Genomic DNA, 72089 nt, shown 5'->3' with positions numbered 1-72089 from the left:
GTCATTGGAGGAGAAGGAAGGTGGGCGGGAGAGAAGTTTGAAGGAAGAGGAGAGACTAGAACAGAAAGGGAGAGACAGGAGGGAGAGAGAGGGAGAAGCTGTGGCAGGACAATGGAGGCTGAGGTAAAGATCTCACTCTGTGTATTTACAGGTTGTTATTAATGTTCTCAAGGGATGGATGGTACCGGGCTTTGTATGTTTAAGTGGCCAATTATATCTTACCAATTGGGTCAAAGGTTGTTGTGTTGTGTGTTCTTTTATGTGACGGTTTGAGTGTAGGAAAGTGTGTGGCGGCAAGAGACACTGGGCCGCCAAGGAGTTGGGATGTGTTTCCGCCAAGATATCTAGCAGATACCTTGGGGCACTGCGGTGCTGGACCCAACGAGGTAAAAGACCAACAATCCTTTTTTTTTTTATTTTTTATATTTTTACAACAACAGGAGTCTACATGCTTTTATTTCAACTCGGTGAGCTTAGAACATGTCACTATTAACTGCACATAGCTGGGTCTGCCTGCTCAGACTGTGATGTGGCTGGTTTACGGAGAAACTCTCAAGGATTCTGGCACTTGAGGAGGTGAGTATGGACACCCAGACATCTGTTCAATTTTGGATCGAACTTTATACGTAGGTTTGCCTGGTTACCCCCAAGACAATGGGGATTTTCTTGAAAATGACTGTAGGCTGTGTCGAGTTCACAAAGTTAAGTAGAACAGAAGAGGAGGGAATTTAACTTTAGAATTTCTAAGAAGCCTTGTCCTTGGGGAGTGCCAGGAACTTCTCTGCCACTAAGGGCTTTTTAGTTATGCAATTATAACCTAAGTGCATGCCTGTTTTCTTGAGGAAAATGAGGGCTAACGTGGAATCACGTGGATGCAGATGTCAACAATATGCATCCCATTTTGGAATATAAAAAGACACGTAGTTTAAAGTGCTGTGCTCCTCCGCAGGACTAATTCTCTCTGGGTGTCTTTGCCTGGTTCTTAATTGTGCACTTGAATCTTTCCTCTTGTTGTGTGTCACTGCTGCTGCCCTTTGGAGAACCCTGAAGGGGTGGGTCTGTCCTTGCTTATCTGGCTGCTCAAGGCTGGTTAGAACCAATTTGGACCTGCAGGAAGAAGAAGTACAGGCCTGATCGCTCAGGCAGCTCTACAGGTGCAGACTGTAGAGGCCATTGGATTAGGTTCCTCCTGCCTGGTCTGGCCCTGGCATTTGTTTTATCTGCAACTGAGCGAACCCTGTCTTAGAAAGTACAGGAGATGGGTCATTGTGTTACTGCCTTTTAGAAGCCCTGGAGCAGCCGGGCCCCTACGTAGAGGGAGTAGACTTGACCCCAAGGAAGTAGTCTCTGCTGCCACTTATTCTAGGAAGACCTCCATCCTAGGCTAGAACTAAGAGCTTGGAGGGCATTCCGGTTTCCTAATGTTGCTGTGGTAAAATGCTCTGACCGGAAAGCACTGTCAGGGAGGGAGGGTATATCTCCACTCACATTGGTAGGGGGAAGTGAACACAGGAACTGAAGACAAGAGCCTGGAGGCAGGAGCCACTGCTTGCTGGCTCCCTCCCTGGCTCCTTCCCTCCCTTCTTAGGCAGCTGCTTTCTTATGTTCCAAGGACCACCTGCCCAGGGATGGTGGCCCCCACAGTAGGGCCCCCAACATTAGTTAATAACACAGTTCCCCCATAGGCATGCCTATAATCTGGTCAATCCCTCAATGGGGATTTTCTTGAAAATGACTGTAGGCTGTGTCGAGTTCACAAAGTTAAGTAGGACAGAAGGCCCTAGGTTTTCGAGGTAGAAGCATGGGTACCACTTTGGACTGGAGTACAAGATGAGGAAGATTCTTAAATTCTCTTCTTGTTTAAGGACAAGCTCTGTCCAGGGAGATGCAGTAGAAACCCAGTTTGGGCTCCGAGTCTTCAAGTGTAAGGGTTACTAGAGCTGTACACACACACACACTTTTTTGCTTTCTAGTATCTTTTTGACAACACTGAACTGATAGTTGCAGACCCTTATTAACAATCATAACCCTAAATAAAAAAATACATCGGTCAAACACAAAGCTGGGCATGACAGCTTCAATGGAAGTGTTTGGCTGATATATCTCTGAGGTCTGGGTGCTCACAGGGGTGGGGTGGACAGAAGGCTGCAGAGGACACACATTCTAGCCTGATGACCTGTGTGCTATCTGTGTGCCCAGAGATTTTCTGGCATTGAAAATCTATGATCCTCTTCTAAGATATAGCCCTTCCTTTTAGAAAAATGCATTAGACTAGATAGATCAGTTGTGAGCAAAACAGAGAAAACCTCTATGGCAAGGTAGCCTCCATTCCAAACATTATATACAGATAAGGAGTCAAAGACTTTGGTACATCCAGGGCAAGCACAATAATTGTACACTTTAAGTCCAGCCCAGTCCCTGCATAAATGAACACAGTTCCCCACACTAATGACCTAACACTAGGAAGCACATGTACATTTAAAGCATAATTGTTTGGTTTAAGAGACGAGCTGACAGGGTTGGGGATTTAGAGCGCTTGCAAGGCCCTGGGTTCGGTCCCCAGCTCCAAAAAAAAAAAAAAAAAAAAAAAAAAAAAAAAAAAAAAAAAAAAAAAAAAAAAAAAAGAAAGGAGCTGACAAAGATTGTCCTTCAGGAATGAGCTTGTTAGGAGAGAGGGCCTTGTAACCATGGAGCCTTGGGATGGGAAAGGAATTAGAAAGGAAGGAATATCCTGTCAGAGACAGTATGACAGGGTCCCAAAGGGAGACAGAAGTTTCTCTCCAACCTCCAGAGATGGTTGGTGTGACTATGGTTCAGAAGTAAGAGTGCCTGTCACAAGGCTGCCACCCTAGTTTAGTTTTCTAGGACCCATACCGATGGAAGGAGAAAACCAATTCCTTAAGGTTGACCTCTGACCTCTACACATGCACTGTAGCACATATGTACACACACACACACACACACACACACACACACACACACGTAACAACAATAAAAATAAAACCTGGAGAAGATCTTTGTGGAGAGAGGTAGATGAAAAAGTCAGAAGACAGTACCAGACAGTGTGGTGAGGGCAGGAAGGAAGGAGGGAAGGAGGGAAGGAGGGAAGAAATAAGGGAAGGGAAAAAGGGAAGGGGAAAAAGGAGAAAAAAGAGAGAGAGGGATGTGCTATGATCATATAATGAGTTACTCAATTCTGAGTAACTGTTTTGTACAAAGTGTACCAATTTCAACCTAAAAATGAAACATGTAGAAAGGTAGAGGAGAAAATGACACATTTGCGTGGTGTGGGGCAAATAACAGATCCAGGCCCAGCTATGTCATGGAGATGGGAATTTTCTAGCAGAAGATTAAAAATCACTTTATAAAACTTTATTTTTGGACTGGAAACCAGGAAAGGGAATAAATAACATTTGAAATGTAAATAAAAAATATCCAAAAAAAGGGGGTGGTGGTGGAAGAATGCAATGGGGGAAGTCAGGAAAATGATCTTGAAATCCTTATATTGTATAGGAAGTAGTATATTATTTGAACGTTCATCAATTAAACAAAACACTGTACCTGGCTTTCGTCCTCTCATGGTCAGTGCTACACTGGGACCCTGAAAATAAGAAAGTCCTCACCAGATGCATCCTCTAGAGTCAAGATCCTCCCTGGAGTTACCCATGATAGTTCTGTGAGTTATTCAACAAAGTCATACAATGGCAAGATTCCTCAATAAGGTCAGTGAGTCAGATGACGTTCAGACCAAGGACGCTTTGTTAGAACACCCATTTCAGGACAGTATCATAGAAGGTCATGGTGCTGTGGATTTGTGTTGGCTCCTCACCTGATCGATTGTCAAGTGTCAGGATTTCTCATCTGTCAAAAGTATTAAAGGGTCAGCTGTGAGTCCCATGTTCACTCAAAGAAACAAAGACAAAGCACGCAGATTTTGACCAGTCACCCTGGAAGAGCTCCCGAACATTCCCCAGGTCACAGTCTGGAGGTGGCAGGTGATAGTATGAACACGTACGAACCAGAATAGAACTGATCTGAACAGAAGCTCCCACCGATGTCTACCAGCTGCTGCAGCTGCGATGTATAAATCATACTGTGCTCTCTCCATGCCTCCGAGACCGGGACATGCATGACTGTTGATGTGCATAATGCTGACTCCCCAGGACTTCTCCCTTGGTTAGCAGTCAAGGTTGAGGTGTAGACGTTGTTCACCATGCCTGTATTCACCTGCTCTGTTTTTTTATGTCCTTTTTATCAAAGGAGGCTGAGGATGGAGAGACGGATGACCTTAGCAGTTCTCTACTCTCTTCTGATAGACTTCAGGATGCCTTTTGAAGCTCAAAGGCAGCTGGTGTCTAGCTGAACCCTTGAGTTTGGAACCAGTGACGTCAGCAATACTCCTGGGCGTGGATGTACAAGAATGAACTCTTTCTAATCAGTGGAAGCCTGTGCGATGATCTGATTTGCTGCTGACTCAGACAGATTGGGATTGTTGCAGAGACAGATTTCTTCCCTCCCTGACTGCCCTCTCCTGGTCTGCCTCCTCCTCAGTGCCTCTCTTCCTGCTTGCCGCTTCTCCCCAGCCTTCTCTTCCTGTCTCCTCCTCTCCCCTGTCTACCCTCCCTGCTTTCCTTGTCTACCTCAGCCTCCCATGTAGTTGGGATTATAGACCTATACCATGAAGCCTGACATTCTTGAAATGTTGAAACTTGATAGAATTCAGAACCTTCAGTCTTTGTTTAAAATGGTAGCTGAGTAGAGACTCATGTCTTTAAAAAAGTGGTGTGAGTTGTTTATGTATTCAGGAATGTAATTCTTATCTGCAATCAGCCACCGTGAGCAAGCAAAGTACTTGGTTTTTGCAGTATCTCCAACCAAGGAAACCAGAAGCTTGTTCTTGGGTATATTCATGAGTTCTAACTTGCAAGATTAAGGTCATGTCCACAGAGAGATTATGTAGTGTGTTTTCTACACATCAAATTCAAGAGGGTCATCCAGCTTATGAACTTATATCAAGATGTTACATACAATTGTGGGTCCTAAAGAGGAAGTTTTGCTTGGCGAGAAATAGTTCTAAAATATTACACTCCAAGAATACTACAGACATCAGGATAAGAAAACAAATTCAGGGCCTGGAGAGATAATCCAGTGGTTAAGAGCACTGCCTATATTTCCAGAGGATCCAGGTTCAATTTCCAGCTTCACATGATAGCTCACAGACATCTATAACTCCTGCCCTGGGGATCTAATGCCCTCTATTGGCCTTCATGGGCATTGCACTCATACAATGTACAGACATACAGGCAAATTACCCATATATATAAAATTAAAAGGTTACAAAAGAAAGAGAGAAAGGAGGGAGGAAGGGAAGAAAAGAGGAAGGGCAGAAGAAACTCGAATGATTTGGAAAAATAAACCAGATAAAGTAAGCTAAGAGGAGACTGGGCTAATGTGAGTATAGTCAACCTTCCACATGTGTTCAACCAACCAATGACCAAAAGTTTGGAAAAAAAAATTTTTTTTCTATTTTCTTTTTTTTTTTTTCGGAGCTGGGGACCGAACCCAGGGCCTTGTGCATGCTAGGCAAGCGCTCTACCGCTGAGCTAAATCCCCAACCCCGGAAAAATTCTTTATCTGTGCCATATGTTTGCCTGTGCAGACATTTTGTGCTCTAAATGATACAGTAGGACAGCCGTGTGAGTTACTTTCCTGTTGCTGTGATAGAGCACCACGACCAAAAGCAACTGGTGGGAGAAAGTTTGTTTTAGTCAGGGGTTAAGTCAGAGGGCTGAGAAGTCAGCCATGGAGGGAGGAATAGCAGCGTACCACAGGCAGCAGCAGAGTGTCAAGAGGAGAGATCCTCAGCCCCAAGCATGCGGCCAGCCCCAGTGATGTTCTTCCTCTAAGAAGGCTGTACTTCTCAACCAACCCCAGTCAGTGCCACCCACCAGGAACCAAGTGTTCAATGTCTGAGCCCATGGGGACATTCTCATTCAAACCACTACAGCACTTAATTTCCTTAGTTGGTTCTTAGTTGGGCCCACTGAGCATGGGTTTTTAAAAGAGGAATTGATAATAAGGTGTTGTGGAGAGGAAGTGAAATGAAATGATAAAGTAAAAATGTTCAATTGTCTCAGTAGAAGGCAGAGAGAAAGAGAGAGAGAGAGAGAGAGAGAGAGAGAGAGAGAGAGAGAGAGAGAGAGAGAGAGAGAGAGAGAGAGATGCAGCCAAGGGAAGGAAACAGAACTCTGAAAGCGACTTGCAAGATCTCAAACTTTATTCCAAAAACGGGAACAGCAACCTGAGTCCTGAATGATTTAATCTGGAGAAAGACAGACCTCCTTTAAAGAGCCAGATGGAACGTATTTTAGGAGGAATGAGTTATAAGAAAGAAAGTGGATGCTTCTATTCAAAAGAGCCTTGTGGAATTTGATTTGAATTAGAGTTGTCAATGTAGCCACATGTCTTCAAAGTAGACCCACAGACTTAAGCCTGTGCCTATGCAAGGGTCTGTACACAAATGCATGCCTGAGCTCTGATCTCTGAGTTGCTCTACAATAATAATACGCAGTGTCCAGATCTTGGTTTAAAAACTTTCCAACAAAGAAAATCGGAATCCCTTGGAGAAGCATTTGGTTCACTCTAGAACTTTGACACAGGACATGAGAGCCCAGAGCACCTCAAAAACAAAACAAAACAAAACAAAAATCAGAAACAGAGGGGTCAGGTCAAAATGGCACAGAAATGGAACCTGTGAGAATCCCAGGACATTGAAGCTGAAAGTGTACAAGTCACAAAGTGAGGGAGCATTGATGGTAGAATATGGCCAAAATATGTTTTAAAAACCTGTCGGTCTAGTTCTTAAAGATAAACAAACTCATCATAGTCTGACAGAGTTGCAATGGCTTCCTCCTGCAGAAGGATTCTAAGCACCAGTCAGAGTGAAGAGAACACCGAGTGGCTGGGTAATAACTGCTGTGGCTAAGAGCTGATGAGTCTGAGGCTGGCCCAGCAGTCAAGGCCATGCACCACTCTTGAAGTGGTCCTGGGCTTAGTTCCCAGAAGCATATTGGGTGTTTCCCAACTGCCTGCAATTCCAGCTTGAGGGGATCCAGTTCCCTTTCCTGGCTTCCACGAGCATTTACCCTCCTGTGCACATACCTACACTCACTCATAAGTGCATATGCTTGAAAATAAATCTTTTTTGACACGACGTGATTGCACTGAATCCTAAGAACAGTGGCTCCAAGTTTGAGAAGAAACAGGGACATCTTTCTACCAGCCTGTTTTCAACCCTCAAAATAGGAAAAATGTCATTTTCCAATGGAGGAGGTCAACCGATCTCACCACGCCTTGTGGATCAAGGTTAACGTCATCAGAACATCAGGGCATTTCCTGCATCAGGCCGGCTATGCTGAGAAGGGCGTGCCGCTTCTGTGACATTTGTGAGAAAAATAACCATGTCGATATGTACTCAGGGAGATTGGAGGTAGAAGAAATTTGACAGGCATTCAACAAAACGTCTGGCACCGTCTTCTAAAATGTCTGAACTATCACTAACATGCTTCACTCTTGAATGTTTGCATTACATCTAATTGCAGAGGAGGGGGAATCACTATGTTAGTCAGAGGACAACCTCCAGGACTAGGTTCTCTCCTGCCACCGTGTGCGACCTGGGTATCAAACTCATGTCATCAGGTGAGCACCTTTACCCTTCGACCCATCTCATGGGCCGTCTTCCAAAATGTATGATCATGAAAAATAAATGTCGGAGTGAAGGAGGGGAAGGGGCTGTGACAACTATTCAAAAATGCAGTAGCATAAATCAGACTGGATGTGGGCATGGAAAAGGGACATTCGTGAAAAAGCGCATGAAATCAGAATTAAGTTTGTAGTTTGGTTGATTGCCCCTGATGCATCAGTGTTTGTTATGATTTGAACATTGTTGTTTGGACAGGTGTTACTGCTGTCTGAAACTGTATGAGGGATCCTCCAGTACTCTGTGCACCAACTCCTCGGCTTTTCTGTAACCATCATTTGGATGGTGACTGTCCCTTAAGGCACATTTGTTAAGTGTTTGGGCCTAGTGTTTGACTAGTAATTCATGAAGCCTTTGAGACGTGGAGTCTTGGATTATTATTGTTGTGACAAGAAATCTAACTTCAAAAGGATATTTTGGGCCAGAGAAATGGTTCAGTATTTGTCATGCAAGCGTGAAAGCCAGAGTCGAAAACGTCGGACTCCGTGTAAATGCTGGGTGGGTGTGATGGCACATCAGTAATTTTTCAGACTTAAAAGGCAGATACTGGGAATGGTTAGAGCAGGCTGGCTACCAAACTAGCCACATTGATGAGCTCTGGGTTTAATGGAGAGACCTTGTCTCAATGAATAAGTTGGAAGAGCAATAGCAGAATAGTAAAGACATCAACAGTGGTCCTTGGATGTATGCCCACACATAAATACACTTGCATGAACACATTAAAAAAAGGAAGAATAAACATGAAAATATTTACTTAGGTTCATGGTTTCAGTCCAAGGTTGGCTTGTGTCTTAGTTAGGGTTTTACTGCTGTGAACGGACACCATGACCCCTTGGTGGCAACTCATAAAAACATTTAATTGGGGCTGGCTTATAGATTCAGAGATTCAGTCCAGTATCATCAAAGCGGGAGCATGACAGTGTCTAGGCAGGCATGGTGCAGGCTAAGCTGAGAGTTCTACATCTTCATCTGAAGGCTGCTAGCAGAATACTGGTTTCCAGGCAGCTAGGATGAGGGTCTTAAAGCCCACACCCACAGTGACACACCTACTCCAACAGGGCCACACTTTCTAATAGTGCCACTCCCTGGGCTGAGCATAGACAAAGCATCCCCAGCTGACTCCATTGACTTGGGAGTGAAGCTGGGTATCATGGAGGTACAATAGGGGAAGCTGCTTAATTCATAGTGGCCAGGAATCGGAGAGAGAGACAAAGAGAGAAGGGGACAGGGGAAAGCTGTCCCTTTAAAACCACGTCTCACCTTACTTGCTAAGTAGGCCCTGTGCTCTCATTCCCATACCTCCTAATAAGGTCATTTATCAGTGGATTAACCACAGGTGGAGGTAGAGCCCTCATGCTCCAATTGCCTCCCCAAAGCCCAACATCTGGCAGCTTTCCTTTCTTTGTTTCTTTCTTTGTTTTTTGTTTCTTTGTTTCTCTCTTTGTTTTTTGTTTCTTTGTTTCTTTCTTTGTTCTTTGTTTCTTCCTTCCTTCCTCTCTTTCTTTCTTCCTTTCTTTCTCTCTCTCTTTCTTTCTTTCTTCCTTTCTTTCTTTCTTTCTTTCTTTCTTTCTTTCTTTCTTTCTTTCTTCTTTTCTATCTTGAATTTAGACAGGGTTTCTTTAATGTAGACCTAGTTGTCCTGGAACTCGCTCTGTAGACCAGGCTAGCCTCAAAATCAGAGATCAACCTGCCGCTGCTTCCCAAGCACCAGGATTAAAGGCATGTGCCACTGCCACCCAGCTTGGCAGCAATCATTTAGTATTTGAGTTTTGTATTCAATCCTAAGAGGCCTTGTAAGTCTGTAGATCATGGGAGGAACACCCTTTAAGGAAATTGAGAGAGTCATGTTTCTTCTTATTGCTTCTTTGTTTGATGAAGGTGTTACACTCTCTCTGCCAAAGCTATCTGCATCCCCACTGGCCAAAAGCACTAGATTTTCCTGATCATCAACTATAATGTCCTAAACTTTAGCCCAAATGTACCATTTCTTTTTATAAGCTAATCCTCACAGATATTTTGTAAAGTGATAGGAAGCTGATTAACACTGTCATCTGAATGTTAAAATGTGTTTTTTAAAAAATCCTATCAAATGGGGAAAAAAATAACAGCTCTATTCAAAGTTTTCATGTTATCTATCAAACAACCCACAGACATTATATCATTTCCCCACACACTGCTGGTGCCATACGTATCATCTCAAATTGCTATTCCATACATGGATATGATTCCATGAGTCTATATGCGATTATTATCCCATGAGTCTGTATGTGGATATGATCCCATGAGTCTGTATGTTTATATGATCCCATGAATCAAAGCTTTTCATCTATATTCTGTTTTCCATCAATAAATCCTATAACACTTGGTTTAATTCATTATTTAAAGCATGGCAGTCTCCTGTCAGTACTGTGAGTTAAACATAGACCCTTGTAAATGGCAGGCAAACCTTCAACATGGAGCTATGTCCTCAGCATTATTAAAAAATGAGCCTCAAACTCATGATATTGCCAAGGCTGGCTTTCAGCTCTTGATCTATTGTAAAAAAAAATATTTAAGAAATCCCTGCATGGGGTTCCTTCCCACCTTTGAGCATGTATGTTTCTGAATGAAAGATATGTATAGTCTTACATTTAAAAGTAATCCCCGTGGGCTGGGGAGATGGCTCAGCGGTTAAGAGCACCCGACTGCTGCTCTTCCAGAGGTCCTGAGTTCAATTCCCAGCAACCACATGGTGGCTCACAACCATCTGTAAAGAGATCTGATGCCCTCTTCTGGTGTATCTGAAGACATTACAGTGTATTTATATATAATAAATGAATAAATCTTAAAAAAAAAAAGTAATCCCCATGCAACACAATGGCTGGGCAACCGCCTACACTCCATGCTTTTAGAATTCACTTTCCTACTGATAACTCCACGTTAATAGCTTCTCCCCAGCTATTGGCTGCTGGCATCTTTATTTACCAATCAGAATTAACAGTGTCTTACATGGGAACTCTCTTGTCTTTTGGGCAAACAATTTTGAGGGATATAAATTAACATTAAAATAAAAAAGCATTTGGCCATTACACTGATCTACCTGCCTTCACTCCCCAAGTGCTGGGATTGCAGGCATGTAACACCACACCTGCCTCTGGATATCTTATCTTCTAAGATAAAGAATTTTGTATAAAAAGAGATGTATTTTTATTTTTTAAATTCACTTGTATGGGTCAGCACAGTTGGGGGGCGGAGGACAAGAGGAATCTGGGAATTTGTCGGCCATCCTGGATAAGCAGCAAACTTTATGAGACACAGTGAGAAACTGTCTCAGAAAAAAGTGAGGCGAAAAGAGTAATAGAGGGAGACAGCTAATGGGAACCCATGTCCTGCAAATATCATGCACAAGGGTGGGCATCTGAATACACACACACACACACACACACACACACACACACACACACACACACAGAGAGAGAGAGAGACAGAGACAGAGACAGAGACAGAGACAGACAGAGACAGACAGAGACAGACACATGCAACACACATACACACAGCTAGGGACACATACACATGTACACACAGACATACACACACACACACACACCACATAGAGACAGAGAGAGACAGAGACAGACACATGCACACATACACACAGCTAGGGACACATACACATGTACACACAGACATACATACACACACACACAGACACAAAGACAGAGAGACAGAGACACACATGTACACACACACAGACATAGGGAGACATACACACACATAGACACACACAGACACAAACACACATACCCACAGAGAGACAGAGACAGATACACATGTACAGGTACACAAACATACACACACAGAGAGACAGACAGACAGAGACAGAGAAAGAGATAGAGAGAGATCCCTAATAGTGATGTCATTAGAGCATCAATTGCTACCTTGCCACATAGGTGGACAAAATTCACATCATCATTTATTACTAACGAGAGGGGCAGCATTACCATCAGAATGAGGCACATCTAAACTTTATTCTCTTACCACTTCCCATGAGGACACTACTGCCATTTGAGATGGTACTTCATTGTATGGGACACTCTGGTACATACTGGGATGGTCACTGTTTTTTGCCTCTTGCCCTATGTAGGGAGCCGTATTGGATTTGGGCCTGGCCGCTTTGTGACTGTATGGCTCTAAGTGGCTAGGTGACTCTGGGCTGTATGGCCACAGATACTCACATCTAAGATGACTGCCATAAAGTCTTGAGATTGTTGGACAAAAGCCTCTCCCAGGAAAGATTCTGGGAGCAATCACAGGATGTTTCAGCCTGAGCAAACACCGGATGTCCCTGAGCAGATTCCTGAGAAGGGTTTGACCTTTTCAAAGACTGTTGCCTCTTTGTTTAAGGAGGATATCTTGCAGTTTAGAGATTCACCTTATATCCTTGGGCACTTCCCAGTACTCCCCCATCCTAAGCTTCAGTTCCTGCTTCAATTCCTGCCTCAGAGCTTTAAATGCTGTACATTCCTCTCAATAAATGAGACCTTGACAACTGAACCTTGCTTGATCTCCTTCTTTTCTCCCTCCCTTGACCCTCAGGTAGCGCCTCTTCGGGACCCTGAATAACTGGACCTGCTGGACGGGTTCAGCCCTAAGCTACAGTAGGAAGTCACAGTCTTTACAGCCATCTCTAAGATTTTCAGATCTCACCTAGTCTAGACTATGAGATTGCAAGAGGAAACAGCCTTTCATAAAACTGCTTCTGTGGAGGGGTGGAAGAGTCGCTTGAGGTAATTATGCATATAAGGGGGTGGGAATGGAGGATGGTAGGTCAGGACAGATGAAGAGCACTGAAGAGTCTTTTCAGATCCATAAAGTCACTACGGACAGCACAAACTAAAGCTTGGGATTTGTACTATCCCTTCCAGAGACATTAGCACAAACAGTAGACAATCTAAAGCTGTGTGTGACCTATGGGGATGTGCATGCGAGAGAGAGAGAGAGAGAGAGAGAGAGAGAGAGAGAGAGAGAGAGAGAGAGAGAGAGAGAGAGAGACAGAGAGAGAGAGAGAGACAGAGAGAGAGAGAGAGAGAGATAGAGAGAGAGAGAGAGAGAGAGAGAGAGAGAGAGAGAGAGAGAGAGAGATCCAACCTCTGAGAATCACTGTATAAGAAAGGGGAAAGGAGATAGACCATACAGAGCAGTGTCAGGCCTGAGCATCATCACAGGGTGATAAGGTAGAAGCAGAAAATGTAAAGAGGAACAGCCGTTCAGAGGAAAAAAACTAGTGCAGGAATCTAAGTCTGAAAGTCAATTGGGAGCTAGAAGTTCAGATTAAAGAACTCTTCAAGAACCCAAGGGGAGTAGAGTTGAGAGAATACGAAAGGTCAGCTAAAAGGTATGGAAGAGAAGAATAAAAACATCGGTATTTGATAATCTATACTTAAAAAATATTTATTTATTTAAATGTTATGTGTATGGCTGCTTGCCTGCGTGTCTGTTTATGTGAGTGTAGTTCCCTCAGAGGATAGAAGAGGACATCGGACCTCCTGAAACTGAAGTTGGGGTTACTGACTTTTTGGCTAACTGCTGGGAATTGAACCCAGGTCCTCTACAAGAGCTTTTAATAGTTGAACCATCTCTCCAGCCCTCAACATCTATATCAAATGGAAATCCCAGCGATGGAAGAGGGGGAAAAACACCTCGGAGAAACAAAGGGCAGTTCATTATCTTCAAGTATACACGAAGGCGGAAAAGTCACTCAGATACCATATGGAGTCGCAAAGGAAATCTAGACAACTTGCAGATTCCTCATTTAAATATAAATAAGAATCAAAAGGTAAAGTATTTGGCAGTGAACAAAGACGAAAGCCCTTCATATGGAGCCTTGAACACGCGGCCGGATCATGTCAAGAAGGAAATCCGTACATGTAAATGCAGTTGTGAAGCAGCAGCGTGACTAAACCGTTCTGACTTGGGCAGGCGATGGAAGGTTTGCATGGCCTCAGTGCCAGGAAAAAGATCAAATAAACTAATTACACAAGTCAAGGGCAGAAAGGGACACAGTGAGCTGAGAAAAGTGGAAAGGAGGAGGTGGTGAATGTCAAGATTTCAATGCCAGTTACAATAGCAAGAAACAAAAATACAGGTCAACACAATACAAGCCGATTCTCAGAGGAAGAGTGGGGGAAAAGTGAGCAACTTTCAAATAAAACTGAAAATTAATGATTAGGGGTGTAGAAAAGTGCCTGTCACACATTACACGGGAAAGTTTTTAATCACGAGAGAAAATTGGAATAAATCATGCTAGCAACTAGCATAGTTTGACGTCGTGGCTCTAGTTTTTGACAAGATTGATTGGAGAATGTGATGATGTGCATGTGCTTAATAATTGTGCTGACGTCTAGTGTCAAACTCTTCTGAAAGAGTTAATTTTATTTTTAGTTATGTGCACCATGTGCTGGAGCCCTCAGAGGACAGGGCTTTGGATCCCCGTGGAGCTGGAGTTTCGGGTGGTTGTGGGCCACCTGTTCTGGGTGCCAGTAAGTGAACCAAGGTTCCTCTGTAAGAGCCATGGTCTCCACTACAGAGCCATTTCTCCAGCCCCTGAAAGTCCAACTCTGGCATATACTGACTCGCCCCGGAGTGCTTTTCTGCAGTGCAGTCAAGAGCACTGTAGTCACCAAGTCAAGGTCTCTGAAGAGACCTCCTATGTTGGGCCGTGTCTCCAGCTGCTGCTCCTGGTACCTCTGATAAGCACCAGAGGATTAAGTCACAGCTTTTTGCTTCCCAATACGACGACATAAGGAAAATGGCTCTTTACTTCTCTGGTGTTCTTTCCCTGAATCTACCAAAGCCAGCGTAATGAAGGGAGAAGCACCAGGCAAATCCCTCAGAGGAACCATCTGAGTGAAATACCTAACCAATGCTTTTCAAAAGTAGCCACTGAAGAGGAAACTTACGTGAAGGCTCTCCCCGCTCTGCGCTTTCCTGGCTGCCAAAGTGTGAGCTGTTCTTCTCTGACGCACTCTCTCTGCTATGATGGATCCAAACCACTGAGTTATGAGCAGACACAGACCCTTTCCTCCTTAAGGAGTGTCTGTCAGCTATCTTGTCATAGAGACGGAGACTCGTTTCAAAGGGACACCCACCCCTGTTTTACGCCAATGCTCACTGGTCACACTGACGTTAAACATTTACCTGATCGAAACCTCTAGTGAGCAATGTAAATCCCAGAGCCACCACCAACTGCTTGAGACCTTTTCTTGTTCGCAGCCTAAAACTGCAGTTTTCCAGGACTCACCCCGGAAGTCCGGTCTGCAGGGAAAGGACTTCTGCCAAACTCCTTGTGCAAACGTACCGCCTTGCCAGACTAATTTTATCCAAGACATCTCCAGAGTCACCTTATGTATGTATCTCTCTTATAGAGGCAGGTGGAGAGACGGTTTCCTAGCAACCTCTTGAGATGTAACTTGAGAGCCACCAAAATGGCCTTTATGGCTAATACTAACACTCTCAGGAGAAGAGCCCATACTTGAGTCGGTATCGTTTTGCCCAACTCTCCTCCGGGAAACACACACTGTCACTTGGATGGGTCTCTCTCTCTCAACGCTGAAGCCCATATGAAAAATCTCTCCAATAACATTTCCAACCCCGCTTCGCGCTATCCCTTTTGTCCTGAGATTCTTTTCAGTGTTCGAGCTGTGAATTCTAGTTTGGCCTGGGTTGAGGGCCCTGAAAATCTCGGGGAGCTCCTCAGTGTGGGGCTGTTTCTGGCCCTGGCCACTGACAAAGCTACCTAAACATCCCACTCACCGAAAGGGGCCAGGCTTTATGCTTCCCTTTGTTTTTCTTTTGATCATTTCTATTTATTTCACGACTACTGTTTTATTTAAGGCTGTTTATTTCTCCATAACCGTGTATTATTTTTCAGAAAAAAAATCCTCTTGTCTGCTTGTTTAAACTTTGCTGGTTAATAAGTTTGTAATGTCTTGCTCTCTTCCTCCTACACGCCCTCTGTCTGTGCGTTCTTCCATGCCCACATCCTTCTTTAAGAGAAAAACACCAGTCTTTAAGAGAATCATGTTTCAAGTGTTTTCAGTGAACCTGATTTCAGCGTTGTCAACCACCTGCTCTGCGTAGGAAACACATTTGATCTTTGTCCCTGACTCCAGACACGGAGCTCCTAAGGGTAAGATACGAGTGTTACCTGTTATTCGTAAGAAAATACTTAAGTCACACTGAGAGACTGACCCAGAGTGGGGCCTCAACACTGCCAGAAACACGATTAGAAAATAACAATGTTCTGTCACATTCTGGAGAGGCTCAGAGCAGCCAAGAGCAAGTGATAGATACTCTCCAACAGTGAAATGCAGGACTGAATGCATTGGCTAAGGTGCCTGTGTTCTGGAAAGATAGCATTTCTAGAAGAGTCTCGGGAGGTGTGGGTGACCCCCCACTCCTAATCCCTCTCCCTGTGTGTGACTGCATTCGCCTGCTTGCCTCTGCATCACTTATAATAAACCGGTCATAATAACTCGTGCACTTACCGAGTACTGTGGGGTGTCCAGTGAGATCCTCACGCGCAGTGCAAAGCACACGTCTCACTTTAAAGGGAACCTGAGACCATTTATGCTTGAGTCAATTAGGAAATGTCGGTGACCCAGGGACAGAGTCCAGTTGTCCTGAATAATGGGTTCCAATGTGGGAAATGTTTGTATAAAGTCTTTAATCAAACAAATCAAAGTACTTTCAAATACCTCTGTAGCAATGCTAAGCAGGAGGGTATCAGCAGATCTCAAAACAGCCCCTTTGCATTTTCAGATGCTAACTGATAAGGCATTCTCAGTGTTAGCTGATGGGAGCCAGTGGTCCGCTAAGTTAATACATTCCAGAGAATTTTTACTTGATAATGAGATCATTAAGTCAGACAGGGATGGACCAAGGGGCAAGCTGGTTTGGCTCTGGATCTGCAACACTCCAACTTGTAACAAAAATGGAGTTCTAGTCAGTCAATTGGCCTGGCAGAATCTTTACGTGTAGATGTGACTTTTCCCCCCCTTGTAAGCGTCAGTTGACACAAAGATGAGGAGAGGGAGTTTGTATACCTCAGTGTTCAGAGGTTAATCCACATGGGATGGCTGTGTGCTTGCAACTGTAGTGAACACTGTTGGCCACCTTGTGACATGAGATCTTTACCTGGGGACAAGCCTGGCGTGGAGTGTCTATGCTGATTGTCAGAGTCACAGTTCAGTAGAATTTTTGCATAACCACTGAATGTCCGTGAGTTACCTTCAGGCTGTTGGGTGAATGCCATTTGGTGTCAGAAAAAAAAAAAAAAACAAAAACAAACAAACAAAAAAAACAAACAAAAAACCCAAAACCCTGCACTCTGCTCCATTTGACTTTTAAAAAATGTCTTGCTGACTGGTTGGATTGTCTGTGTTCTGGATCCTTTCTCCCCTACAACCCCCTCTCTTTTCTTTCATTTTTGACCTGTTTTGCCTGCATGTATGTCAGTGTACCACATGCATGCAGTCCCTGTGCAAGCCAGAAGGGGATGTCGAAACCTCTGAGAATGGAGGTAAAGGTGACTGTGAGCTGCTGTGTGGGTGCTGGAATCAGACCTGTATCTTCTGGAAGAGCAGCCAGTGCTCTTAGACACTGAACCGCCTCCCCAGAACCTATTCAATCTTTAATTTTTTTGAAAATTTCATTCGTGAGTTTGATATTTACATTATTTCCACCTCTTTTTTTCCCCTTCCCATTCCTCCCATGTCTCATGGTTCCCTCTCCTACACAAGATCTCTTATTTAATTATTTTTCACACACACACACACACACACACACACACACACTCACTCACTCACTCATATATACTCACACATACCTATATACTCACACACACAAGACACACATTCTTACACACATACCTACACACACTCTCTCAGACAGGTACACACACTCTCACACATACTCTTACACAGACATATACATACACACACAGACATACACTCACATCTATACCCACACATACACACCTACACACTTACATATAATGCATTCACATACTCACTTGCACACACATACACACTCACACACTCACTCTCTCTTCCCCCTCTCTCACACAGACACACAACACACACACACACAACACACATTCTTATACACATACCTATACACACATTCTCTCTCTCTCTCTCTCTCTCTCTCTCTCAGATATGTATACATCATACACACACTCTCACAGAGACGCACACTCACATCTATACCCACACACCCACTTGCACACACATACACACTCACTTGCACACACATACACACTCACATACTCCTCTCTCTCTCAGATATGTATACATCATACACACACTCTCACAGAGACTCACACTCACATCTATACCCACACACACCTACACACTCACTTGCACACACACCCACTTGCACACACATACACACTCACTTGCACACACATACACACTCACATACTCACTCCTCTCTCTCTCTCTTCACACACACACACACACACACACACACACACACACACACACACACACACTAACTCCCCCAACCCCACACACATGCCCACTCTACAGCTTGAGACACCATGAGTCTTGCAGAAGAAAGAACTTAATTGGGGGCTGGCTTACAGTTTCAGAGGTTTAGTCCATTGTTATCATGGTGGGAAGCATGGTGACACACACATGCTAGAGCAGTAACTGAGAGCTTTATATCCTGACCCACAGGCAGAGAGAGAGAGAGAGAGAGAGAGAGAGAGAGAGAGAGAGAGAGAGAGAGAGAGAGAGAGAGAGAAAGCACTCAAAGCTCATTCCTGGTAACACACTTTCTCCAACAAGGCCATAACTACTCTAGCAAGGCCAAACCTATAAGAGTCTATGAAACCATTTGTCTATGAGAACCACACCTAGTGTTCTGCACTGTTTTACTGGTTGGACACATGAGTTTGTAAGACTCACAGATTGACACACTGGCTGGATTTATAACTTTCAAATGTGTAAATTGTTTGGAGAAAGATTTTTAAAATGTAGAATCTCTCTCATTCTTGATTTAACAATTTAGGATAGAGATAAGAATGACTCCTAAGTAAATCCTATAAACAGATTTACTGGGCCAAACCCCCAGGAAGCACTGTCCTGGAGGTGAGAGTGTCTACATATGACACTTTTATTTTACAAGAAAATTCAACCGTTTTCTTTTACCGGCAATAAGAAACCTGCAAGTCCTCTTCTTGGGGCTCTCTGTGTCCCTCACAAGGCAGCTTTAAAGAGATTTTTAAACTCTTTGCTGTTCATAGTCCAATTCCATGCCCTGTTGTTGGCTGCACTCTTTTTTTTTTTTTTTTTTTGGTTCTTTTTTTTCCGGAGCTGGGGACCGAACCCAGGGCCTTGCGCTTCCTAGGCAAGCGCCCTACCACTGCGCTAAATCCCCAACCCCGTTGGCTGCACTCTTGTTTGTTCTTTCTACCCGCTTCTGGAAAGTTCTGGACCCCAGCGTTCCTAACAAGGAATAGTGTGTGCATTTGTGAATTGGAGAGGCAATTTCTGTAAGTCTCGAAGGCTGTGCTCCAGGGAGCGGAAGGAAGGAGATGAGCATCCTCCACAGAGCAAAGGCTACAAAGGCCAAGCCGGGCTTGGTGAAGGTGGCACCGGTGTGGGTATTCGCAGAGGCAGCTTTTGAAGCTGGACAGAAGCCCTGCACTGGCCCTCGGTATAGGAAAACCTTCCTTTACTCCTTATCCTAGGCATTTTCAGACTGAGGTGCCTGCCTCTGACCCAGATAAAGACACAGTCCACACTGGTCACCAGCTTGGTGAGACGTACCAGAGTTGAAATACTTGTTCTGCTGTAGAATGGCCCCACCAAATCCATGGATCTGCTTCCAGCCCTACAGCCAACCGCGGTACTGTGCATCCACATCATTACAAGGATGATACAGTAAGGTAGTAAGAGACAGAGAGAGGTCGCTCACGTCGACATAACCTTGATCGCACCGTCTAATTTATCATTAGCTGTTTGGCTTGGTATCTTAGTGTGTCTGGTTTATAAAACAAACTTTAGTATGGGTCTGAATGCATGCCTAGGAAAACAAATAGTAGATGTTCTCTAACTTACAGTGGGCCTAAGTCTTGACCAACCCACTGTAGACTGATAGTGTCAGGAGTCATTCATATACTCTTTACAGTTAACTTACCAAGGGGCCAACCTTAGCAGCACAGTGCTCTGCAGAGCATTGGCTCTGTTTCACTCTTTCTTTTTTCTCCTAAAAAAGGGCAAATGTTTGTGTGTGTGTATGCTTATGAGTGCTATGTCCATGTCTGTGGATATGAAATTCCAGAGTCATGAATTTCCCCTGGGTCTGGAGTTACATTGTAAAATGCCCAAGGTAGGTGCTGGGATTCAAACTCTGGCCCTCTGTAAGAGTGTACACGCCTGAACTCCTAAGCACGTCTCCGTCCCTTTCCCCCTTTCTTGTTTGTTTTTTTGTTTGAGATGGGGGAGTCTCCCTGTGTAGTCCTGGCTGGCCTGGAACTTACATCATAGAGGAGGCTGACCTTGAACACACAGAGATCAACCTGCCTGTGCTTTCCAAGTACTGGGTCTCTTTTTAAGCATCCATTTTATTTATTATCACCCGTCTGTGTGTGTGTATGCAGGTGCATGTGCACTGTGATCAAGTGGGTGGTGATCAGAGGACAACTTTCCGGAGCCTGTTCACGCCCTTGGGCTGTAGGTTTCACAGATCGAACTCACATCACCAGGGTCGTTCAGCAAATGCTTTTACCCTCAGAGCTAGCTTACCGGTCCAGTTTCCCTTGTAGTTATAGTAATGACTGTGAGTGTGTAGATTCACAAGAGAGTATTGTCCTGCATGTGGCCCAGGAAATAATGGTTTGCCCTGGCTGTGTATTGCTTCTCATTGTCAAAACAAACGAACAAACAAACTGACAACCCAAAACACCCTAATACTAGGAGAATGAATCATGAATCAGGAGCTGCCTCTATATAAGAGAGAGGGTACTTTCCATGGTTTCAGGCACCCACTAGATATCTGAGCCCACTGCCCCCCACTACACTCAATAGAATCACAATACTTTGTGACATGGTGCAACTGTCCCAGGTTTCACAGATGGGATTACAGCTGGGTATGATAGTAAATGCGTGTAACCCTAACACTGGGGAGGCTGAGTAGCAGAGGATTCCATGAGTTCAAGACCGGTATGGGCTTCATACTGAGACCTTGTCTTGATCTCCCCCACCAAAGCCATTTACTCTCGCCCCCTCCTTTGAAATAACAATAAACTGATAACCATTAAATATTACTATGTGGCCTTTTAGATAGCAAAGGCATGTGCTTCTGTGCCCAGAAGTAAGATAGCTTGAAAATTCCTTTTCAATGTAATTTTGTAATCCTACTGATTTTAATTCATACTCCTTAGAACACCGTGTGGAGGGTGGAATCCACAGGCCATGGATTGGTCCGTGTACCAAATCAACAGAACATTCAAGACCTCTTCTTTGTATCCACCAGAATATCGTTCTGCTAACTTTAATACGAATAAGATTCCCATTTACAAGTCAATCCCTGTCACAGCCAGAATCAATCTTTCTCATTTAAATCTTGTTCTCAGGCCAACATAGAGCAGACCATAAGGGCCGTCTTCGCTGTGGACTATTCTACAGAACGGGTCAGCTTCAAGAACGCATGCTTTCCTTTCCTTTTAAATTGTGTTTAAGTATATGAGTGCTTGCCTACATATGCACGCGTATGCCATATGTGTACCTGGTGCCCGCAGAGGACAGTGGAGAGGGTTGGCTCCTCTGGAACTGGAGTTACAGACAGTTAGTCGTAAGCAGCTATGTGTGTGTTAGAATCTGAACCAGGGTCCTGTGCAGGAATAGCAAGTGCTTTTTACCTGGGAGTCATCTCTCCAGCCCCTACAGGCACATCCTTTAAGGCTTAATATTCTGCAAAATCTATTCTATTTCCCCTTCCCAGGGAGATCCATGTGTCCCACCTGGATCTTAGCATCCTTGTCTCTTAGCCTCGGAGGGTCTGTGGATTGTAGAATGATCATTCCTTATCCTCTTATAGGGAATACGTATCATGTTTGTCCTTCTGAATCTGGGTTACCTCACTCAGGATGAATTTTTTTTTTTTTTAGTTTCATCCATTTGCCTGTAAATTTCTTGATGTCATTTTTTTAAACATCTGAGTAACACCCTATTGTGCAAATGGACCACATTTTCTTTATCCATTCTTCTGTTGAGGGACATCTAGGTTGTTTCTAGTTGTTGTTTCTAGTAGGTTGTTTCTGGCCATTATGAATAAAGCTGCTATGAAATAGATTCCCAATTTCCCGAGAAACCGCCATATTGATTTCCATAGTTGCTGCACGAGTCTGCGCTCCCACTAACAATGGAGGAGCGTTTCCCTTGCTCCATAAGCTGCCACTTGGGCTTTTGGTCTCAGCCATTCTGACAGGTAAAGGTGGAATCTCAAAGTTGCTTCGATTCACATTTCCCTGGTGGCTAAGGGTGATGAACATTTCTTCAAATGGTGTCTTAGACATTTGAGGTTCCTGAAGGGCAGTGGTGATAGGAACGGGAGGGATCAGATGGGAGGGGAGGGGGATAGAGGCAGAGAGTACTGGGAGAGACAACTGTGATGGGGGAGCATTTGGAGGATTATATAGAAAACTAGTATAGTGGAATCTTCCTGGAACCTACAAGAGCGACCCTAGCAAAGGCTCCTTGTAACGGGTGGACTGTCCACCTTCCATAACTAGGCACGGCTCCCTGCTATGGGGCTGAGGTTAACCCAGCCACAAAACCTTTGACCTATATTCTGCCCACCCCCCTGCAAGATGTGCTGGGGTAATGGTGGCACAGAATTTGTGGGGGTGGCCAACAAATGACTAGTCCAACTTGAGGTCCATAGCGTGAGAGAGAGCCCAATGTCTGACACAACCTGGATGGCCAGGAACCAGAGGCTGGACAGTCCAGAGACCCACAAAAGAATCAAACGAGACTTGCAAAAAAAAAAAAAGGTAAATGAAATGACTCCTAATGATATTCTGCTATACTCATGGACTTACCAATTGAACTTAATCCAAGTCATCAGAGAGGCTTCATCCCGCAACAGATGGGAGCAGATGCAGAGACCACAGCCAAACACTAGGTGGAGCTAGAGAACCCTGAAGAAGAGGAGGAGGAAGGCCTGTAGGAACAGAAGACACCAAGAGACCAAGACCCCACAGAATCAATGTAGCAGAACTCTAGGGGCTCAGAGAGACTGACATGACAATCATGGAGCCCGTATGAGTCTGAGCTAGGGTCCTTTGCATATATGTTATGGAAGTGTAGCTTGGTCTTCTTGTGGGAATTTTAATAGCAAGGGCGGGGACTGTCTCTGGAATTCTATTCTTGGAATCCTTTTCCTCCAACTGGATTGCCTCATCCGGCCTTGAAGTGAGGATTTGTGCCTAGTTTTATTGTAACTTTTAATGCTGTGATATTCCCGGAAGGTCTCTCTCTCTCTCTCTCTCTCTCTCTCTCTCTCTCCCTTTCTCTCTCTAATGAGTGGATCTTGGGGGAGAGAGAGAGGTGAGTGAGGAGCTAAATGGAGGGATGGGAAACCACTGTCAGGATGTAGTGTATGAGAGAATTTTAAAAATTAATTAATTAAAAATAAAAACTTTATTTTTCCGCCCCCGGGGATCCTGTCTTCCTAACACATTTTGTTTCATTTGAAACGAATCCCAGAGGGCTACGGATAGCTGTCCCAAGCACCACTGATCCTATAGTAATGTGAACCATCGGCATAAGCTGGTAGTTTTGTCTGACCTCTCAGAAACCAAGGTTATAACGGACTACGTAATTTGAAACCCTGAGCAGTAAGGACAGCGGCGGTGGCGGCTGGGAACGCAGCTGACTCAGGGCTGAAGGGAGCGGAAACAGTGAAATGACTGTGCAGTGGGTAAGAATAATCAGGCTACGTCTTCTTGCACATATTTGCCACGGCTTATGCTTAATAACACGTTGCGGATCAGGTAATCTGAGCCGAGAGATACTCTCAGAGTTCTCGACACAGCCCTCCAGGATGCATTTACAAATCAGAAGATTGTTACACCAATAAAGGTTACTCGAAATCTTCCAAGTCATGCGTCCCCACTGGGAGCCCTCTCATTGGAACTCAACTTTTAAAGGAATCCTTAAAGACTAAGTGGGGCTCATTGAGAGTATGGGAACGTTTGAGACTTACTTTACCCATAAAGATACTGTACCTACCTATACTATAGCCTCTTCTGAGTCATCTTCTCTGAGCTTGCAAGAGAGCCTGTGATTGCGGTAGACTCCAGAAAGCCTCCTGCTGTGGTGAGGCCTCAGGGAGGGAAAGGGCCAGACCCTCCCACAACCCTTTGACCTATGCTAGGGGTTGGAGGCAGGGCAGCAAAATTGTAATTCTCAAGCACTTAAAAATACCCTCTATGATTGGGGGAGCAGAGCAGGAAAGAGCTGTTTCCTTTTAAATGAGCCTCAGGATGTGGTTGGTGTATGAAAGAGTTTTAAAATTTAATTAATTAATTGAAAATAAAAGCTTTATTCTCTTCCCAAGGATCCTGTCTTGCTAACACTTTTTGTTTCATTTGAAATGAGCCCCGAGGGGCTACAGACAGCTGGCAGGACTGACAGGAAACCAGGCTAGGGAGAGGCAGGAAACTAGCTTGAGTTGAGACAGATCAAAATGTCCTAACGCTGAAGTTTGGGGGGAGGTGATATTACGTTTACCCAAAAAGATCTTTCTACCTGCAAATGTCCATAAGAAAATAGATGCAAAACATGTGCTTGGTGACATATTGGAGTGTCAGGCATGACTACTCCAAGGTATGGTTCAGGAATAGGTTTTTTTTTTTATTGTAGATACAAGGGAGTTTACTGCCAGGGGCCTCTGTAAGAGTCCAGAGCAGGGAAAGAAAGTAGTAGACTGACCATGGCTGTGAGGGAGAGTGAGAAGGAGAGGAAGAGGGAAAGGGAAGGGGAGGGGGGGAGGAAGGAGGGAGAGAGGGAGAAGGGGAGGAAGGAGGAGGAGAAAAGGGAGGAAGAGGGGGGAGGGAAGGAGGAGGGGAGAGGGGGGGGGGAAGGAGGGAGGGAGAGAGGGAGAAGGGGAGGAAGGAGGAGGAGGAAAGGGAGGAAGAGGGGAAGGGAAGGAGGAGGGATGAGGGAGGGGAGGGAGAGGAGAAGACAAAGAGAGGACTAAGAGAGAAGAGAGCAGGCCAAGAGGAATGCCTAGCAAAAATGGGAGGGTTCTATAGGGATGAGAAACCGGGGGAAGAGAAGCCTGTGAACAGGGCACGTTTAGGATAGAGGGCAAGGTGACAAGAGCTGAGAAGACAGCTTGGGGGACCAGCAAGCACTTTGGTATCATGTTAAAAGGCAGCACAGATGTTTGTCCTGAGTTTCTTTTGGAGGGACCAGAGGCTTGTGTGAAGACTGCTGTAGACGGCCAGCAAAGCAAACCTGTGTTTAGGAGTGAAAACATCTGCTTTGGAGCAGCGCACTGGGAATCTCAAGAGTGAGGACCTCGATGGGGAAGGTCGGTGGCTGTTTCTTAGTGGGTTCAGCTCTGAGATAATAATGAGAGAGAAGTGTTCACTGGGAAACTTGTAACCAGTTCTACTGATTATGGTAATTAAGCTGTACAGTGAGTCATGTGACCATGTCTCATGCATTTGCACTGTTGATCTGTCCCATGCTTTCCCTTACGTTTGAGGTAGGAGTTGGGGGATAATGGGGGGGGGTAAGGTGTCACCATTGATGGCACATCTCAGACACCAATCTTCTTATCCCTTGTCACTTCCTGGACACTGTGCTGAGGTCCTCCAGCAGTGCAGACCGTACACACCCATTTGATAGGAGTTAGGGAACTTCACAAGCTGGAGTTTTCTATGGTTGGCCATGATGCTTTAGAACCCAGGAGAATGTCTGAAGAGGAAATGTCCCTTCCCCTCCTGATTTGGAGAAGTAAGACAAGGAGGGGAAACTTACTAAATCGTGAGGACTCTGACCTAATCAATGGGCCAATCCTTTGGTGGATTGATAAAATAGACAATAGAGTGAATTACTGAGAGACAGGAGAGGGAACTAATCAGAGGGAGGTCCATCACTATGATTAGCAGTGTCTTGCCCTGACCCCTTCTTCTATTCCCCTCTCTTCCTTATCTCTTGCGAGGTAAGTAACCTCATCCACACATACTCCTGTTTCTGTGTTCATCTGTCTCATTATAGGCCCAATTGCATGGAGCCAATGATTGTAGACAGAACTGGATGAAACCATGAGTTAAGATAAAGCGGAATCCCCTTACATTGTTCTTACCATGAATTTGGTCATATTAATGAGAAAAAGGAAAGATTGCGGTTGATTTTTCGCTGCCAACTTGACTGCATTTAGAATCACCATGGGAGTACACCTCTATGGTAGTGTTCCAGAAAGGTTAAACTGAAGAGGGAGGATTTTTCTCTAAATGGGAGGGGCTCCATGTCACAGGCTGGGGCCCTGGGCTAAGTAAGGAGAGAAAAGTGAGCAGAGTGAGCGTTCATTGCTCCTGCTTCCTGACCGTCAGAGTGACACGGCCAGCTCCTTTGTGCTCCTGCCGCCATGTTTTCCACATCATGATGGACTGTTCCTTCTAAACTATGAGCCAACTAAACCTCTCCTTCCACAAATGGCTTTTCGTCAGACATTTTGTCACAGCAACACAGTAAGCAGCTTTAGAAAATGAATTGGTGGGGTTGGGGATTTAGCTTAGTGGTGGAGCGCTTGACTAGCAAGGGCAAGGCCCTGGGTTCAGTCCTCAGCTCCTGACCAAAAAAAAAAAAAAAAAAATAAATAAATAAATAAATAAATAAAGAATTGGTACAAACGTCATACTCTATATAACAAGTTCAGAGGAAAAAATATTACCAAATTTAGTATTTTAAATGTCAAACCCTCAAGATATACTAGGAATAGAAAAGAATGTCATTAACTGGCTTAAGTGAGTTAGGAGAGCCTGTTTTAAATGTCATCCTCCTGGCCTGATATAGCTGTCTCCTGAGAGGCTCTGCCAGAGCCTGACAAATACAGAGGTGGATGGTCACAGCCAACCACTGAACTAAGAACAGGGGACCCAGTGGAGGAGTTAGAGAAAGGATTGAAGGAGCTGAAGGGGCTTGCAACCACCCATAAGAACAACAATACTGGGGTTGGGGATTTAACTCAGTGGTAGAGCGCTTGCCTAGGAAACAAAGGCCCTGGGTTCGGTCCCCAGCTCCGAAAAAAAAAAAAAAAAAAAAAAAGAACAACAATACCAACACAACCAACCAGAGCTCCCAGGGACTAAACCACCATCTAAAGAGTACACATGGACAGACTCATGGTGAAGAGTTAAATTTCAAAAAGTTAGTCTCAAAGTCCAGACATGCCTGAGAGAATTTGAGATAGGGCTCACTGGCCCGACTACCAGCTCCCAAGGACACTGGCCATCTGGAGCCACCCCCTCCCCTTCCTTCACTCCCTGAGGATGGGTCATCCCCCTGCTGCAGTGAGATGAGTTGCCCTGCCCACATTGCTGAGATGCTAGATTACACGTATGCTTTGTTGATGTAACTCCGTGCCAATAGTAACTGTGCACCCTTTGTATTAGCCAATTATGTGTATCCACACGAAACCCCTGGTTTTCCCTATATAAGCTCCTGCCTAGAGAGGCTCGGGGCTTGACTCAATCTCCTGTGTGGGATACGTGTCAGCCCGAGATCTCGTAAATAAAACTGCCTCTTGCTGATTACATCAAGACCGGCTACTCGTGTTTCCTGGGGGTACCCCAACCCGTGACTGGAGCGAGAGTCTCCCCAAGTTTGGGGGTCTTTCAATGGCTCCAGCTGCACATGTAGCAGAGGATGGCCTTGTTAGGCATCAATAGGAGCAGAAGCCCTTGGTCCTGCCAAAGCTGGACCCCCTAGTGTAGGGGAATGTCAGAGCAGGGAGGCAGGAAGGGGTAGGTGGAGAAACACCCTCATAGAAGCAGGGGAAGGGGAGATTCGATAGGAGGTTTAGGAACAGAAAGCCCAGAAAGGGGATAACATTTGAAATGTAAATAAAAAATACTCGATTAAAAAGATAAATAAATGTTGTCCTCCTGGATAAGAAGGCTGAACCGGTCCTACTAGGACAAAATCAGCAATGTTGCTTTGGTTTCTTTTATCCAATATCTTACTCAGAATTTCATCAAATAATGAAATAAAAGGGAAACTAAGGGGAGAAGAGAAACACAACTGTTTTGCTTCATAGACAACATCATTGTTTGCATTAAAAAAAAACTAAAGAAAAAAAAAACCAAAAAAGCAAAAGCAAAAACAAACAAACGAACAAACTAAAACCCCAAAACAACCAAACAAAGCAAAACCAGAAACTACCAGAGCTATTCAATCTCAACAAGACTACAGGGGTCAAAGTTAGTATGAAGCTTTACTTACTTTACCAATTGTCAGTTTAAAGTTGAAATCAAAAGCACAGAACGATTCAGAGTAGCAGTAAAAGCATGAAATAGTAGCGCAAAAACCAATGTGTATACTACACATTACTGCACAAACCCTGGCTAAAGATGTAACAGGAGACATAAATAACTGTGGCGTGCTCATGCGTGGGGAGGTTGGATGTTAGTATAACACCAGTTCTGCCCAGATAACCTACAGACTCAATAAAATACAATTTGAAACCCAGCAGCGTGCTTAGTCACAGAAATAAATATCCTGAATCTTTGGCTCATGTAGAAAGGCAAAGGAAGAAGAAAGCCCCGTTGAGATGAAAGAACAACGCTATCGGACTGCGTGAAGGTCCTTGGTCTCAGCGTGTCAAGATAAAAGATCTTTACCAAGCCAGACAAAGTGACGTTGTCTCCCAGACAAAGTGAGGACACTGGAAACCCAGCATCTGCAGTAAGCCACTAGCTTGATCCCCTGGGTAGCTGTCTGAGCATAGCCCTGTCTCACCATAGCTGAGGGACCGCCAAAGCACTTCATCCTGGGTATTATTTCTTAGAGCCAGTGGGTCATTGAGTGTAGCTGTTGATTCCAGAAAAAAAAAACGAGGACATAATCTTGAGTTGTTCATATCTTTCCTTGACTCAGGACAGGATATTCCATGTGCGTTTTGTCCTAGCATCAAGCAAGACAGGGATGGTCTGGATTGGCTGAGGCTCTTGAAGGATCTGCTCTATAGGCTCACCTGGTGTTAGGACTCCCCACACAGCTGTGGTAACTAGGACAACATGGTGTAGGTGGAAAGACAGGCATGACTCAGTAAGAGGAGCAGAGGTTCCAGCTACCCATGCACGTGCGAACGTTCGACAGATTCTTGGTAATAGTAGACACATAGTTTAATGGAGAAGGTTTGTCTTTTCAAGAACATAGGCTGGCAATCTGGGCATCTGTAGGTAAAAAAGAACATTGACCCGTGTTTCCATATAGATGAATCAACTCAAAATGTATCATAAACTTAAAATGCAAAACAAAAAGGCAATCTAGTAGCAAACCTAGAAGAAAGGTTTCGGGTTTTGGATGATGCAAAGATTTCCCTGATACGACACTATTAGTATAAAAAATTTAATAATTTAGACTTCAGCAGAGGTAAAAGCTTTGGGGTTGGGAATGTAACTCAGTCTTCTTAAGAAGACTTTCCTAGCATGAGTGCGGTCCTCAGTTCAAGCCCCAGCACCGCATAAAGTGGTGATGGTGTATCCCAGTATGTGGAGGATGGAGACAGAAGTTCAAGGCCATCTTTGACTACACAGAAAACTAAAGGCCAGGCCGAGATAGTTGAGGTCCTGTTTCAAAAACGAGAAAGCCAACTATAATTTGCTTCTCAAAATTACTGCCATGAACACATGCTTTCCCCAAGACTTGAAGATGGGTAATACTACCAAGCACTCAACAGCGCTGAAATGACCTGTGCTTAGAAAAAGGAGATATTTAAATATCTCATCAGATGTATAGATGTATATTAATGTGTAGATGAATACATTAATACACATAATGAAAATATCAAGATGGCAGGAGGAACACGAACGGACAGAAAAAGATCTAAAGGGATAGGGGAGGGAATAAAAGGAGAAGAAAGAGTAGGAAAATCATCACAGGTTATCTCATGTGTGCAGCACACACACAATAGAAGGAGAACTGTTTAGGTATGGGAGAAGGAGATCAGTGTTAGGAGGAGGAGGGGGACAAGGAAGAATAGTTGAAGGGTGAATGCGTGTGCATACATATGTAAAAGATAATAATGAGCCTGATGTTTAGTACACAAAAATTAACTTCAAAAGATGTCCGGTATCCACTTACAACAGAGGAGTCAATGAGACTATACACCTATTAGAATATCGGCTCCCAGTCTGCGTGTTGGTATAAACCTTTAATCCCAGCTCCCGAGGCAGAAGCAGGAGGAGTGTGTAGCCAGCCTTGGGTGCTTGTAGAGAGTCTGTCTCAGAGAAGCAAGAGTTGTGGAAGGGCTGTGGTGGAGTTCTTGTCAAAAAACAATGCAGGGTGCAGACAGGAAAACAGTTACAGAGACTTTGAGAGACGTTCTGAGTTTCTTGTAGTATAACTAGTGTTAAAACAGACTCCACTCAAGTCATCATAGTCAGAAGAATACAAATCTCGCTTCATCTAAAATCCTGTCCGTGAGTGCTCCGGCGGTTATACGCCTAATTGCCTCAAACAGAGACAATTCCGGACTATTCCAACTGGGTAAACAATTGGGACACACCCACAGGAAGAAATAATGAGTAGTAAAAGATATACACGAATTAAATAGTAAGGATCTCAATCACAGATGCCAAGAAAAAGAACATAAACCAAAATAGAAAATAGAAAAATCAGTGAGCCAGGATCTGGGAGTGGGGACAAGGGGTTGCCACAAACAAACATCTTTTAGGGGGCGGATTACTCAATAGCTTTGCTCTGGTGGTGGCTACATTCTTTTCGAGCATCATGAAACTATAATAAAATGTCAGAGTTTACGTCCTATAAGTTGCACTTCAGCAAGCTGACTTAAGAAAACTTGGCTGTGTGTCATTTTCCACACATGTTCCCGGTGAGTCTATTCTGAAAACACCAAGGACAAGGACCCTGGAAGCACCTGATCCCAAAGTAACAGCCACACACCTTGTGGGCACACAGCATCTATCAGCTTCCATTCCTGTCTGCCACACAAAACTTAAACAAGGGTTTCATCATAGACCTACAGAACAGCTTCACTAATATCTCTCACGTCGTATGGTCATGACATCATCTTGGAAGATATAGAAAATGTCTATTTGGGATAACATTTAAATATTATCTTGCACATCTCTAAAATAGTCTCTCATTCAATTTTATGGTGAACCGTTTGGACCAAGCGTGGTTGTGCGGTTGTAATCTCAGCACTGAGGAGGAAGAGGCAGGAGGATCAGAGACCAGCTCCACCACAGAGTAAGTTTGATCAGCCTGAGTGTAATGGCTATTCCTGGGTGTCAACTTGACTATATCTGGAAAGAATTACAATCCAGAACTGGAGGGCTCACCTGTGATCCAGATCTTGAGACTGGAAGACATATGTTTCTGACCTGGATCTTGGCTTGGAGATCTTGAGGCATCGTGGCTAGGAAAAGCTTAGACCCAGGCAAGGTAGTACAGGACTTTAATCTCCAGAGACTAAGGCAAGGAGATCTCCAAGTTCAAGGTCAGCTTTGGACAAAACAAGTCCCAGATCTCAGCATGGTGATAGACACCTTTAGTCTGGGCCACACCTTCTGCTGGAGATCTATGTCAGACATTAGAAGAAGGAAGATTCACTTTTCTTCGCCTGCTTGCATTTACTTGCCAGCACATCTGTTGGAATCTACTTCTACAGAAGAGCAGCTGAAACAACTAGCCTCGTGGGATTGAACAACTACGAGGTCCTTGGACTTCCCATTCACGGCTGACCACTGTTGGGAAGTTGGACTACAGATTGTAATTCATCACAGTAAATGCCTTTAATTTGTAGAGACATTCCATAGGTTCAGTGACTCCAGAGAACCCTGACTAATACACTGGGCTATCTGAGATTCCAGATCACAAAACAAAACAGGGTCAGAGAAATGGGTTAGTGGTAAAGGTTCTTGCTGCCAAGCCTGACAACCTGAGTTTGATCTCTGGCACCTACGTGGTGGAAGGAAAGAACTGACTCCCACAAATTATCCCCTCACTTGCAAATGTACACACAATAAACACATACTGTTAAAAATTAAAAACCACGGGGTTGGGGATTTAGCTCAGTGGTAGAGCGCTTGCCTAGCAATCGCAAGGCCCTGGGTTCGGTCCCCAGCTCCAAAAAAAGAAAAAAAGAAAAAAATTAAAAACCACAAAAAACAAACAAAACAAACAAACAAAAAACAACAAAAATTCAAAATGCCAGTTTCCCCTGACCATGGCTCTGCCTATCCAAAATCAATTAACAATGATGTATACCCAGAAACTGTCCAAAGTTCAAATGTTTGTGTTTTTTTTTTTTTTTTTTTAATTTTTTCATGCGGGTATTTTTTTTTTTTTTTCTTTTTTTTTTTTTTTTTTTGGTTGCTTTTTTTTAAATCCCCAACCCAACTTGGGTATTTCTTATTTACATTTCGATTGTTATTCCCTTTCCCGGTTTCCGGGCCAACATCCCCCTCCTCCCCCTCCCCTTCTATATGGGTGTTCCCCTCCCCCCCTCCCCCATTACCGCCCTCCCCCCAACAATCGAGTTCACTGGGGCTTCAGTCTTGGCAGGACCCAGGGCTTCCCCTGCCACTGGTGCTCTTACTAGGCTATTCATTGCTACCTATGAGGTTGGAGCCCAGGGTCAGTCCATGTATAGTCTTTAGATAGTGGCTTAGTCCCTGGAAGCTCTGGTTGCTTGGCAATGTTTGTGGTTTCTGTCCTTCCAGAAGACACAATTCCAGCTGTGTTTGAGGCAGTACTTGATCTATTGGTGTTAAGGATGAAAAGTACGGGGCTGGAGAGATGGCTCCGTGGTTAAGAGCACTGGTTGTTTCCCCAGAGGATTTGGGGAATTCCCAGCATCCACATGGTGGCTCACAGCTGCCTGTAATTCCAGTCCCAGGGTATCTAACGTCCTCTCTGGGCCTCCAACGGCACTGGGTACATATTGGCACACAGACACAAATTCAAGTAAAGCATCCACATATATAAGATAAACAAACAAACAAAAGTTTAAAAAAAATCTATTGAAAATCAAAAAAACTCAGAAAGTCTGAGGATCTGAAAGCACAAGAGGGACACGCATTTCAGAATGCTTTCTGCAGCTTCTCTGAAGCCCACGTAGGTGACGTCCAGTATCAGGAGGACAGAACATGAAGAGCCAGCCAGGACAGAGTATGAGAGTCGGCGTAGGTGGGAGACAGGGTAGTAGCTTAGAAGAATTTATAATTGGAGTCACTTAAACACAGTGTGTAGGTGGCAAATGCCCAGAGATGAAGTCAAGGCCAGATTCTAGGAACTCAGACTGAGAATTGGACCGTGGAGGATAGAAATTCCTTCCTGGAAACACAAGGTCCAAACTGGTCCAAACTACCAGTCATTGAGCCCTTACCATGCCATTTGACCTTGGCTTATACTAAGACATTTGCGCACGTGACACACAGCACACCCACATTATGACTCTTATTTTATGAGCAAGGAGACTGAGCAAGTAGCAGGGTCAGGAGAGGAACTCACATCCTCATCCTAATGCCTTTACCTTAGAAACCCCACCCCGCATCTTAGGAAGAACTTTTGAATCTTTGGCTCTTGAGCACATGTTCCAGACTTCTAAATTCTCCCTTCCTCTTCAGATAGCCATTCCATTCTTTCCACGGGGCCCTTCTCTCTCACTAGATCTTAACATATTTCTTCATTTTGCCTTAAATACACACACACACACACACACACACACACACACACACGTATGTGTGTGTGTTTACATGTCACAGCAGTGTATGTAGATGACAGGACAACTGGAAGGAAATTCTCTCTTTCAACATGTGGATCCCAGGGCCAAAATAATCAGGTCTTAAGTCTTGGTAGAGAGCACCTTTGTCCTCTGAGCCACCTTGCCAGTTCCACTTTGCTTTCTGAAGCCTAAATACTGTTCAGCAGCAGGTTCATCCCTTCACACAATGTCATTTTTCTGGACATGGTAGCACCCTCTTTGGTTCAACAGTTTTTGCTAAATTGAGCTGTGCTTTTTTTTTTTTTTTTTCCTCTTTCAACAGTGAAAGTTCTCATTGCTCTTATATTTGAAGTAGGATTTTTTTTTCTTATCAAGGTAATTCATTTAATCATTACCCAAGGCTGACTCATTTTAAACTGCTATCATCTGTGAGGTTGAAAGCAAAAGCACCCCCCCCCACCACAACCCCCATAGACTTAGAACCTTCCAACTGAAGTCCACCAGACTGCACATCTTTTTAAAAAACATTTATGCGACTGTGTCGATCGACTTCACATCTTTGTGACTGAAAACCTGAGGACGAAAATCAACTTCTAAAAAATGCTTGTTTTGGCCCATGGCTTCAATCCATGTTTGTCTGACTCTGTTACTTTGTACTATGGTGAGGAGGGAAGAACATCACAGTTGGGCACCACAACAGTGCTGTGGGTGGAGAGAGGGAGAGTGGGGGAAGAGACAGAGAAGGAGAAGGGGGGAGGGGGGAGGAAGGAGAGGGGATAAGCAGGAGCGAGTGTCTTTAGTGACAAGCTATATCGTTCCAGGCAAGTCCCCTGTGACCTACTTCTCTTCCAACTAGGCTCCTTTCCCCAATAATGCCACCAAATAGTGAGGTAATTCATAGTTCAACCCAATGATAAGAGTCCTTATGACCCAATTATTTTCTGAAAGACTGTCAGTCATCAGCCAAGATTGTAATCCACTAAGAAAACATAACAAGCAAAAGCCCGTTTCAGTGATCATGCTATACCAAGGGTCTTAAATCACACCATCGCTTTGACCTTTGGTTCTGTGATATGAAAACTCAGCCACGGTGTGAACAGTTAACCTCTCGAGCGAGCGGTCTTAAAGGCTGACATTGCTGGTTATGTGCATCTAAGAAATCCATACACACTTAGAAGAGCATCAGTTCGTCTTGAAATACTCTTACGGTGTTTACGTGTTCTTGTATTTAAGCCTTTGATGGAACTAAATTCTAATTCAAACCATAACTGGCAAGAGCACCAAGGTGAAAACAAACGCTACCTTTGACTCATACTGTGCCTGTATGTGAAGTACATGTACACAGACGCACCCCTACCCACCCCTACGCAGATCATCCTCATACACACAGTACTTAGAGTGCTAATGAACAGCTGAGCCCGGTGTTTCCTCTTTACTCTTTCATTTATTCAATAAAACTTTATTGAGCATTTATTATGTGCCCACTCTACATGTGCACTGATGACCATATGGTTCAGTGAGGTATTTAAATATCGAAGACCATATTCATGATGCTAGATCATAACTGACAGAAAGTTCTGGGACTGGTGTTTTGGGTTTTTTTTTTATTTGTTTGTTTTTTTTTTGTTTTTTGTTTTGTTTTAAGAACCTAAAAAAATCTTTATGAACTGTTCTAATATATCCTTAGTTTACAAGTTTAAAAAATAATCAAGAAAAACATAGTACATATAAAACCAAGTTTTATAATATAGTCACACTTAATAACTGGCCACGCTTCTCCTAAAACAATGATTTGAGGCTTAGTTCTGAATACTTCCAAATAGCAGCTCAGTTAAAAGCCATTCTTAACTAAAATATGCTACAAAGAGCTGTTCATAAATTTTTGAACTTCTCTAGGGTTGAATTTCTTTTCTTTTGAGTAGGGCTTCTAACCAGGGTAGTCGGATGGTGCTGATGTGTGTGGGTCAGCCCTAAAGAGAACTTTAGTTCCCCCTTACCCCCGGCTTTGTCCTTGATTACTTGCATTGGAAGAAGCGTGTTGTGCCACTGTGAAGATGTTCATGCAGCCTGTGCAGAGGCAGCCTGTGTAAACGTCTGTATCATCAAGAGGGACTGACACCTCTTACTAACATACAGCCAGGAACCCTGATTTGGGACGGCCATAGGAGAGTGCCATCTTGAAAGCAGGTCCCCTGCACTAGCCAAGGGCTGAGGGGAGGGGCTGTCTGCAGTCACCACTTTGGCAGGAACTTCATGAAAGATACTGAGGCATAGGTAGGCATTCAGCTAAGCCAATTCTCAACCACACATACTGCGAGACAATGTTCTAAACTGCTGAATCACATGAGCTTAGATACACCAAGGGTATAACAAATAAAAGATACAGGTCTTGCTTTAGAGATACATATACATGAATAGATGGGTGCAAAACCTGTGGAGATGTGATGAAAATAAGACAGGTTCTCTGGGCAAGCAATGAAAGAGCCCCAGACCTACCCAGACACGGGGGGATTCGGGACAATTTCTTTCTTCCTTTGTTGGTTTGTGTTTGTGTTTTATTTTATTTTGGTTTGGATTTTTGGTTGTGGTTTGTGGTTTTTGAGATATGGTTTCTCTGTGTAACAGCACTGGCTGTTCTGAGACTCGCTCTGTAGACCAGGCTGGCCAGGAACTCACAAAGATCCACCCGTACTGTGAAATATCCCTCCTGCGTACTGAGATTAAAGGTGTGCACCACCACTCCCTGGCTCTGGAAATTTTCTTAGGAATGACCAATGAGGGCTGGGGAGATAGTCTGAAGGGTAAAGCATTTGCCACACAGCATAAGGACTGAAAATTGATCCCTAGAACCCATGTAGTGCTGGTAGGTATGACCATAGTCTATAATCCTAGCACTCCAGGGACAGGCTGGGTAGCTAGACTAGACAAATTGGTAAGCTCCTATTTATGCTGAGAGATGCTGTCTCAATAAATAAAATGGGGAACAACTGAGAAGCATACCCAAGGTCAACCTCAGGCCTTCACATGCATGTGTACAGATGCACGCACCCACACATAAGATACACATACTCATATGCACATACGCATCCAAACATGCACATACACACTCTTGCACATTACACAACCCTCTTCCTCAAAGAAATGAGAATGTGTGTGTGGGGGTAGGCGGTCTGCCTCAGTGATAAAATTCTTTTCTCAGCATGTGCAAGGCTGTGAGCTCGACCCATGGAACTTCACATATAAAAAAATAAGTAAATAAAGTCTGAGTAAATCTAACCAGGTAGATAGCATGCCTGGTCTTAAGCTGCTGCCCTTTCATTCCGAGCTGCCATCTGCTTTTGTGATTCTGCAGCAGGGCTCTGTGGACTTCATCTGTTTTGTTTTTTTGTTTTTTTTTTTTTTTTTTTTTTTTGTCTTTAGGATCTGTCCCTAAGGGCATTATAGTGAGACTTTAGTCTGAAGGGGAAGAAGAGATTTCTCTTGTCAGTCTGTTTCTTGCTCTCGCTTGTGAGAGCCAATGTACTAATGCCACTGAAGAACTCAGGGTCCAAGCCTGGGTAGTTCTAATAGCTTAAGCTTGGCCCTCCACCCCCAACAGACCAATTACAGAGAGTGAGACACAGAGAAAGGAGGTGTATTCAGCCATCATCATTTAACTAATTAATCGTAAAAGAAAAAGACATTTCAACCGATAAAATGAAACACCGTAGGAGAGATTATTGGGAACAGTTATATGTCAGCACCTTTGATGTTGTCTGAGAATTGGACAAAGTTCTAGAAACATACAAACTACCCAGACCAAACCACGAAGCAGAATGTCTGAATAGAGCCGTACTAGGTGAGGGGCTTACACAGCAATGAAAAACCTGGAGAGATGGCTTAGGGGTCAAGAACGCTTGCTGCTCCTCAGAGACTGATTTGGTCCCCAGTACCCACACAGTAACTCATCCCTTTGCAAATCTGGTTCCAGGGACTGGATTCCTTCTTCTGGCCTCTGTGGGCACTGCATACATGTGGAACACAGACATACATGAAAAACACTCATACCCCGTAGAAAACAAATCTAAAAAAGACGCACGTGCACGCACGCACGCACGCACGCACGCACGCGCACGCACACAAATCTCAGTCAAGAAAAGCCTAGGACTAAATGGTTTCATTGGTGAATTGTGCCCAAGATTAGGGACGAGATAACGTCAAGCAACTGATGAAGGGATATGGCTAAAGATCGTCCCTGTTACGAAGGCTTTTGTAAGAAGGACAGGAAGGGCGGAGACTTCTACTCACCTGCTGGTGGGAAAGCAGTATGGCAGTTCCACAAAAAATGAAAAGCAACTGCCTTGCAACCCCGAGATTCGGCTCCTTCATATGCACGCAAGGGCAGCACAGGTACTGCACCTAGGAGATATGTCTTCTCTGCTCACTGCAACACTAGTCAAGAAAGATAAGCTATGAAAATCACACAGATGCCTTGCGAGCATAGTAGGTACTTACACACAGTAAGGCAGGTACAGCGTTACCGGATGATATAGTCTTTTGACACCACCATTGGAAGATGGCCATTGTTGACTGGAATGGTACTGTGGTATATGGCTGTAGCTCTCAGGCTTCACACAGCACATGACAGTGGGCGAGAGCGTGGGTGGGGAGGGTTGGCAGGCTTGATAGCTTTTCTTCATTCCCCCAAATTGTTCTCTGAACCTCTATGCATGTTTTCAGTGTGCTGTGACTACAGCCACTGACGCATATACAGTTACATGCCTAGAAGAACTGGCATAGTTGTAAGTGAACGAGTGCTATATGCATTTATATCTATGTGTCTGTTCAATACATGCATGCGTGTACATAACTGTATCTAGATCTATATCTTTATACAGAGAGATTTAGATATGGACCACCCTCTTGAAGAGCAAAGGGTGTATCCACATTTGGTCCCATGTCCTGTGGTGGTAGAACGTCTCTTGACAGGTAGCTCTCTCTGTGACTGCTTAGCATCCATGGGGTCCTGTCACCTCTGCCCACCCCAGTTCTTATGTACATCACACAGGTTACAGTGGGATTGGGATCTGTGGACGCTCTGCTTGCAGCCTCAGATTTTATTGAAATTGTTGAAATGTTTGAGACATCTATAAAAGTTTAGAACAAAGAGGTTTATGAAGAAAACTTTTGAAATACTGCCAAGAATGAGGCTCATAACTCTGAGGCAGTCCTGTGGTCCCGGGCTTGCTTGGTCTCCTTTCAGTCACTTTTGCTGTCTTAGAGGTAGGGACTACAGACAGATTGGACAGCTGGACAAAACCTGAGGAGGGGGTGGAGTGGTGGTGGGGTGGGGAGAGCACTATCATAAGGAGGGTGGGAACACTATTATATGGAAGGGTGGGGGGAGCACTATCATAAGGAGGGTGGAGTGGTAGTGGGGAGCACTATCATAAGCATGGCAAGTCTGGCTGGAAGTAAAGAAAAGTCGGCAGCCCAGACCTTGCCCATCACAACCTCTCTACAAGCAAACTTCAGAGCTTCCTCCCCGATTCGTGATTCGTGGTGAACAGGAACAGGTTACTAAGGTTGGCAATCTCTGCGATGGCACTGTGCCTACAAATCGAAGGTCAGCTTTTGATCACTGAAGCCTTATATAGAACCTCCAAGCTGAAAGAAATGTAAAGAGCCCGTGCACAGAGGCGCCTCTCTGGATAGCTCTGATAGCTCTCCGGATAGCTGTAGGAGAGCACGAGACCATGAGGAAGGCGCTTAGCCATCGGTGTGTACTTTCTAATTGGCATCGCTACGGGGGCCACGGGAGGGCTACAGACTAGCTGGGGCTTTGCTGCAGGGGGTTGCAAAGTTATGTGATATGGGCTTAAAAATACCTTAAAGTTGGAAAGAACGGCATGGGACCACATAGAATAGCCAGGAAAAATTACTGCTCCATGTATAGTAAGGATAGGTGTTGATTTATGCCAGCTCTATATGTATAATATGTGTATGTATGTGGAAATGTGTTGAGTTGAGGGCCTCCAAACACTGTGACTTTAGAAAAAAAAATTTTTGTTGAAATTTAGTTCTTTGCTTTTTTTCTTCCTTTCTTTTCTTCTTCTTCTTCTTCTTCTTCTTCTTCTTCTTCTTCTTCTTCTTCTTCTTCTTCTTCTTCTTCTTCTTCTTCTTCTTCTTCTTCTTCTTCTTCTTCTTCTTCTTCTTCTTCTCCTTCTTTCTCCTTCTCCTTCTCCTTCTCCTTCTCCTTCTCCTCCTCCTCTTCCTCCTCTTCCTCCTCCTCCTCCTCCTCTTCCTCCTCCTCCTCCTCCTTCTTCTTTTTTGAGATTCCGAATTTAAAAAATAGTAAGATGCAAACTTTGGCCACTCAACATTGAGTTTTTCTGAAACTGCTGTTCTTTGGGAGAAATTGTTGGTCAGCTATTGTGACGTAAAAAAAAATATAACCTGAGGGAGAAGGAAGTTGCTTTTTAAAATGGAATAAATGGAGGAGAAGTTGATGACTGCATCTGGGAGGCACTCACCAGATGAGCAGGATCATGGGAGAATTTCAGGGGAGGAGATCCTCTGTGCAAATGATTGCTGACTTCATCTGACTGTCCACACAAAGTCCTGAATACAAGAAAAGCTTCCAGATCTTGCACAGCCCAGAAACCTCTCCTGAGTCAGAAACCTGCAGTCTCTCAACCTGTTTTGTCCCCTGCCTCCAGGGGAAGCTCTCTATCTGATTTTCAATAGTGACTGGGCAAAATCCCAAGAAAGCCCACTCTGAAACAACAGAGGAGCGAGTCAGTGAGGCTCTCAGAGGAGCCAGGTTTCTCTTTAACCTGCAATGACTTCTCCTATCCTCACCCCTAGGACACTGCTCTCTTTGCTTCCAAATGCCTCAGCTCGGAAACTGTTCCTGATGGTGTTAATTATCTTTGTTTTCTGGGTCGTCTTCATGACTTCAAAAGACCACACAGAGGTAAGAATTGTTTCCTGTTCCATAATTTCCCGGGGAGGGTCAGAGCGGCTTTGCTTAAATGCTGCTGTTTGTAAACACAAAAAGTAAATGTTAACAGCGCCTATCATCTTAGCAAGGCACCATAAGAAGGGTCTCTATTTGACACCGCTCCCTTGCACAGTATATGTACATAGGCAGTTCTTGTTTCTTTAATGGCAGGTGGATTTCTGCCTCTCCTTACTGCTTGGCCTTGCCATCTGCCTCAACATTATCTCCTCCTATAGCCTCAGCAGCTGTAACCCAACCGTATCTGTTCAGTCCCTTCCTCCTTCATGGAAGTTTTGTTATCTTTTGTATGGTTCACTTAGTGTTGCTTGCATTTTCCCTTTCTGCAACCTTATCTGATTGGACTCCCCATTTCTCCTCTCCCCAATCATCTGATGGCTCAGATGTTTTCTGTCTTCTTGACACTGACGATGCAGCCCCCTCTCACCTCTGCATTTCTCTTTCTCCAATTGGCTTCTTCTTCACAATACCGTTCGCTTGCTATGACCAGACTATAGGATTTAACAAATCATTACAACCATTGATTGCTGGTCTATCTCTGCTAACATATGGTAACATCCAGGACAACAAGGATTTTGCTATATACTTACTTGGTGCCATAACCCTGGGTCAGACCCATAACAGATGCTAGACAAGTAACTTGTTAGTAAGAAAGTAAAGAAAGGTGCTTTTAGTGATCTGACCCAGATAAGAAGTAACAATGACCTGAGAGAAGGCACCAGGAGGGAGAAAAGTCAACCAATTTAAGACAGGATTTGTAACTAAATGCCTTGGGCTAAAGTCTCGGCAATTACAGAGACAAAAATACAACCCGGCCTTAAAGGAGTGGAGAAAGAAATACCTGTTTCAAGTAAGGAAATGCTGGGGTGGTTGGCAAGGCACTGTTCTCTCAGAACGATGGGTGTGTGAGGATCTTATTTGAGGAGTTTATACTTATTTAGACAGAGAAGTCCAAGCAGACATAGGCACAGTCTTAGATTTCCCCAGTTTAAGATTAACATTTCTGAGTATGCTCAATGTAGGGCCCAGGGCAGGTGTTCAACAAGGGAAGACGGCAGACTGGAACACTTTCTAGGCTTGTGCAGCTTATTCTTGCAATAGGTTGTGTCTACGCCACGCTAATTTTAAGAAAGAGTCAGACTGATTTGGTGACCCTGTCTCATTTCTCAAAAAGCTTCTCCCAGGAAACAAACAACTCTGAAGGTGCCCGCAGTCTTTCAGAGCAGGCGGAAGCTCTCTCTTCTGTAAGCAGAGGGATTTGCCCCGAGTGTGGCCTGGTAGTAACTGAGTGACGTGGAAAGCACCCGTAATTCCAGCCCTCTGAAGGCTGAGGCAAGAAGATCGTGCGCTTGGAACTAGGTCTGAGCAACTTAATAAATCCCAGACCAGCCTTAACTACACAGTGAATTTGATACCAGATTGGGCACATAGCAAACCTATCTCAAAACAAAAGGAAAGAAACAGTACCCTGGTGTGCTAGGGCTCGCCAGAGAACAGAACTTACAGAATCAATTTACTATCTATCTATCTATCTATCTATCTATCTATCTATCTATCTATCTATCTATCTATCTATCCATCCATCCCATCCATCCATCCATCCATCCCTATCTATCTATCTATCTATCTATCTATCTATCTATCTATCTATCTATCTATCTATCTATCTATCTATCTATCTATCTATCTATCGGATGTACTATAATGGCTTACAGGCTGTGGTCCAGCCAGTCCAACAATCTACCAATGGAAGTTTCAGTCTATGAGCTTGGATGGAGCTGGTCTTCAGTATATGCTAGAATCACAAAGACAAAGGCTCGAATGCCAGTGAAAGAACAGATGTGCTATCCAGAGCAAGGGTAAGCAGGGAGAGGACAAGCATCCTTCTTCCACTTCTTTTATTTAAGCTGCCACCAGAAGGTATGGCTCAGATCAAAAGATCCAGATGAAAAGTGTATCTTCCCACCTCAAAGGTCCAGATTAGAAATGGGTCTTCCCGCTTCAAATGATTTTTTTTTAAAGATTTATTTGTTTAATGTATGTGAGTACACTGTCACTGTCTTCAGACACACCAGACAAGGCATTGGATCCCATTACAGATGGTTGTGAGCCACCATGTGGTTGCTGGGAATTGAACTCAGGACCCCTGGAAGAGCAGTCAGTGCTCTTAACCACTGAGCCATTTCTCCAGCCCCTCAAATGATTTAATTAAGACAAAACAATCCCGCACAGGTGTACCTAGCCATTGGTTCATTCCAGATGTTGTTGAGTTGACAGCCAAGAATAGCCATCTTTACAGCGAGATATATGGGAGGCAGAGACAGGAGAATTCTAGCAGCCCATGGGCCAGGTAGTCTAGTGTATGGAGCGGTGAACGATAAAAAGATCCTGTCTCAAAACAAGGTAGAGGGAGAACTGACAGGCAAGACTGATCTTTTATCTCTCTACACATGCTGTATGTGATGTGCACACACACTCGCACTCATACATGCACACACACTCGCACACTTACAGATTTACACACACACACACACACACACACACACAGTGAGAGAGAGAGAGTGGGGGTGAGCCAGAGCAACGATGTGGGCAGAGGAAGTCTTTGCTGTACTCACATGACCTCTTAAAGGCTTCTATGTGAGCCACGACCCCAGTCCGCAGAAGCAGACGTTTGTGGGCTCACGTGAATCCTTTTGTTCCTGTTCCATCTTGAGTCTGGGATTAAGTTATTAGTAAGCTCAAGTAGGGTACTATCAAACTGTGTTAATCTGAGGCAGAAGGGACCTCCTCCCTTCAGATTTTAACATATACCCAACCTTTTAGCACATAGGGTGGAGACTTGCCTCTGTAGGTGACTATTTTGAGAAGATGTAACCTGTCCTTGAATATTTATGTATTTTATTGTGAGCTCAACCTTTACCTCAGGATGTAAGGATATTTCATGCAGCCTAAACTGGTAGCATGACTGTGAAGCCCATGCCCCCAGGCTTCTGTCCAATGCTGCTCTTGGAAGGGTAGTACTGTTGGCCCAATCAGAATGTTATATCATAAGCAATAGGTTCAGTTGGGTTAGCTGTGTGATCTTCTTTCAACTGGAGATGTTTGCACAGAGTTTCTTTTTCACAGTAAATTAAACCATGGGGAAAATTTAGTATTGGCCCAGAGTGAACTTTTATCTGTTTGCCTGTCCATCTTCTCCCTGAGAAAGGAGACACTCAAGTTCCTCTTTTGTTTGCTCCAAGCAGAGCAGAGTTGCAGGGGATGGGAAGTGAGGGAGGGAATCCAGAGAAACCAGAGAGTCAGACCAGAAGGCAGCTTTGTGGCTAGCCCTGCTATTAGCACACCTTTCACTTCCCCTCTGACACACTGTGCAGTGTACGGTAGTCACATTTAGGATCAGGTCTGTAGACAGACAGCATTTCTACTTTTGTTATGACTCAGATCTACCTCACGAGACTGTCAGACTACAGAGTGGCCATTGGCTTATTGAATTTAAGAATGAGATCCCTTGTGTTAAAACAAAACAAAACAAAACCCCCCAAAACAAAAAGTGAAGATAAAAACAAGCAATCTAAAACAACAGAACAAAACAAACCCAAATCCAGGAAGATGAAAATATGGCCTCGTCAAGTTTCCCTGTTCATCCCGAGACAGTATCAGCTACCATCAGACGGTATTTATACATTCCTGGTGATTGTTTGTGTAAATTCTAGTTTTCTCTGTCCCATGCTGTCCTAGGCGAAGGGAAGACAGTGGCCTGGTTTTTCCTTCCTGGCTTATTAGAGGGATAGAACGGACAAGTCCTTATGAATTTTTAGATTATAGACTTTGTGTTCATTTTAATTCCGTAAAACACAAGTGACTAGAACAGCTAATGCCTGTGTTTCAGGGTGCCATGAGTCATACGGTCCAAACAACTCGTGTTGACATGAGTCTACCAGCCAGTTTGGTCAATCTACATCCTTGCTGGGTCATCTGCTCCTTCTGTTTCTATGCAAGATGAGCTTACAATTAATTTGGGGGAAGTGCTATGGGAACTGTTTCAGAAACCACTGAGCGCTCCTGCAGCAGAAACTGTCTCACCATCAGCATCTTCATTTTAGAGTCCGTCTGGGATTTCCACTCCATGCAAAGCAATTCTAAAGTCCTGGGGCTGACAATAATAACTCTTTTGGCTTTGAAGTATAGACATCTATATTTATCATTTTGCAAGCTCCATTAGTGAGAAGAAAATTAGCATTTTCATCTGCCATACCCAGAGATACCAAAGGAGCCTCCTTGGTGGTCTCTAGTTGCTTGAGTGAGCTTTTCTAGGAGAGCTTAGGAAGCTTTGGGCTTTGATGGGGGGGGTGGTGTTGGGAGGGCGAGACATCCTCCCTCACATTCCCCATTGAACCTTCAGAGGGGTCAAGGCTCCTCCCATCCCCTCACCCCACTGAAGGGTCAAGGCACTTGATGCTCCACCCCACTCAATAGTCAAGACACCCCACCCTCACCCCACTGAACAGTCAGGGTGCCCCCATCTCCCATCCTACTGATCGGTCAAGGAGCTCCTACCCTCCGCAGTGGGCAGAGGACAGTTACTTTTTAGATCTCTGGTTTCCTCCTCATAGCTGTGGCAAACATCAGTCCCTTTAGATTCCTTTCCTGCTTCCGTGGCCTCTCTTTGTACTGACAAGTTCTTACTGGCCTTAGCTCTTCCCCAGGGCTAGAACTGCGATTCTTTCCTTGCCTGTAATCATTTGCTGCAGGCCTTTGGGACTGTCATTATTTTAATCTCCATGTTGGAAAGCATGACAAAAAAGTTGATCCCCCCCACCCCGTGTGTGTGTGTGTGTGTGTGTGTGTGTGTGTGTGTGTGTGTGTGTGTGTGAGGGTGCCGGGGTGTGCGTGAGTGTGTGAGTGTGTGCGTGGGTGTGTGAGTGTGTGTGTGTGTGTGAGTGAGGGTGTGTGTGAGTGTGTGTGGAGTGTGTGTGTGAGTGTGTGTGTGAGTGTGTGGGTGTGAGTGTGTGTGTGTGGTGTGTGTGGGTGTGTGTGAGTGTGTGTATGATTGTGTGTGTGTGTGTGAGGTGTGTGTGTATGTGTGGTGGGGTGTGAGTTGTGTGTGGGGGGTGTGTATGGTGTGTGTGTGTGTGTGGTGTGTGTGGGGTGTGTGTGTGTGTGTGTGTGTGGGGGGTGTGTGTGTGTGTATGTGTGTCAGTTTTTGTGAGTGTGTGTGTGTGGTTTGGGTATGTGGTGTGGTTGTTGTGTGTGTGTGTGTGTGTGTATGTGTGTGTGTGAGTGTGTGTGTGTGTGTGAGAGTGTGTGAGAGTGTGAGTGTGAGCGTGTGGTGTGTGTGAGTGTGTGTGTGTGAGAGGGTGTGTGTGTGTTTGTGTGTGTGTGTGTGTGTGTGTGTGTGTGTGTGTGTGTGTGTGTACAGCCCACGCGTGTTTGGGGAGTGGAGGAGTTGGGAGTGGCATCTCTCACTGTCTGCTTTTTTTTCTTTTCTTCAGTTCTGGGTGGGCTGACTGATGAACTGTAATAAGTATGGGTAAAACCCAGCTTGGCAAGTTTTAAGTAGCATTTATTGACAGCAACTCAATCACATACACATAATTATACTTTACATTTTAGCTTTCTTTTGTGTGTGGGAGGGACTTTTTTGGACCTTCTGAAGTATGCTTGGAATTTCTGGTTTTGTTCTTAATTTCTTCTGTTTCCTTTTGAAGTAAGCCTTTACTTTAGGAGGAAACTAGGCTACCACCTCAAATGTTTTTTTTTTTAATCTAAATGCATTTTTAAACAAAAATATGTTTTATGGCCATAACTTTTTATATATCTTTTTAAATTTTATGGTTCCTTTTAGTCTTTCTTACCATTTTTTTTCAGAACTGAGAACACTTTTAATAAAGTAACGTTGTACTCTGATAAAAACACAGGAAGCTGAAACAGAAGGGAAGAGCATTGTATCTTAAATAGTTAAGCTCATAAATAGTTAAGCTCATAAAACACTATACTGGTTTGGAGAAAGTTCCGTTTTCTCTTGAGAACAGGCTTTGATAAACTATTTGTTAAGCATTTGAGTCCCTCTAAAACAAGCACTTAGAAACTACCTTGACAAAAGGGCACTGAACCTTCCCTTGGGGCCACCATGCAACCAAAAGTGGAGAGAAAACCTGGTCTCCAGGAAGAAGACCCACGGGACCAGCAAGGAGCACCTGGAGGAAGCCCTCAAGGCCAAGAGAGAGGCTGAAGAATGCTACACTCAAAGCAACCATTCCTAGTGTGTTTTGAATTCTAGAATGATCTGCTTGATGTGGTTCACTCACCTGGGTTATCACCCCACCCCAGGGTGAGTCACCTTGACAAAGTCTTGGGAAGCTAGCATGCATGCAATGGAGTTGCTTATGATGTTAGGAATGGGTCTTGCCACAGCCCAAGGTCCTGGCTGGGGCAGTGGGAAATGAAGAAAGGACAGACATGTAGACCCCATGCAATGAACCTGGGATTGGGTGGGTTTCTCTATCTGCTTCCGTTACCACTACTCTTACAGCTGTCCCTACCATTGCACCCTGGAATCCCAGCGTGTTTGTTAGGTGTGACGTGGAGTGGGGTAAAGCTAGGCTTGGTAGGAGGTCTCTGTAGGCCAGTTCTCAAGCTTCAAACATTCAGGAGGAGGAAGCTGTGGTTGCTAGTCTTTGTGCACACTAATCATTCATAAACACTCATACTTGGGCTCCCAAGGAAATCTTTGGCATCCCTCTTGAGCCTATATAGGTAATGGCTTTGCTAAGTAGCACAGGCAAATTAGTTTGGCCTATAGGCCAGGCTGACCCCTGTCAAAATACACACATTACTCATAATACACACTCCTCTACTCCCAACAGGATTGGGGGAGCTCTCACAGGAGTTCGAGCTTCAGAAAACCAAAACAAAGTAGGCATGATAAGATGGAAACCCAGCAGAGCAGAGCAGGGCAGAGCAGAGTGTCTCCGAGGGAGTCAAAGAACCTCATAACCATGCATTAGGGTTAGTGCTTGGCACGGGCAGGGGCACAGGCAGGGGCAGGGGCCTCATCCTGCCGCCTCTTACAGGCTGAATTCTTTTTAGAGACTTCTATTCAGAAAAAGCCAGGATTCTTGACTTTGTAGCAGAAAAGAATTTGGGGATGAGCCAGTATGTAGCAGAACTTAGTTTTAGCACAGGAATTACTAGAAAGAGAGGGATGCCCAAGTTTGGGCATCGGCTTCTCAAGAGGAAGTCCTGCTGTATTAAGGCTGAAATTAGTTAGCGTAAGTTTTACAATTCTTTACTTGGGTATGAAGTTTGGATTTGATCCATTGTCAAAGGATTTCAGAATCTTCTGTAATAGTATATACCTCTCGCATCTTTAGACTTGAAAATCAAACAGAACAAAACCACCATAATCTCCTTGACTTCAATTTAGGTCTTCAAAGTTCAGTCTCCCTAGACTGAAACCATCAGCAGCCAAGACACATTCCTTTTGATTTCCTAGATCTGCTCTGAGGCTTCCTGTGCGTCTCTAAGCAGACCCATCGGGACAGTTTTCTCCCAATTCCCCCAGTTCCCTAAATGCTGTCTGATACAACCTGCTAAATCTATTAATAACCCTCACATATGCTTCAAACCACCTCGTCCTTCTCTACGTATACATTAATGGCTACTTTCTGATTCAAGGAAACTTCTGAACAAAAGTGTCAAAGTAGTTAAAGAATTTTCCAGAAGGGTAGCAGTTGCCAAGATAGTGAATTATCTATCTTCCTGACAGGGCTTTTCCTTCCTTATAGGCTCAGGATCTGCTTCTAGCAAGGAGGAAAGATTGCCTAGGATAAAGTGCCATTGTTCACTGGCCTCTGCTAACAGGAACTGAGTAGCAAAAGCCTTCAAGCAAATAATCCTAGCTTGGCCATCAATTTTGTAGTCAAAGGCAGTGGATTTGCATGTTTGTGGGTACAAAGCCGTAAAGAAAAAGAGTAAATGAAGAGTTATTTGCAGCAGATAAGGAAAGTACCTGGCTATTTGCAAAGCAATGTTCTCTCTAAATAAAGTAAGCATGAGGATTTTATATGGGAGCCATAAACATAGTCCTATAGGAAAGCAGCACATTTCCTAGATCATAGTGCAGAAGTGATCATAGATCATAGATCAAGTGCAGAAAGGAACACGTATTGGTATGCTTAGCTCAAGGCTTCCTCAAAAGGACAGAGGGCTGGGGAGATGATTCAGTTGTTAAGTGTTTGCCAGGTAAATACGAAGGCCTGTGTTTGGTTCCTCAACATTCATTAAAAATAAAGCAAAGCAGGATGTGGTAGCATCCATGTGTGGTAGCATCCATGTGTGGTAGCATCCATGTGTGTAGCATTCATGTGTGTAGCATCCATGTGTAGTAGCATCCATGTGTGTAGCATCCATGTGTGTAGCATTCATGTGTGTAGCATCCCTTTGTAATCCCAGAGCTGGAGAGGACAGGAGGATGTTGGGGCTTGCTGGCCAGCAAGTGTAGCTTAATCTGTGTTTTTCAGATTCTGAGAGAGAGCCTGTTTCAAAGAATAAGGTTAAGAGCAATTGAAGAAGACAACTGATGTTAACGTCTGGCCTTCACATGTACCTGCACATACATATGTATGCATACATGAATGTGTACAGAATATTTGCACATACACACACACACACACACACACACACATGAATCAGGAAAATCAGAGTGACTTTAGCTGCTGCATTGTAAGTTTTTTTCAACGTGGCTTAGTTGAAAAAACGAAAGGAAAGGAAGAATGGCTTTGAAGGGGTACACATTCATTACCTTTTAATCAGGCATAGCTTCCAAAGGGGCTGGCTCATTTAGCAATTAACGAATTGATGGCAGGTCTAATTGACTGTGGGAGGTAAAGACTTGGAGCTAACCAGGTGCTGTGTATGAGGTTTGTACCACTTTATGGACGATGCTGTCGCTTATTAGTAAAGTAGGAGGAATAATATCAGAGGACAAGGATGTGTTTAGATGTTGAGTGTTTACCTTTAGGGTCTTTTAATGTCATCTAAGCAGAGGTCTTCCTTAGACACATGATTGAATATACAAATCTGCTGTGGAGAAATGTTTGATTTTAAAAATAATAGATGTATTGAGTGTTAGACAGTTTAGTTTGTGGGAAATCTGAGACATTGCCACAAGTGAGCTGTAGCACGAGAAAGAAGCATCATTGATAATGAGGTGTAAAGAGAACACTAAGTCAAATAACAACGCACGAGTGGTGGCAGAGAGTGCTAACAGGGATGGGAGAGCTCTCAAGATGCTTGACTTGTGGGAGTGGGGGATGGGCAGAAGAACAGGAGAATACTTATAGGAGAATAAACTGCTCAAATGGCCTGCCTACTTTAGTATTGGAGACACTTGAGGGCCAGTGGGATGGCTCAGTCAGTAAAGGTCCAGGCCTGATAATGTGAGTTTGCTCTCAAGACCCACATGGTGGAAGGAGAGAACTGATACCTCAAAGCTGTTCTTTGACCTCCAAGTATGTTCTGTGGCAATGCTCCCTCCCAAACAACAAATGTAATAGAGCTATTTGAACAGATATAAAATCTTATGGCAATGACACAATAGAAGCAATTACAAAACAGTAAAGGAGGACTGGAGAGATGGCTCAGCAGTTAAGAGCACTGACTGCTCTTCCAGAGGTCCTGAGTTCAAATCCCAGCCACCACATGGTGGTTCACAGCCACCTATAATGAGCATCTGGTGTGCCTGAAGTCAGGGACAGTGTACCCATGTACATGAAATAAATAAGAAAAAAAGTAAAGAAAGTGTATGGTTGTTTTTACGTTAGGTTAGAGAATAGAAATCGATTTACAATGGGAGGATTGCTGTAGGGGTTAGACACAAAGGGATGTGGGCACTGAAGGATTGACAGCCATGGATAGTAATGGTCTATCTGGAGATCATCAGAACCTTTAGTGATGAAGACTATGGGCCAAGTTCTTAAAAATTTACCTAGTAGAAGAGAGGGTGAGAAAATGACAGACAGGAGGATAGTGATTGGTTACATTAAGTCAAACATACTGGAGAGCATGGAAAAGATACGTCTTATGATCTTTGGAAACAAACAATACATAAATCAACATGTAACAACCAGGAACGTGGCTGAATATGAGTCAAAAATTCTCAGTAAAGAACTCAAGACGGCAATCTCGTGAATGCATGAGAAACAGTAACTTATTTCAGGATACAATAAACCACAAAGATAAAAGACCAGCACACTAAATGTTGTAAAACATTAATGGAAGAAACTGAAGAAGGTACACTGAATAGAAAACTAGGGTGTGTTCAGAGATGACGAGAACATTAAAGCTTCCATGTGACCCCAAACCATGGACAGAGTCAATGTTGTATCGATCAGAATTCCAAAGCTATTTTTAATAGAAATATAAAAATCTATAAAATTTGTATAGTATCATTAAAATCTCTGAACCTTCCAAAACAGCAAAGCTAGAAGCTTTACACATCTGCTCTCCAAATCTACCATAAAAGATAGTCATCGAAATAGAATAGAGAGCCCAGCAACAAATCCATGCATTTATTGCCAGTTGTCTACTACAAAACCGCCAAGAATATACAGTGGAAGAAGGACAGTCTAAGGAATTGTATTGGGAAAACTGGACTTCTAAGCAAGGAATATAAGTGGCCCCTTTCAATATCGTGCATAAAATTCATGCAAAAGGAAGCAAAGATTTGAAATTTTAGAATGCTGGACGCAAACAAGGGTGGTTTCTTGTCATTGTTATTGGCAAAGATTTTTGTATAGGACTCCAGAGGGATATGAAAAGCTAAGACAAATGGGACTGCAGAAGGAATGTACCACATGGGAAGACATTTGCAAGCTGTACATTGCATACAGGGGTCCATATGTGTAAGGAACTCAAGCTCAGTGGCAAGGAAGTAAACCACACTACTAGAAAATGCATAGCGAGCTGGAATAGATAACTTTCAGAGGAAGAAATATGAATGACCAATAGGTATACAAGCCCTCAACAGAGCTAATCATCCAAGAGACGTCAATTACACCTGTGAGACATCACCTCTTCTCTGTTAGCATAGCCATCATACAAAAGACTAAAGGTAGGTGATGGCAAGGCTGAGGCACAAAAGGAAGCCTGCATACTGTTGTGAGAATGAAAGCTAGCTTATGCATTATGGTAAATGTTATGAAAATTCCTTAAAAACTTAAAATAGGGGTTGGACAGATAGATTATGGTTAAGAATACTTGCTGCTCTTGCAAAAGGATCTGAGTTGGTTTCCCACCACTCAAATTGGGTGGCCCACACCTGTAACTCTAGCTCTAAGGGAAATAAACCCTTTTCTGGCATCCAGGGGCTCTCGCTTATGCATGTGCTCACACACACACACACACACACACACACAAAAATTAAAAGTATAATAAATCAATCAAAATTAAAAGCAGAATTACTGTGTGATTGAGCAATTCTGCTTTTAAGTAATTTCATGACAGCCAAGGTTTATCCATCAGTCTATATGTCCATCAATGGACAAAAAGTATATGTTATATACTTTACACACACACACACACACACTCACAGGAGCACATATGTGCACACACACATCCACAAATGCACACACACATACATACATTCACACATGCACACCCCATATACACATTCACTCATGTACATTCACATGTACATACATGTACACACACACACACACACACACACACACACACACACACACACACACACACAGTGGAACTGGAGGACATTCTAAGTGAAATGAGCCAGATCCAGAAAGAGACAGGCTGCCTTATTTGACTGGAAAGTGCAGTTAGAATCCTGAACTTAGATGGACGATGGAGAATGGCTGTGAGCAGGGGTTACAGATGGAAACTAATGGAGATGAGGGATGCTGGTCACAGGGTACAAAGCATCTACACAAACACCGTTCAGAGAGTCAGTCGTCTGTCGGGTGACTGGCTACTGGCTAGCAGTAATAGACTGTGCAATGTGTAACTGAAATTGCTAAGAAAGATTTTCCATGTTCTCACAAAAAAGATGAATGTGAGGTGATGAATATGCTAATTAGCTTGATTCACTTATATCTCAATGCACACATGCATCAAAACACTACATTATACATTACAAATACGCACATGTCTTGCCAATTAAAAACAATAAATTATTTTTAAAATATTTATTTATTATGTATAAGTACACTGTAGCTGTCTTCAGACACACCAGAAGAGGGCATCAGATCTCTTTACAGATGGTTGTGAGCCACCATGTGGCTGCTGGTAATTGAACTCAGGACCTCTGGAAGAGCAGTCAGTGCTCTTAACCACTGAGCCATCTCTCCAGTCCAATAAATTATTCATTAAAGTGTTTTTGCTACTTCAGTAAGCATTAACAATCAGTCTCCATCTTTGTTTCTTTATAAAACCATTCTGAATTGTCCCAGGCCAATGTATCACAACCTAGTTTTTGCACTCATGGGCTCTTTATATACTGGCAAAGTTGTCACCTATAAGGTTCATGTTTGTTATTTTTCGTACGTTTGGATTTCTGAGGAAACGGTTTTAAACAACATTTTGTATCTTCCTCTTGTAATATATTAGCAATAGTCAATTAAGTCAGTGTTAAAATCAATTAAAACAGCAGATTATCTTTTTTATAATAGCCAATGGAGTAAACACATTTTGGTAAATATATTTTAAAATTTTAAAAATTTAAAAAATAGTTTAAGAATTTAAAACTTTTTTGCCTTTTAGAATCTAGTGTCTTTGTGCCCCTCACAGCATGTCTGTGGGAGTCAGAGGACAGCTTGTAAGAGCTTTCCATGGTGGGCCCTGGAGATTGAACTCAGTCATAAGGCTGGGCAGCAATTGCCTTTATGTGCTGAGTCATACTGCTGATCCCAAGATACACCTTTTAATACGCATGACTGAATCTAAATGGCCAAAAGAATAAAATATTTAAAAATACAATTTTATATTTAGAAAACCGAAGTTTGAGGGAACAGAAAAAACAAAAAACAAAATAACCCAAAAATAAGCAAACAAAAAAACTAGAAACAAATCACAGAAGAATGTTCATGGCATCAAATACAAATATTAAATTTTTCTAAAAATACCAAGTGGTTTTTGAAGAGAACACTATTTTCTATATAATGGAGAGGCTGAGAGACAGCAGTTGGCAAGACAGTTCAGTGGGGGAAAGGCATTTGCTGCACAAACCAGAGGGCCTGAGTTCAATTCCTGGAAGGTACTTGAGAGAGTATAAAAAGGACCGACTCCACGAAGTTTTCCTCTGACCTCCACATGCACCTCCACTACTCAATGTACACATACAATAATGTTAATTTAAAATGTCAAAAAAAAAATTAACCAAAGTCCTGAAAGGACTATGTGTTAAAATGGTTATCACGTTGACAAGCTGATATGAACTGAGAAACAAAAGACTAAAATTTAAAAGGAGAAAATTTAAATTTAAAAGACCTTTAAAAGAAAAAATATGTCAGTAAAGCAGTATTTAAACAAAAATAAATTTGAAACACGACGGTATCATAGTAACTACAGTTTTGTGCAGTAGAAAAATTCTAACTTCATTTGCTACATCGTCAAGAGGTTGTGTTGACAAGGCTTCACAATTAATCCAAAATAGTTTAACTAATGGATATGGGGAGGGAGATTTTCTCTGGCTGGTCATGCAGCTGCCCAAAGTCATCAACAAACAAAGATGGAGTCCGTATGGTTCGTTCAATTGGGTAGCTCCGTAATTCTATACACAATGCCGTGCAATTATTTTTACATAATTTCTTTGTGCCAAAAAAGAATAGTTGAAAACAAATGAACTAGCATGTTGAGACAACTAAAAAGCAAAACTCAGTGGATAAACACAAGCCAATTTCTGAGCCTGGATCCTTTGCACCAATTTAACTTACTGGGTAAATGTAGGCCTCTGTAGGCAGCGGGGGGATCTGGGGACTTGAAAGGCTCTGAAACCGAGAGTTACGCTTCTTCCTAGTTCATTATTCAGATACGGACAGTGGCAGCTATTGACTGGTAAGTAAACAGCTCATTCAATTAAATCTTTCTCTTGGTACTCTAGAAAAAGGTCATTGGTTATAACCCTTCTGATTCGTTTGCTACAAGGACCAGTGAGACAGGCGTAGCATGAAGGTTAGTTTTATGTGTTGCTGGTGACAATTTAAAATCTTACCTTTGGACATACGTGGCAGCCGGGCATGGCTAATGCCTTTAATTGCAGCGCTTGGGAAGCAGTGGCAGACAGATCTCTGTTAGTTTAAGGCCAACCTGGTCTACTTAGGGAGTTCCAGTATATCCAGGGCTATATAGAGAGACCCTGTCACAGGAAGGAAGGAAGGAAGGAAGGAAGGAAGGAATGAATGAAGGAAGGAAGGAAGGAAGGGAAGGAAGGAAGAAATAAAAGAAGGGAGGACGAACATACACACTTGGCAGTCAAAACATCATCTTGTTTGACTGGTTGGCATTTACTCCAGGAATGTGTGATTGGATAATTTCATCCCCAGGACTCTATCATAAAGAGGTAATTCTATCCATGAAAAACGGAGGAATATCCAAGTGTTATATAAAATGATAACTAGCAGATGCAACCAATTGTCTAATATCATAGGGCTATGGTCCATAGTGTTTTCCTGATGATCTGGGTAGGCCTAACTCAATAAAAACAAAGATCACAAAAGTTATTTAGCAAGCTTTAAGCTGTTATAGTCTATAGCTGCAAAAAAATCTTAAAACTATTTGTTTGCTATAATTACAATGTAGTAAAAAACAGAAATGAGAGGCAATATAGGGAACATAAAATATATAGCACTATAAAATAGAATTTACATGAGATCATAATTTTAAATGTTTGCTTTGTTTTCTAGATTTTGTGTGATTTGTTTACATGATTTTTATTTTAAAAAGATAGATAAAAGGATGGGAACTCAAACAAACTTAGATTCAATATTAAAATAAAATTACACACACACACACACACACACACACACACACACACACACACACACACACACACACACACACACACAATTTTAAGGCAATGATTCCAAAAGGAAGTGTCTGCTAGCACCAGTAGTCATACTCCGTGGAAATCAATTCCTCTCATTCCCCAACAGAAAGCCAACTGGACTGGTGTCTAATGCAATTTCATCACGCTAAAAGGCATAAAAATGGGTCATACTAATTTATATTGAAAGCAAGCTCTCTTAACTGCTGTTAGTAAATGTGTCCTTTTCAACACTTCAGTTTATGTTTCATTTAAAAAACCCCATCATTCTGAGACGATGGCGCATCTTCAAGGAGTTCTTGCCGTCGGAAGAGCTTCAGAACACACCAACCTCAGTGGAGGCAGACATGGCAATCCTGGACAAGCTAAACCAGCAGATCCCGCCCAGACCTTTCCTCAACCATAGCAGCACCACCAGCGCCAAACACAGCACAGCTACCATCCTCAACCCTCAGCGTGTGTACTGCATAGGAGACCAGCTGGACGTCTTGCTGGTGGCCAAGGACTATTTTGGTCACAAGAAGGAATATGGCGGGGATTTCCTGAGAGCCAGGATTTCCTCCCCAGCCTTGAAGGCAGGAGCTTCTGGAAAGGTGACAGACTTCAACAACGGCACCTACCTGGTCAGTTTCACTCTGTTCTGGGAGGGCCGAGTCTCCCTGTCTATCCTGCTCATGCACCCCAGTGAAGGGGTGTCAGCTCTCTGGAGAGCAAGGAACCAGGGTTACGACAGAATTATCTTCACTGGCCAGTTTCTTAATGGCACCGCCCATGTCCTCACCGAATGTGGCCTTAGCTTAAACACAAGTGGGGAGCTGTGTCAATATCTGGATGCTCGAGATAACGAGGCCTTCTACTGCTTGAAACTTCGAGGTGTTCCTTGTGAGGCCCTGACCCACATGACAACCAAGAATAGTGACGTCTCCTACCTCAGCCTTAAGGAGAAGCTCCTTTTCCGGAGGTAAACATGTCTTCAAATTCATTAAGGACTACAGGAAGGTAGACTTGGGATCTGGCCAAACTTTTGAATCCATTAACACTGACTCATCAAACGGTCAGGTCAGCTTTGATTGAGTTATAGTTAGGTCCATCCTCCAGAGGTGACTCAGGTGGCATTCAGGGTTACTACCCGCACTGTTGGCTGAGAGGCATGAAGCAGTGATGAGCCTTACACAATATATCCATCTTCTTTCTCACCGTGTATGGTGATTTCCATACTTCTTTTTTTATGAGTCAGTATCGCCCATAACGTTTTCATGAAATACCGTCCCATGTACTATTAACTAAATGAAAAGGATCGTTACTTTGTATATGCTTTATTCCGACCAATCATCAACCCTTAGAGATTGTATGTCAGCACTGTCTCCTGAACTCGCTCACGCCTTTCTGTCACTGGTGTCTCTCATAGTTGAGCTATCCTCTGGCTTCAGTTAGACGGTATGAGTGGTCTCAGGTGCTGCTCTCTGTCCCCACCCACGTTTCTGTTGACCTTTGCTCTACCCCAAAGCTCATGTCTCTAAAACGCACATATGTTAATATATATTTTCCTTACTCAAAGCCATTCTTATGGCTGCACAGTTCTGAGGGTGGAACTCGGGCTCTAACCTGTTTACAGGCTTCTTGTTTCATGTTCTGTCAATCAAGCTGGACATCTGTTTCACGAGTTGCCTTTCCAAGTCCGTGGGTCAGCTGTCTTCTCCTGATCACTCTTTTGAAGAGCCTTTGGCTCCACAGCCCGAGAACTACTGCTGTTGGAAGGACTTGTTTTTATGATATGTCCAGGAGAGCAACTGGGCTGAACAGCGCCCTGGAAATTCAAGTTCAAATCCAGTTCGAACATGGGGACATAAGAGAGCAGGGCACAACTGACCCTCCCTCTCTACCAGACTCTACTTCTCCTCTTCCCTCTCCTTCTCTTGGTTTCCTCCCAAAACACACGAAGAGAGCTACAGCTTTGTCTTATGGGTCAGCTAAAAGAGGCCACTGGCCTTTTCAAATATTTATTTTTAATTTGAAAAATGACGCTAATGGCGCTGGAGAGATGCCTTGGTGGTTAAGAGCACTTAGTGAGGGTTCAATTCTCAGCACGCACATGGCCGCTTACAATAATCTAGAACTCTAGATCCAGGGCCTCCGTGGGCACAGATATACATGTAGGCAAAACACCCATTCATGTAAAATAAAATAAAAAAAATAAAGTTACAAACAGAAATTTAAAAAAGAAAAGATCACAGGGATATAGAATTTTTTTCTTTTGCGTGAGAGCAGGTCATTTATGCTTAATTTCTGTTAAATTTCTCACTAGACACATCTCACCCTCTCTTAAGGTAGACTTCATCCTGACTTAGTCTCCTGATTATATGCCAGAAAATCCAAAGCTCTCAAGTGGCTGGAAAATCTATATGCAATCTTACAGCCCTTTTCTAAAATAATGCACACACGCATAATTATCAAAAAGACACATTATAATAAGTATGCTTATACAACCAACACGTATTTTAATTTTGACACTCTAAAATTTGGCTTTTGGAACTAAAGTGACAACACGGCCAGGTCTTGATAGCTAACAATATTCAGCCTTTCCTGGGTTAGATGAAGGAGAATAAATGCTAGACTGTAATACACACTATTTTCACTTGTCCTGAAAGCCCCTTTCTTGGGAGTCTTAATCCTCTTTTGGTGTTGGGAAATGTCTCCTTTGCTTTTCTTGGAGGTTTCTGTAGAGCTGGTTTTGCAGTTCCTACCTCTCCCACAGCTCTAACCTTCCTCCAGTCCCAGAGTCCCACCTTCCTCCAGTCACAATTGATTCTTAATCAATCAAGTTTGATTTCATGCAATACAGTCACCAGTTGGGTTTTTAGAACTGATGCCTGGGGGTGGTAGTTATGAGGCTAGATGTCTGGAATATTATAGCCTACAAGAGAGACCTCATTCCTACTCTCAAGGAGATATTCGACTATGCAAAGCAGACTGCCAAAGGACTTGGGAAAGCAAAAAGCTGGTGAGGATGAATCTGGAGAGGTGGATATGCATAGGATGTGGTATGTGGGCTGGTATTTATTCTGTAGGTCATCGAGGAAAAGTCATATAAGGGTTTTGTACAGGATAGTGGGCTCAAGCATAGGACCAGAAAGGTAATGTAATAACCCAGGTTACTGTGGTCAGAGTAATGAATGTCCTTGTAGCTTCAGCTTCACCAGAGATGTGAAAAAAAACAAGTTCTTGAATTTGATGTGGAACGGTGGAGTCAGAAATTCTGGGAGTGAGGCTCTTCAATCGGAGACTCATTCTCCCAGAAAAAGCTCGGGGAGGGCCTGAATTCTTCAGGTGGCAAAGGGAAAGGCAATAGCTGGCATAGAACAATCACACGGGATTGCCCAACCCTGGGACACTGTGACGTGACACTGTGCTCTATAAATACGCTGGGCCACATTTCTCACTTGGGATTCATGAAGCATCAGGTTGGATATGCCTGAGAGCTAAAATTAAAGGGTGGGTAGCCAGCTAGATACACAGATGCACAAACAGATTTGCTTGATTGACTACAGAGGATACGTGACACCCTGGACTTCCAGATTTCCCCACCATTAGTAGGGAACCTATTTTCTAAAATGTGACCTATATTCAGAATGCCTTGAGTGTACAACAACAACAACAACAACAACAACAACAACAACATTTACAGAAAATTAAGAGTGCTTCAATTCACCTTAAACAGAGACTCATTCTTAAAGATCTGGACAGATGTTAGGATAATTTATCTTCCCATTTTTTGAAGGTTCAACATAGGAGTTGAAGTGGTGAAGAACTTGGCCATCACGGTCTCACCGTGTAAGAACAGTAAGTCCAGTGTGTCTGACCAACCACAATGTAAATAAGTGCCTTACTTTGAGACATATATATTCTACATACATATAAACACTTTGAGCCCTTATTTTCTGGGACAAATGAGATACCCTGGGTTTTAAAGATGGTATTTTCTGCTTGGAAAATATTTCTAAAAAATTTAAAATCCATTTATTTTACGTCATGTGTGTTTTACCTGCCTGTATGTATATGTATCATCTGTGTGCAATGCTGAAAGAAATCAAGGGGGCATCATATCTCTTGGAGCTAGAAGATTGCTGTGAACTATGGTGTGGTTGCTGGAGTTGAGCTCTGGTCTTCTGCAGGAGAAGCAAAGTCTCTTAACCACTCAGCAAGTATTTTCACAGTAATTTTCATCATGAATAAGATAACAAAATTCTAGGGAATTACAGCTGCCCCTACTCAAAATGTGAGGGCTAGCCTCTAAAATCAACAGTTGGGTGCTGGTACTATGCTAAAATATCTCCAAACAGCTGAGAAAAAAATTGGACAGCTTCTTCACTGTATTGTAATTTCCCTTTCGGCTAAACTATACCCCTTAAGATTCTATGAACTGGCAATTCTGTGGCCCAGCTTTTTAACACATGGACTGTAGTGGCTAGTACAAAGTTAGCATGTTTGTAAAGTGTTTCTGTTGCCCTAGAATCCAAGTGAATTTCAGAAAAGTTAACTACTTCTATGCCAGTCAACAGGTACACAGGGACTCATTACCCCCCTACCCCCACCCCATGCATCTAGTAAATTCAGAAAGGGAAGACTTATTGTCTAAAAATTATTCTGCTAAACCCAGTGGAGAACATAGATAGAAATAAGCCATGGGTCCTGCAGCTCAGTCTGTGAGGAAGACAGACCCTTCTCTACTTGGGAAACCACTAGCCATGACCACTTTTTATAAGAAAGACAGTTCTTCATCTCCTGAGTTGTCATCAAAGACAACATCACATCTTGCCTAGAGTGATTTCTGTCAAAGTCGGGAAGTTTCTAACAAGATAATGCCAGGCTGATGTTGATATTCTCATCATCCCTGCAGTAATAATTATTACAGTCACTAACACAGCTGATAGATGTTCAGTACAGATGACTGTAAGTCCTTAAATGCATTCCCTCAACCCCAAAGATAAGAATGTGCTTTTTAAGTAACAAATGCCTACCCTAGTTTCCTCTGTTGCTGTGACAACCACCATGAACAAAAGCAACTTAGGAGAGGAAGGTTTATTGGCTTATACCTCTAGGTTCCAGTCCGTGATGGAAGCCAGGGAAGAAATTCAAGTAGGAACCTGGAATGAGGCCTGCTTAATATTCTACAGAGCATTACCTCTGACCAAAGAACTCATTTCTCAGCCAAAGAGGTACAGCAGGAGCTATGGAGACATTTGCTTATTATAGATTGCTCCCAGGCTGCTGCTCAGCTAGTTCTCTTATATAATCCAGGACCATATTTCAAGGGAATGGAGCCACCCACTGTGGGCTGGTTCTGTCTACGTCACTTAATAATCAAGGGAATTCTACATAGACATGCCCCCAGGCCAATATGACTCTGGTGTTCCTCAGTTGAGACCCCCCTTCTCAGGTGATTCTCAAGTTGCCACCTTCCTGGGTGGAACATTCAGTGTGGACTGATGAAGAGAGTTTGGGCTATATCAACAGCGGAGTGTTGAGAACAGCGGATCATGACTTCCATTGTTTTTCTGTAGAAGACAGACCCACAGTGAGAATATCATGTTCAGTCTTAAATGCAATAAAATATTTAAAGTGTTATTATTATTATTAACCAGGGAACACAATTTTAGCACAAAGAGTGTAGGTCTCTCATTTCTCAAGAGCATTTAAGGTCTTCATGAGTTAAGAGCTTGAGATTGAGGAGAGTTGAAATTTCACCACGGCCAATGTCACTGCTGGACTATTTATCTGGACCACTGAGCCCTGGTTACAGTTTCTTTCCCATATGATTAGCTGTCCCACACCTGAGTGGCTCTGGGGACAAGGAACATTCCAGGGAGACACTGTAATGTCTCAAGAGAGAACAGATCCCTGCTCCAAGAAGAGTTACTGGGCAAGAACATTTTATTCATCCCTTGAACACGATTAATATTAATTAAATAAATATCTGTAGAAGGAAGGAGGGCAGGCATTGAGAAGGAAACAAGGATAAAAAAAAAAGAGGGTGAAGAAGAGGATCAGGAGACTAGTTTAAATATTTAAAAGCCTTGTGATAATAAATTACTGATTCTGGGATTCTTTTGTTGTTGTTGTTGTTGCTAGAGACCGAGAGCAAGAAAAGGAAATGCCAGATTGGAATGGAGACTCCTTTCCCCAGTGGCTATACTTTGAGAGGAAGGTGGATTCCAGCACATTGTGAACAGAATGAGTTCAGGGAGATAAAATACATAAATAATTGTTTGGCAAGAAAACTGATCTACCTCATGGGTGATTCAACACTGCGCCAATGGATTTACTACTTAAACCGAGTTGTGAAAAGTATGTTTTTAGTTTGAAACTACTATTCTGTTATTTTTAAATAATAATAACAACAATAATGATAATAATAATAATAGAGCTTGCTCTCATCTGATCTTTATTTTATTACTACTTTTAATATGCCAGACCTTTGACTTTAAGCTATTTTTATTTTTACAAACTGTTTATTACATTGTATTCTTTTCCTTTATGTGCATGGATGTTTTGCCTGTGCACACCGTGTGTATGAAGTGCCTGTAGAACCAGAAGAGGTCATCAGATCCCTTGGAACTGGAGTTATAGTTCTAAGTAACCGTGTGGTTGCTGGGAATCTAACTTGGATCTTAGAGGTGGACTGCTGACTCTAGCCCCCAGGCTTTAGGTTTTAATTAAAGCTACATTTTAGATGTTTAATCATAGACACTAGGACTATCTTTCCTATTCTTGTATCCTAATACAATTTTCAAAAATTTGTGAAGGTTCTAAGGCAGCTGATACAAATTCACTGCCTTGTGTAAGCACCAATTCCTTAGTTAGAAGTCATCAAGGCCAAAGTTTTACAGATTGTGTGCTCTTTTAAAATTATGCTATTTTTTATTAAAAGTTTTATTGATTTTTTCCCCATCAGCCTTAAAATTCTTTGATCATCATGGAAGTGGACTCTTTAAAACTCACATCCTTCTGGACACTGAACGGCATACTTTGGTTCAGTGGAAAAAGCACGGCCATCCCTTTGTTACTCAAAAGCTGTTCTCCATGAAGGACGACAACTATATCCCTCGGGAAATTGACCAGGTGGCAGGAGACAGTGGTACAGCAATTGTCATTAGTTTTGGCCAGCACTTCAGACCCTTTCCCATCAACATTTTCATCCGTAGGGCCATCAATGTCAAAAAGGCCATAGAGAGGCTGTTCTTACGGAGCCCCGAGACCAAGGTGATAATTAAAACAGAAAACATCAGAGAAATAAGTGAAAATGCAGAGCTATTCAGTGATTTCCACGGAAGCATTCAGAATCTTATTATAAGGGACGTTTTCAGGGACCTCAATGTGGGTATTATTGATGCTTGGGACATGACAATTGCATATCGCAGTGAGAATGTCCACCCACCTGACAGCGTGATTGAAAGTCAGATTGGCATGTTCTTAAACTACATTTGCTAGAGGGTCTTAAAGTGCAGAGAACGTCTCTAGCCTCCCTACCTCTGTTCTTTCAAATCTCATAGGTACTTGCATAGACAACACAACCTAACATACGAAGAAGCGAATATTCAGGATCGTAGTTTAATGGACACACCATACAGTCCGCCACTCAAATCACTTTTAACCCTACAACTCAGCAGTGCCAAGTGAAGTCCTATGTCACACCACCATCACGACAATCCAGTTTTTGAACAGTTTTATTCATCCCAAGTAGAAATCTCGAACCCATGAAACACCCACTCACCACTTCCTCTGAGCCTCGGACCTTGGCATCTGCAACTGTACATTCTGCATTTGACCGCTTTAAACATCTCATGTAGATGAAATAGTAAAAGTCACTGAACTCGTGCCCGGCTTATTTCACTTAGCACAATGTCTTTAAGGTTCACCTATGCTGAATGTATGAGAATGTCTTCCTTTATGAAGAGTCAACATAATTTCTTCCTATGTATGTATTGTGCTTTGATTTTTGGTTTATTTGTTGATGAACATTTAGTTTGTCTTTGCCTTTTGGGCATTGTATATCTCAGGGCTGTGGAGACGGGTGTGGATTTAAGGGCTTGTTTCTTCTTCTAAGCTTGATGTTTAAATAGTAAATTTTCATTGTCCGTTTCTTATTTTTTAAATATTATTTAATTATTTATGTGTATGTGTGAGTGTGTCTGTCAGCGAACATCAGGTGTTGTTTGAGGATGTCTGCAGGGGCCAGAAGAAGAGGGTTTCAGATCCTCTCTAGAGTTATGGGTGGTTGTGACTTGCCCAACGTGGGTGCTGGGAACTGAACTCTGGTCCTCTGGAAGTGTGGCAAGTGATCTTAACCATCCAGCCATCCTTCCCAGCCACTGCTGTCTTTATTTTAAAGGCATGTGCAGTCCCAAAACACATAGCTTTAATGATCTGCTCAGAAAAAGATAATGCTTAGAACAGGACCACAATAGCAGTGTGTTCTTGTTTAGCAAAATTCCTTAAGATTTGATACCCAGTTGTTGCTTGGATTCCACTGTGATTCAGTGGCCACAGTCCAAAGGCCACAAACTTATTGTGTAAAATCAACTTCACATTATGAGATGATGCAGAATTATAAGATCCTGATTCTAGGTGACACAAGAAGTATGATACGGGAGTCTCTCCAACGACCTCAGATAACTTCATAAGTATCCTAGAATCTTTCTCCTGACAGAAAATATAATTATCTACTTTTCAAGGTATATTTTTTTATTAAGGATATTTCCCATGTTTGGATTGTATTTGTGAGTGAAAGAAAGTAAAATTATAATGTTAAAACATTAACGCAATGATCAGGTCATACAACTTTGGACTGGACTCTAAACAACCCACAATAAAAGTATAAAAAATTAAGTTTTCTTTTGTTCAGATTTATTTTATGTTTAATTGGGTGTGTGTGGGAGATGGTGGGTGGATGTGGGTGTGTACATATGAACACAGGTGTCAAGGAAGGCAGAAGAAGGCGTTAGCTAGATCCCCTGGAGCTGGAATTGAAGGAAGGTGTGAGCTGCTAGGACTCAGGTCCTCTGGGTCTTGTCTGGTCCTGTCCAGTCCTTTCCTTTCCTTTTTTTTCTTTTCCTTTCCTTTCCTCTCCCTGTCTCTCTTCTCTGATTTTCTTTTCCTGTGTGTGTGTTTCTTATCCTGTGCGTGTATGTGTGTGTTTCTTTTCCTGTGTGTGTATGTGTGTGTTTCTTTTCCTCTGTGTGTGTGTGTGAAAATCTACTCTTGGTTTGAGCTCCTCATTGGTTCCCACTCTCCCCAGAGGAAGCTTTTGTGCAAACCCCATTGCTTTCAAACACTGCACCACTGATTGTTTAATAAGCTTTAATCTTCATGTCAAGGTCTCCTCAAGTTCCTTCACCAGAATTTTGGTGTGTGGTGAATTTCAGTCTCCTTACTCTGTTTCTTCAAAGGCGCTGGCGCTTCCTTAAATCACGCACAACAGGCCTTTTACTGACGCCATTTCTCACCTTAACATACTGCATGCTCTCATTTAAGTCAGCCCAGAATAACTACTACTTTTTCTCTGAGTCGTGCTGTATTGCATGATAGGCACGGTCACATGCCCTTGTTATAATTACAAATTCAATCATTCTTCAGTGCACTGGTCACATTCCAAGGGATCAATCAATATGGTAAGGGGTCCTGTACTACAGCACTGTTTGCTTGCAGTTTTCTGTAAATAGTGCTTTTCATGTTCTGTTAGAATATTTGGGTGTTTTTCACAGTCTAGTGAGGCTTGGGGCCAAGGGTCAGTTGGGGGGTTGCTTGACCAGCAGGCATGAGGTCCTGGTTTACTGTGAGCACACAAGCTGGCCATGGTGACCACATACATAATCCCAGCATTCAGGAGATAAGATCAGGGAGCTCAGGGGTTTAAGGTCATCCTTGGCTACAAAGCAAGTTCGAGTCCAAGCTACAGGAAACCCTGTATCAATCAATCAATCATCAATCAATCAATCAATCAATCATTCAATCGATGTAGTAATAGTTTACATTTTTTACGCTGACTAAAAATGTATCCTATCAGATGTTGGTGGAATACTCCTGACTTTTAAGTAATTTACTTTTTTATTTATTCCTTTAAAAGAAATCCTGAGATCTAAATAACTTGTTGTGCTCTACCCTTGAAGCGATAGCTTTAGGTTACGGTAGATATTGACTGTGCTGTTAACATATAGTGACTTGCACAAAGCCACTTGAATTCATAGAGATATTCTTTACTGTTATTATCAAGCCTTTTTTGCAAATCCATTTCTGCACAGTGGAGTGAAACAAAACTAGAAATCAATAGCAGAAGGAAAACACATCCTGCGACGTGCAGAAGTTAAACGGTGCTCTCTTAAACAACCAGCGGGTCAAGGAGGAAGATTTAAAACTCTCTGGAGACGGATGAAGATGAAGCCACAGCATGTCAAAGTGTACGGAGCAGAATGAAAGCAACTGTGAAAGAGAGGTCCCTAGCGGAAGATGTGGCAGTCAGCCAGCAGACTCCATGCCCAAAGAATGAGGCAAAGAGCAGACGAAGCCCACGTCGGCAGAGGAAAGGGAAAATAGTTTGGGACAGAGACCAGTGAGAAGGAACATATGGAATAAACATGACAGAAAACTCAAAAAATTAAGTTGCTTTTGTTGAAAATGTAAAACAAATAAACACAAACATTTTAAAGGAGAGGGGGAGAGGGAGTGAGAAAGAACAGTAAAGTGTTCTAAAGTTAGAAGTGGAAAAGAGGTCATTAGGAGTGATGTCACAGAAATAAGGGCATGAAGGATGACCACAGAGTTAAGCTCTGAGGCTGAGAGATGGTTCAGTGGTTAAGAGCACTGACTGCTCACGCAGAGGACCCAGGTTTGAATCCAAGCACCTACATGGTAGCTCACAACCATCTATAACTCCATTATAGGAGATCCGAAGCTTTCTTCTGGCCTCTGTAGGCATCAGACACATCCATGAAGCATATATACATATGTAAATATGTAAATATGTATATATGCATACCTACATATAAACACTCATACACAAAATAAATAAAATCTTTTAAAAACAATTATTTAAAATAAATTAGATACCAGCAAATTCTATGACCCTGAGAAAAGTTGAGAAGTTTCTGAAAATACACAGCCTGCTAAAATTAAATCATGAAGAAATAAACAATTCCAATACATACTTATAATCGGAAAGACAGGGAGACTTTTCAATAAACAAAATGTTAGGGCTAGTGGTTCCATAGAATCACCACCAAGCCCTGAAGAGGTGAACACAGATCTTTCTCAAATTTTAAAGAAGAGGAGGAAGTAACCCCAAACTTGCCACAGGAGGTCCCCTTTATCCAGATACAATGTCAGACAGGGATCCAGACATTTCCCCGATGCAGGTGTATATTAAAAAGTCTTCAAATGTTTCCTAGAAAACTGAATTTAGGAATACATTATAAAGGACCACACACCATACGCAGGGGAGGGAGAGAGGATTGTGCTTGGGGAGGAAGATGATTCCACATAAAAACCAGTGAGCATGGGGCACCATGGCAACAGACCAGTGGACAAGGCGACATGATGCAGTTCAACTGGTGGAAGCAAGCATCTGACAAGGCAACACCCATTTGCAAGGAAAACACTCCAGCTCTGAATAGTAGGAAGTGACCTCAAAGGGGCGTGATTAAATAATGTCACAGGAAACACCATGTTCAGTTGGGAACAACTCAAAGCATAAGGTTCTAGAACTGGGAACAGGACAGAACTTGCTATTTCAACAGATACTCTTATCTCAACACAATGCCACACGTTTCAGCAAGAGAAATTAGAAAGGAAAAAGAAAGATAAGATAGCAGAAAAAGAAAAGAACAAAACTACCACTGGTCAGAGAAGATGTTGTTTTATATTTAGAAAACCCTGAACATTCAGGAAGACACTGATTAGAACTAATAAAGTTAAAGAAAAATCATTTTAAGGATGGTTCCACAGGAATTACCTGTGAAACTGTCCCCTTCCCTATTAGCAGGCCTATTAATATTGTCCTTGTTTGGGTCTTTGCTAGGCAGATATATTGTTTAAGTATCATGGGTGCAGCTTCCCTGTCACTTCTAGGAGACACAATTTCCTACTAGACTTCCCGGTCCTCCGGCTCTCATAATCTCTCTGCCCGCCACCTCCACCACGGTCCCCGAGCCTTAGGTGTAGGCTCAGGTGGAGATTTATCGGTTAGGGCTGGGTACTGCATGCTTACTTGTCTCACCCGAGACTGTCAGACATCTCCGAATTCTCCCAGGTTGTCAGATTTGCCATCCGTTTGCTTTTGAATGGTGAGGGCATCCTGTCTGCTCTTGTGGAGTTTCTAATAACAGAGTTGATTGTCCTGGTTTTCTTTAATGGTTGTTTGGACCCATTTTTTCTCTCAGACTTTGTTGAGATGGAATCATGAGGGAGGAAGAGCATGTGGTGGAGAAAGCTGTGACCCTTTTGGGGGTGGGGAAGCAGAGAGCAAAAGGGATCCTCAAGATCCCAAAGAGCATTGCTCCCTGTCACCCCATTTCTTTCTACTAGGTCCCAACTCTTGAAAGAAGTTCTGCTCCCTCCCAGTTGTGCCAAGGCTGGGGGCTACGTTTCCAAGATGAAACCTAACAGGCTTAAGAATTAATATTCTAAGTACGAATTCTAGCAACTGGATTTAAAAAATGTCCAAGGGAATTGAGTAGATTGTTATTCAATGAAGACATACAAACGGACCAGAAACATGTGAAAAGGTGCTCAAACTCACCTATCACCAGGGAAAACGTATGTCAGCACCACAATGAGACGTCCCCTCTTACCCATCAAGATGGTCCCTTCGAAAAAAGTAGATGGTGAGGACATGACATTGGGGTCCCTTTGTTGGTAGGAATGTAAAATGGCACAGACCTCAGGGAAAATGGAAATCCCTTAATAAATTAAAGGTAGAACTTATTTAGGATGTAGTAATCTTACTCTGCATTTCTGTTCAGAAGAATTCAGTGCAAGATCTTACAGAGGTGCTTGTGAGATGGCTATGGAGAACTGACCTTTTCCTTGGGCCGACTGGGCAGGGGTTAAGCAGTGTTGAACATATTGTTGGTGTTAAACATGGTAAATTATATTAAACCCGATTGCAAGCTCTCCTTTTGATGCTCACTTTCCTGAAATAACAAGAACATTGGAGGATGGGCAATCAGACAATCCTTTCTTGCCTTTGGTGCCTTGAGTCAGTCAAATAGGGGAACTACCACCACGACGGCACCAGATCCTGGAACACTAAAGATACCTTGAAAAACTGCCCAACAGTCACATCTCAAAGCCCAGTTTCAATCAGAGCTGTTAGAAATCACTTATGAAAGGCTCTTAATATCACTAGCCTTTGAACTCTTGATGATCTATAGCCATTTACAACTAACTAGGCCAGAGAGAAACAGTTTCCTTGGTTGCCTAAAAGGGAGTGGATCTAAGAGGTGATTGGTCAAAATATTAATCTCGATGACTGTGGCTGATTCTAAGAGACAAGGTTGTGGTTGGTCTAATACAAATGGCTGGGGTTTGGCTGTGATATAAGCAGGCTACTTGGGCTCTAAAGGAGTCAGTTGACACTATCTAGTGTTGCCTTCCCGGCTAGTGTTGCATCAGGCTCAATAAATGGCTCTCTCAGGTGAACTTTGCTTGCTCAGTTTCGGCAGTGTGGGTGTGGATAGAAAGAAGTGGCAGAGACAGCTGAGTTCCAGAGGCTAGTAGAGAGACTTGTGGATGGAACAAGGCAGTGAGCTCTGCTGGATAGCTGAAGAAGAAGCAGTCGAACCATTCGAGAGTGGTCAGAATAAAAGAAACTCAGACCGAGGATAAGTAAGAAGCTGCAAGCAGCCAGAGATAAAATGGCAGGCCACAGCCACTTGAAGGTGTTAGAAAGCCAGCAAGTCTTTAGTGCCAAGGATTTCAGACTTTAGGCTAAAGTTTTAACACTGGCCAGTGTTAAGGGCTAAGGAATCCCCATGTTCTAAGCCTACAAAAGACCTGAATCATTGCCTACCACCATGGAGAGAGGGGTCCTGATACCAAGAGCTACTTGGATACTGTGATGCTGTGATGCTGGAAAGAAATCTCAACTCCTTATACCTCCATGGAAGGTTAAACACCATTAGCTCTAAGGGCCCTGTTACTCATGCCTGGAAACACAAGGGGGCGACACTACCTGCTGCTCCCATCTGCCTATCCTTGCTGTTTAATGTGAGTACATGGATGTGTTTACTGTATGTGCATCCATGTGTACGTGGATGAACAGTGAAGGTACACAGCTCAGCAAATACACACAAGAATACATACTGTAGGATTTCACACGTATGAACTAGCTATAGTTATCAAAATCATAGACACAGGAAGTAGGAAGAAGGTTTTACTCGGGGAGTGGAGATTAATATTCTCTGGGTGTAGAGCTTCAGCACTAGAAGAGGAGGAAGTTCTAGAGACTGTTGCAAGGATGTGAACATACGTAAGGTTGCTAGACTGCTGTTAGCAATGGTTATCATGGAGCACTTTGTGCATTTCTTACTCCAACAATGAAGAAACAGTCTCAAACACATTTTTTGCTTCGCAGCGCATGAACCTAAATGTGGAAGTCAAGTGTGTTGTTTCACTGAAATCAAGTGGCTTAGTTAGTTGTTCAGTGACCACTCGTGACCTGACACCTTTGTTCTCATTAGCTTTGGGTAATTTAACCTGAGGTGCTCCTGGGTGATAAATGCAGGTGTTGGCATTCAGGTGCATAACTTTGCTGGACATGTAGTAGGAACAATCCCAGGGTCCCTTTTCAGTCCACCCCATGGATCACAAAATGACTTACATGACAATTCTTGTACAGTAGAAGTTTTCAATGACAGCTGAATGCAAAAAGCTACCAAGCGCTTCAACCTCTTTTAACGCTGCACGGGACTCGGGAATTCCTTCACGCACTGAATATCAATCATTACTAGCACATGAAGCGAATATGTTACAGCCCACACACTTTCCTTCACTTTATATGCCATGGATGTTATACTTGTAGAACAGTATCATTTGATGTCAGGATTTTATGGGAGTTCCTTTTGATGTAACATTAACAGCATGTGTCCTTGGTTTTCTGAGGGCCAGTGGTTTGAGTTGTATCTTTCTCTGTTGTCATGAACTCAAGGTCAAATAATACGTGGGAAATTGCAGGCTTTGAAATTTCTACTTGATATGTAAAAGTTATTGTTTGTACCAGAAGACAATATCTTGTCCTTGCTCTGGAGAAGGGCAAATGGTTTTAGCAGAGTAGAAGCTGTGCTTTTCCTAACGATGATATAAAAACCGTTGGTAGTTTTAGTCCTTTGCAGATGATAAGAATTTTATACAGTGATAGAAATCTGCCTCCCACCAGCTAAAAAGGGCTGGCAAGCCCTGAATTAGTTCATCTGAGAGGATACAGAGAAGTTGAGAGGTGCTGTGTCCTGATACTCAATGGTCATTGTCAGGCTTCCTTCCTGCCACATGTCTTAGCGCTGGAGTTTTCTCTTGGCTTTCCCTTTTCAAGAAGATTTATTGCTTGTGGCAGAAGAAGGGTTGCATGAACTCTGTGACATGGGATTCCAGAGTGACAGAACTCTCTTGTCATGCCTAAATATAGATAAAAATACACAGGGAAAGACTGATTTTCCCAGTTCAGGTCACATGTCCTTGTTGGAACCAATGACTACTGGCAGGGTGTGTGTGTGTGTGTGTGTGTGTGTGTGTGTGTGTGTGTGTGTGTATTTTGATTATCAAGCCTAGAACTGCATGTACACCTTATGGCCAGATTTAACTGCCGAAAGTGGAGGGAAGAATGAAGATGTGAAATATTTCCCTTCTTTGATACTACTACTAGATAAAGTTTCACAGAAGAATACCCAAGAGGCTGGTAGATTAATGTCCAAGAAGAGCCGTTTGTCAGGGCTTTGTGGTTGACTGTATGTGCCTTCATTCTACTTAGTTGCAAAAATCATCCTCTTCCATTTGATTTGAAAAGAGGTTCTTTACATTTAAAAGTTAGGGTTGAATTACTGTTGCCAGCTGCTTTCACATTCAACAGCCCCCCTCCCTTAAGATTTTATTTATTGATTGATGAAGCTATAAATTCATATAATAGTCATTGCACAGGAAAAATACCCATAACATATAAAAGTGTTTATGGAGCCATTTTATGATTTTTTTGGAGAATACAGAGAAACCAGGGAATATTATAATTAAAGTCCAGGTTAAACATACAGAAAATGTTC

General features: G+C 43.1%; 1 protein-coding gene across 1 annotated transcript; it reads left to right on the top strand.

Moving 5' to 3' along the window:
- Positions 1-40217: 40217 nt before the first annotated feature.
- Positions 40218-64670, top strand: Nxpe2 (neurexophilin and PC-esterase domain family member 2). Its single transcript, XM_032909884.1, has 5 exons — positions 40218-40688; positions 56028-56749; positions 59567-59628; positions 61918-62133; positions 62741-64670. Exons 1-5 carry the CDS (start codon positions 40554-40556, stop codon positions 63274-63276), a joined length of 1671 nt encoding a protein of 556 aa, XP_032765775.1. The 5' UTR covers positions 40218-40553; the 3' UTR covers positions 63277-64670.
- The last annotated feature ends 7419 nt before the right edge of the window (positions 64671-72089 follow it).

This window comes from Rattus rattus, chromosome 8, assembly GCF_011064425.1.
Source record: "Rattus rattus isolate New Zealand chromosome 8, Rrattus_CSIRO_v1, whole genome shotgun sequence".
Taxonomy (NCBI): domain Eukaryota; kingdom Metazoa; phylum Chordata; class Mammalia; order Rodentia; family Muridae; genus Rattus; species Rattus rattus.
The sequence above is the reverse complement of the archived record's forward strand: the minus strand, read 5'-3'. Positions and strand labels throughout refer to the sequence as shown.

Coding starts and splice junctions, on each gene's coding strand:
- Nxpe2 (XM_032909884.1), top strand. CDS start 40,554: ATGACTTCTCCTATCCTCACCCCTAGGACACTGCTCTCTTTGCTTCCA. Junction 40,689..56,027: donor CTTCAAAAGACCACACAGAG/GTAAGAATTGTT, acceptor TCAACACTTCAG/TTTATGTTTCATTTAAAAAA. Junction 59,629..61,917: donor GGTCTCACCGTGTAAGAACA/GTAAGTCCAGTG, acceptor TGTTGTTGCTAG/AGACCGAGAGCAAGAAAAGG.